This window comes from Eublepharis macularius, chromosome 4 (assembly GCF_028583425.1).
Source record: "Eublepharis macularius isolate TG4126 chromosome 4, MPM_Emac_v1.0, whole genome shotgun sequence".
NCBI lineage: Eukaryota > Metazoa > Chordata > Lepidosauria > Squamata > Eublepharidae > Eublepharis > Eublepharis macularius.
Window position 1 is genome coordinate 177,887,812 of NC_072793.1, and position 72,089 is coordinate 177,959,900.

Sequence of the window (72,089 nt, forward strand, 5' to 3'; positions counted from 1 at the left end):
ACTTGGAAATCATCGTTTGATGAGGCAGTTAGCAAGTACTGAACATGAAATAGCCCTTTGCACTCAGAGTCTTCTCTCCTGTGTATTCTCATTTCTCAATTGCAAGAGAATGGTTTTAAAACTTCGTGTAGATCTTTTATACAATAAAGAGTTACTTACCTCCCTACTAAGTCATACCTTGGTGGTGCTGTAAAGTTGAGTAAAAGATTTTTAGGGTATACAGTGGATACAGATCCTCCAATCATAATTTCCTCTCCAGAGTTCTCCGAACGCTGTGGATCTCCTGGCTGCCAACTGCTGACGGAATCTGACCTGTTGCCGAATGTATAAGGCAGCAATGGCAGGAGGAATAACGGCAGCAACATACTTCTGAGTGCTCGACAAACACTGATCCACTTCCAGCTGTGGTCCTTCGTTTTCTCACATACATCTGCTAGCATATTTGAGAAAAGGAGTAGCCAGTTGTCTGTCTTGTAACGTTGACTCTTCGGTTTTGCTTCTCTACTTTTGCCCTTGGATTTATAATCGTCTTTTGTAAACACAGGATATACACTTTTGTATGGAATGGGAGCTATTTATATACTTATGGTTTCTGACATAAATATACAAAATATATGCATAACATACAATATCATTTACTAATGTATACACAAAATAGCCACTTGTAATGTTCACGAGTAGGAAAAATGATATGAAATTAGAGATTTTTTATACACAGAAAGGAAGAGAAACATTGTAATTGTTATTTAAAGCAGCAAAAATTAGACACTGAAAAAGAAAATTCATAGATGGCCGATACAACTCATCTGCCCAATATTGGCAGAAAACCATCAACTCAGACATCAGAAGTTTTTGCCCTCATCTTTTTTCCAACATGGGCATAAAGTATAAAATCGGAGAGCTACGTATGACTGATCGAGATGATGCAATTGAATCTCCCAGATCTCTAAGCTACAGCTTGCTTTTATAGACTGAATGTGGTATAGCACAAGCTCTTGAGCTGCCTTTGCCTCTTGATTTTCAAAGTAATCATTATTCACTAGCTGTGCACCTTTTAAAAAAGGAGTTTAATTATACTGTTTTTCTAATTACAGGGCAAATAATCTTTCCCAAGGCCTCAAAGTTTCATCATGCCGCTGTATACCTTGTTTTTATCAAAAGTTGTTAATGATTTTTGTGAGGCTCCAGCATGGCCAGTGCTTTCTTTCAGGCCTCTGATATGGCTCCATTGCTTTCACAATACCTTCAATCTCCTACCCTCCATTTGGGTCACCAGGCCTTCATTTTATCCCTCTATCCTTTAATATCAATTAAACCTGGTCAAGATGATATAAAATCTATGGACAGCATGGAACACGTGGTAGAGATTGAAGGAGACCCATACTGATATGCATGTTTCCCCCCATAGGGCAAGCAACAGCTTCATGTGTTTGTCTTAGGTAGGGATATTCTGTGAGGTTAGCTTTAAATCTTCCCTCTGCTTCTGTCACTGCCCTGATCAGAATTGGACTCCGGAGCCCATTCAGCCCCTTCCTGAACCATTCTGGTATCATATGGTATGAGTTATCATTGATCTAATTCATAGGAAAAGCCCTCAAAGAAAGGAGGTGCTAGTAGTTCTTCAGCGGTGTGAGAAATCAGGAGGCACGAAATGTATAAGAAGGATAGATATCCAGAAAAATGGATGTTCCATTCCTGATACTTTGAAGAATCTCAGAAGAAATGTACATGTGCTACAGAATGAGGTGGTCATGTCACGTGTCAGTCACCTGATGGACTTCAGGTGGAAGAGGATCCTGATTTTACTTTTTAAGGAATTTGTTGGCCTGTATGTTTTTTTTAAATTACTCATAGTTCAATCCTAAGTAGAGTTACACCCTTTGAAGACCATTGACTTTAATGAACCTATGTGGGTGTAAGTCTCCTTAGCTACCAGTACTTAAATCTACTGCGTATATGTCTACATCTTTAGTGCCTGTTGACTTTGATCTTTATCTTTTATAACAACAACAACAATATTGATTTATATACTGCCGTTTACGACATCAACTCCCACTCAGAGCGTTTTACAAAGTATGTTATTATTATCCCCACAACAATCACCCTATGAGGTGGGTGGGGCTAAGCGAGTTCCGAGAGAGCTGTGACTGACCCAAGGTCACCCAAGTGGCTGTCAGTCCTAGGGTAGCAGTCCCTGTCAGTGAGATCCCCAAGCCCCTCACAACAAGCACTCAGGTGCATTGGTTGAAAAAGCTTAGTTCAGAGATCCATATAGTTCACGTCAGTACTTGGAAGAAGTGATTATTCAAACAATAGCATTACTAATTATAGGAAGCATTCTCCCTCACACTGAGCTGATAACATTTGGGCATGAAAACTTGGAAAGTTACATGGAAATAGATATAGTTTAGTCTGGTCAAAGCACAGAGTGGAATCTTTCCCTCCTGTCAGAAAGATGCAATTCAGCGCACAGCTGCAAGGCCACTGAAAAGCGAAAGCACATATTTGTGAAATATAACAAACACTGGCTTCTTTAGAAATGAGTATTAGCAGTCTAGACTAGACATGGGCACAAACTGCATTACGAACTTCAAAAACCCACAAAATTGGCGATCACACGATCGCTATCCGGCGGTTCATGAATGCCCACAGACAACTAACCAGCGTTTGGAAGAAGCCTGGTTCGTTGCTTTTGGCCACGGTTTGGGAAGGCAGACAGTCAGGTGCCAGCAATCAACTCCCCTGGAAACGGAGCTGGGGGGATGCCTGAACTTTGTCTGTGCTCCTTCTGTCGCCCTGGAAACCCGAATGGAAGCCCAGCTTACCTTGATCGGCAGGTCTTCCTTCCAACAATGGAGCTGCACAGCGGTTACAAGTTGGGAGAAGACACCTGGGGAAGGGAGGGGGAGGGGTGCTCTGTAGTCACAGGCACTCCTATCTCATTCCTGCAAACCCTGATAGGCATCTCTGACGGCCAACCATAGATCTCCAGTGTTGCTCAATGGGACCTGTGCTTATAAATAGCCGTGGGCTCCTAGGCTGGGTTTCACTTTCAGCGAGCAGTGGAGTGGGACAGAGCTCTTGCTTGCCACATGCTAGCCCTTGGGGAGAGAGACTGAGAGTATAATTGAGCTGGGATTTTTGGGATATGTATTTCCTCTGGTTCCAGGGCTGCTGCCTGGCTCTGGGGCCAAGCTCAGTGGGCACCTCAGCTGAGACCTCACACATCAGTGCCTGATCTGTTCAGGCCTCTGGGAGTGGTGGGCTAGGGCTCTAGTCCCTCCTTCCTTCTGGTGTCAGGGCTGCTGCCAGGCCCTGGGGCCAAGCTTGGTGGGCACCTCAGCTGAGGGATCACATTATTATTCATCAGTGCCTGATATATTCAGGTCTGTGGGAGTGGTGGGCTAAGACTCTAGTCCCTCCCTCCCACTCGTGCCAGAACTGTAACCAGGCCTGGGGGCCAAGCTCAGTGGGCACCTTGGCTGAGGGCTCACATTGATTATTATTAATCAGTGCCTGATCTGTTCAGGTCTGTGGGAGTGGTGGGCTAGGGCTCTAGTCCCTCCCTCCCTCTGGTGCCAGGGCTACTGCCAGGCCCTGGGGCCAAGCTCGGTGGACACCTTAGCTGAGTGTTCACAGTGTCATCTTCTTTCCTCTCCTCAATTGTTGTTTGCTGGCACTATGAGGCTTTGGGTGGGGGACAAGAGTGGTCATGGGGGGAAGTGCAGAGTTTGTCCCAGTTGCAGCATGGGAAGCAGTGCTGTGCAGGACTCGGGAGCAGCAGAGACTCCCTCTCCCCCAAAATCACCAGTTGTGGCTGTGGAGGAGGCCAAAGAGCTCTTGCCAGCAGTGGAAGAGCAAATCTTGAAAATGTTTGAGGAGGAGGAGGCCGAGGGTTCCTTGGAGGAACGGTTGGGGTTCGAGGAAACATCCAGTCCATCCCCATCCTAAACTATCAGTGGTGCTGTCCACTGCCGGCAGTCCATCTTGACTCAGCACCTGAAGAGGCACCACTCAAGCCTATGGTCTCCATCTTTGGCCAGTGAAATGTCTGTTGGGGGGAGACAGAGGGCCACCAGGTTGACTGATCCGGGATTGGTGGGATGGTCTCTGGAATGCACCCTGAGCAAGAAGCCTTGCCCCAAGGATGTGGCTGCTAGGAACGGGTCAGGCAGCTGACCAGGAGGAAGTTGTTCCATTGGGGTTGGAGGTGGCTCTGCTGAAAAGGGTGAGGTCAAGGGCTCAGGAGGCAGGCGTTCGTGTGGTGGCGCAGACTATTGCCCTGCAATTCTTCCCCCTATCGGTTGTGGAGGGCGTGGGCTTCCAACTGCTGCTCCAGCACTTTGCCCCATGGCTCTCCATGCTGTCACGCAACACCATTGGGCATTGAGTTGTGCCCGGCCTGTATGAGTCAGTGCGAGACATGGTGCACTGAGAGCTGTCGGCCGCCCAAGGAAGAACAGTGCACTTCATGACAGACCTGTGGAGCGGCTGCCATCATGATTACCTTGCCATCACCGCCCACTGGTGGCAACCAGAAGACCTCCGCTGCCCCAGGCCACGATCTGGCAGCTATAAAAAGGTGACCTTCTTGACCCCAAGCTACAGGGCAGTTTTTCTTCAGGCCCAGGAGATGGATGAGGTCCATACCACAAAGAACATCGCCACCACCATAAAGGCGGCTCTGAGTGAGTGGATGTTCGGGGTGGAAGAGTTTGTCTGTGGCTTCATGGTGATGGATGTGGGAGCCAACATGTTGGCAGCCCTGAAAGAGGCATCCCTCCCTGGCCTGGTGTGCATGGCGTACAAGCTGCACCTCATGATGTGGGATGTGCTCGGGCTGGGGAGGAAGCAAAGGGACAGCTGGGATGAGGGAACCTTGCAGACGCGCAACCTGCTGGACAGCTGCAGTCACATTGCTTCCCACTTCTCCTGCAGCATAAACTCTTCCTGCGAGCTGTTCCAGAGGCAGGGGGATGGAGGGGACCCCGAGCACCAACTCTTCCAGGACCTGCCCACCCACTGGAACTCCACCTATGACATGATATGTCGTCTGGTGGACCAGAGGTGCATGGGGCAAGACATCCTGTCCTCTTCGGATGTTCTGAGTAGGGGAGAGGAGTTGGGCCTCAGCTCCATGGACTGGAGAGTCCTTGACCAGATGTCCCAGATCCTGAAACCATTCAAGGATGTCGCTGAGCTCTTGTGCTCCTACCAGGCCAGCCTCGGTCAGGTCCTCCCTCTGATCCACGGGTTCGACCAGTTTCTGGCCCAGTTGCTCCAGCACGAGCAAGAGCTGCTCCCCAGGGTCCAGGACTTTGTCTGGAGTATCCAGGCCTGAGTTTCTGAATGGCAGCACCCTCTACACCATTAGGCGCCATACAAACTGGCCTCCCTCTGTGACCCCTGCATCAAGGGCAGCATCGTCACACAGGCGGGGCAGATGCAGCACTGGAAAAAGGATCTCCACACAGCGGTGCTCTGTTTCCAGAGAGAGAAGACAGGACAGAAGGAACCGGGCAGAGGCGAGGGGCAGGTGGTGGAGAAGGGGTAGGGGGAGGAGGTGGGAAGAGAGCCACGCCACGATAAATCCCACCCAAACGGCCCCACTTGATCTCTGGGCCTCATTGGTGGGCTGCATGGTTGGCCGCTACATGGTAGGCGCGTCCCTCTCAGCGGAAGACTCAGCAGGGGCTGTGGTGTACAAGTACCTTGCTGAGCCCTCCGAGCACCCCCATGTGAACCCATTGGAGTATTGGTCAAGGAACTCTGCCCGATGGCTGGACCTGTCCATCATGGCAACCAACATCCTGTCCTGCCCTCCCACCAGCGTGCAGAGCGAGTGGGTGTTCTCCCACCTAGGGGACCTCCTCCATCCCCACTGCGCACATCTGCTCCCGGACCTGGTGGACATGTTGATGTTCATCAAGGTGAACATCAACCTACTGGGGTACCCTTGCCTGGACCTGGACTTCCCCGAGGTCTGAGCCACCCTGGGGTTGTGGCCGGCCCAGCTCGTCCACAGCGGGCTCAAGCCTCCCTCAGTTCTCGGGGCTACTTCCATGGATGATGACCCTTTGCCCTCCTCTCCCAGACAAGTTCCTTCTTCACACCTCTCCCTCTCTGGATCTGCTCAGATGCCTCCCAACCTCTCCTGTCTTTCCCATCCTGACCTTTCTGCAAAGGCAGGAAGGTCCTGTGCTGCCAGGTGATGCCGCTGCTGGCCACGAGGAACAGCTCTGCTGCTGTTGCTGATGTCAGAGTGGCACCATACGGTCTCCCCCCCCTTCCATGGCACCTGGTGTCCCCTCTGAGCAGGGGGGAATGGGTCCCTCCCAGCCTTTTCACGAAGGCAGGAGTTTGGGTGCTTTCTACTGCCGCCCGTTTGGACCTCAAGGGGCAGCTCAGAAGCCTTTGCTGAGCTTGACAGGTTTGACCTGCATGGGGCACCCCTATCCATGTGCACCTGCTGTCCTCTCTGTGCATGGGGGGAATGAGACCTACGGCCAGTCACGTGTCCTTTCCACAAAGGCAGGAAGGTGGTTGAGGTCTGCCGCTGCTGCTTTGGGTCACGAAGGGCAGCTCAGGCACTGTTGCAGGTGTTAGTGTGGTGCTGCACGGTGCCCCCCCCTTTCCATGGTCACCTGCTGCTCCCTCTGAGCAGGGGGGAATGGGTCCCTTGACTTATGTCCATCCCGCAAAGGCAGGAATGTGGTTGAGGTCTGCTGCTGCTCCTGCTGTCATGTTTCTGTCTCAGCCTTTCTCAGGAACCACTGTGACCCATCCAAGCAATGTCTCCTGTCCTGCCCATCCCCTACTTTCCGCAAAGGCAGAACAGCAGATCAGTGCAGCCCCAGCTTCATGAGGGACTATCCTGTTACTGCTCCCTCTTTGGTTACACAGCTCTGTTGTGATCATGTAGCCGATTGTATTGTATAGGGATACAGTCAGTTGACAACATGGCAGCTCCCCTGTCGATGGGACTGATGGGACGTCTTTCAGCTGGGTGGGAATGTATCCCACAATTCCAGTCCTTTCCGGCAAGGCAGGAAGGTGGGTGCTGTCGGCAACTGTCAGGATTGTTCTGGGTGGGAGCCTCAGCCAAGGACACGCAGTTGCTGGGGGATCTTCCCCCTCCCCCATCTCATGATGACATGTCCTCTCCCTCCCATCCTTTATGGCGAGGCAGGAAGGTGGGTGCTGTTGGGCGTGTCAGCTGCTGTCAGTTATCTCCTAAGCTGGAGCCTCAGCCAAGGACACCCAGTAGCTGGGGGATCAGGCTGCCCCCATGCGAATGTTGTATCTCCCCCCCCCTTGCCAGGAATACCAGTGCATTCTTCTTTGGCCTGGCAGGCGAGCACATGAGGGGTGCCACCGGCGAGCAGCCAGATCCCCCGCCTCCTCCCTGTGCCCCTGAAACCCGGTGGCTGCCGGCATCTCCCACCATTCCTGTATCACTGGGAACAGCGGGGCGCTCCTCTGCTGTGGTCTCCATGATCCACGATCCACGGTTCGGGTTCGGGTTCGGGAATGGGAAATGTTTGTTGCTGTTCGGGAATTTGGGGTTGTGGTCTGTACCAAACCACGATCCTCTGGTTCTGTAATTTTTTTTGGTTTGTGCCCATGTCTACTCATGAGGACTCTGAATATACATGTTTAAGAATAGAAAAAGGGGAAAGGGAAAAGGAAATGTGGAGGTGCAGAGGAAAGCAGCAGTGACTGGATTCAATGCCATTCCAATCTTGCTGCAGCGGGCCACATTACATCTGGGGCTGTATGAGCACTCTTTCCTCGATATCTGTCTTAAGGACATGAGAGACAACTATGGGGAATGCAGCTCTTTTGAGGGCTATCTGTAAGCTGCCACCACTCTGCTACAAGTTTCCTTGGATGCTCAGAGCACCCAACTGACCCCTTCTGTTTACTTTTTCCCAGTAGGATTGATTTATTATGTGACCAAATGAAGTGTGAGGACCCAGGCAGAATAATAAAGAAATGTATTTAAAAGGTTTATTTAACAACTGGTGTTCAAAACAAAGCCCATTTCCACACTGTCTATAAATAGTGCAAGACTCACAGAAGGCTGCCGGCTTCCTCGTGCGATTTTTAACACCATCCAATTACAGATTCGGTTTCGTTTTCTCAGCCATGCCGGACGCTCCTCTCGGCTGGTCCGGGAGGAAACGACCGGGCACCCTGACCGGGCGGCTGATCCGCAAGGATTAGCCCCCAGGAGTCCCAGGGAGGGAGCCAGGGTCCGGGACGCGGCGGGAAGAACTCCCCGAAATCAATGCGGGGGGGGGGAATTGCCCGTTTGTCCCTATGGAGGCCGGCAGATGTGCGCGGCGCCTCGAGTGCCGCCGGGCAACGAGAAACGGCAAGTAAAAGAAACAGGCGGAAGCCTGTAAACAAGCAAATCCCTTCTGTTTTACAAGCGTTTGTGAAGGAGAGGTTGATCTGAAGAAGACTCGCTCTTCCCCTTCGTTGAGTTCCAGAATTTTGTTGGCGCCCCCCCCCCCCCCAAAATGGCAGCAAGGAAGCAAAGTCCCGCTCTCGGTAAGTCAATCTCGGCTACTTTGAAGGGGGAGTCGCTCGAAGAGTTGGTGCGCAGGGCGGTGGTGGAAGCCATAAAACCCTTTGTTGACAAGCTGAACGAAACTGATCAAAGGGTGGGCTTAATTGAAAGCGAGGTGAAAACCATTAAGGCAGCAGCGGGGGGGGCAGAAAAGTCTGCTCTGGAAAGTGCGTCACTTGTGAAGGCTACAAAAAAGGAGCTGAAGTTGGTGGAGAACCAGCTGATCGGGCTACAGGTGGAACGAACGCAGACAATTTTGCGTCTCCAAAACGTGAAAGAGGAGGAAAATGAGGATCTGTGGGATTTGGTCTCGGAACTACTGGCGACACCCGCGAGGACAACTAAAGAAGAGGTTAAAAGCGCCATTTTGGAGGTCCGTCGGGCTTCTTCAAAATATGCAACAAAGCGACAGTTGCCTCATGAGATCATTATTGACTTTTCATCTAAAAAGATTCGGGACACCATCCTATATAACTCATACAATGCGGATTTGGACTTTATGGGTTTGAAAGTCAAGATCTTGAAGGACGTTCCATTTCTAGTCCGGAAACGGCGTTTTAAATATAAAAAGTTTGCAGCTCTTCTGAGGGACCATGGAATAAAGTACAAATGGTTATTCCCGGAAGGAATATGGTTCAGATATAAAGATCAGGCCTATAAGATATTATCAGAAGATCAACTAAAGGATTTTGAGAATAAAAACCCAGAACTCTGCTGCACCGAGAACGAAGAAAAGGAGGAGCCGGAGGGGGGGGGGAGGAGGAGGAGAGCACCGCAACAGCGGTTGCACAGAGAGAATTGCGTCCGGGACCTAGAAGGGGGAGGAAAGTTTAATCAGAATTTGAAATGTTTATTCTCTGTATGATTAACCACTCCATCATTATTCTATGGAGCTATTTTTGTATTATGACAGTATGAAGGGAAACATTGAAGTGTAGTGTTTAGTGTTTGTAGTTCATTCCCCCCCCCTTTTCTTTTTCCACCCCCATTTGTTCCTTCCCTCTCCCCTTTCCTTGTGATAGTCTGGTGTAGTGTTTTGTAGTTATGAAAATAAAAAAATTTATAAAAAAAAAAAAACACCATCCAATTACAAAACGCCATAAATCATGTTTGTGGCATTTTGTAAACAGATGGCGTCAAAATTGCACAAGGAAGCCAGCAGCTTTCCATGAGTCTCATGCTACTTATAGAAGTGTGGAAATGGCCAAAGAGAATAGTAAAGGTTGGTGACTTCCGGTTTGGGATTCATGGAGGTCTAACGCAGCTCCATTTGTGGAGCTGACCGGATTGCCGTTTTAACCGGCCGGAGGGGTGAAAATAACCCGCGGCCGACTGCTCTCAGGCGGGGAGCAGGCAAAGAACGCTCAAGACCCTAGGGTGAGTTAGATCTCGGACGAGGGGGGGCTCTACACAAGGAGTCTCCCCCCCGATCCTTGAGGTCCCACCTTGCGACGGGTCGGCTATAATCTCTGCGGCAATTTTGGGGCCAATTCGGCTGGCATAAGACCTACATACCCAAGCTTCGATCGGGGAGGGAAGTCGAGAGGAGAATTTAAGATCGAAACAGCGATTACAACCCGAGAAAGCTGGAGAGAAGGTAAAGATCGCTATCTCTTGAAACGGGACAGATTGACAAAAACAGAGAGGAAAGAAAGTAGACTTTTAAACTGCAACAGACTAGCGAAAAGGAGGTGAAGACTCGGCAGGAGTTGTATTTTAAAAGAGACTAAGTTTAAAGAAGTTACTACAAAAATCGGACTATTGTTTTGAATACCTGTGGTTTTGGAGCTGTGGGAAAAAGACACCATCGCGAGACCTGCTGTGGGAAGACGGGAGACAGGAAGTGCGTAACAACAATAGAGTGGCTGGAGGGAAGCGGCCCTTGCCAAAGGACAGGAAGTGGGGAATCGCCATCTTTGAAAGTGGAAGGGTCGTGGCTTCAGCGGAAGAGGAAGTAGGCCATCTTGGATTATAATAACATAGAGAAACCATAGAGAAAAGACGCCCGACATTTTGGATATAAAAAATTAATTTTGGCAAAGATTGGGACATTTAAAAAAAAAGGAAAACGTTTAATTATACGCCACGGAGCTGAGGAAGAGTCGAAAAAAGAGTGGCAATCGGCAATAGAAAACTTGGACAAAAAACTTATAGACATGATGAAAGAACTTAAGGACACGAAATTGGAGCTTATTAAAGAGGTCAAGGAAGTTACACAGACAGTAAAGTCGGAGCTGTCAGAAGTGAAAAAAGGTGTGGAAACGATTAGCAGTGAATTACAAGGAACGCAGCAGAGAGTTAAAACAGTAGAAGACGCGATGGAGAATTTAATAGACACGCAACAAACAGAGATGAGGCTGGTGAAGGGGAGGATGTCAGTTGCAGAAACTAAACACATGGAGAAGCAGCTTCGTTTTCGTGGTCTGCCAGAAGCGGAAGGGAAGTCAGCGCAAGAACAGATGACTGAGGTGTTGGCTGATTACCTGGGGAAGGAGGAGGAGGAAATTGTGGCTATCCTAGATGTGGCGTATCGTGTGAACTCGAGAATTGCAACCCAGAGGAAACTACCAAGGGATGTGATTGTGCAGTTTACAACTAGAAATATGAAAGAGAGGATTGTGACCAAACAATTTCAAGATCCATTGGAGATTGATGGCAAAACGATTATTATAATGAAGGAACTGCCCAGATCAGTGTTATTGGACAGGAAAAAATATAGAGTGCTAATTCAGACTTTGAAGGACATGAATATCAGATACAGATGGGAGTTACCGGAAGGAGTGTCCTTTGAGTTTGGAGGGGCAAAAAAACGTATCAGATCTGAGCGGGAGATGGAGAGATTTATCAAGGACAATGAAAAAGACTTACCAACAAAACCATGAATATGGAGTGTAAAGTATTATCTTGGAATATAAATGGACTAAACTCACCGAATAAGAGAAAAAATATTTTTCATTGGCTACTAAAACAAAAATGTGATATTGTTTGTTTGCAGGAGACCCACATTAGAAAACAGGATGTAAAATATTTAAAATCTGGAAAATTGGGCAAAGAATTTGTAGCGGCTTCCAACAAGAAAAAAAGAGGAGTGGTGTTGTATATAAAAGAGGAGCTGCAGCCAAAATTTGTTATGAGAGATGTGGAAGCTAGATTTGTAGCAGTGGAATGTAATTGGAACTTAAAGAGAGTGTTGGTAGTCGGACTTTATGCACCTAACGGTGCAAAGGAAAGCTTCTTTGAGGACTTAAGGAAGCACCTAGACGATCTTGTATATGACCAGATAATTCTTGCTGGAGATTTCAATGGAGTGACAGATTTGGAATTAGACAAAAAGACTACAAAAGCACAAAAGAAAAGAGGACTATTGCCAAAGCTTTTTTTTGAGTTGATTCAACAAGAGACTCTCGAAGACGTATGGAGGAGAGAATATCCTAAAACCAAACAGTTTACTTTTTATTCTGCAAGGCATCTTACATTATCAAGAATTGATATGATCTGGGCCTCAAAGGACTTAGCGCTATGGACTAAGGAGGTAGAAATAATGCCGATGGTAGGCTCAGATCACAACCCAATTATGTGGAAATTTGGAAAAAGGAGAAAAAGGAAAGCCTGGAGAATAAATGAGGACCTGTTACAGGAAAGTGAGAATATGGAAACATTGAGAAGAGAGACTAAGTTTTTTATACAATACAACGTGAATAAAGAAGTACCAACCAGTAAAGTTTGGGACGCGTACAAGGCGGTTGTAAGGGGCATACTAATGGACTTAAATGGTAGAGCAAGGAAAAAGAAAGAGGAGAAAAGACAAGAGATTGAGGAGAAAATAAAGGCCAAAGAAGTACAGTTAAAAAAGAGACCAGGGAAAAAGAAAATACATCAGGAAATCAAAATTCTTCAAGAACAGTTAACAGCAATGAGTAACAAAGAATTGGAGTGGAACCTTAAAAGACTGAATCAAAAAGCTTTTGAGGGTGCTAATAAACCTGGGAAATATTTGGCATGGCAATTAAAGAAGAAAAGGGAAAAGAAAATAATAAATAAAATTTGTGAAGAAAACAAAACGTATTTGGAGCAGACTACCATTAGCAGAGCCTTTTATAAATTTTACGCTAAGCTGTATAATAAAAAAGAAGTAAACAAAGAATCAATAGCATCATATTTGGAGAAAACCAAACTTCCAGAGATCTCGGAAGCTTGGAGAAATAAGTTGAACAGTGAAGTAACTGATGAGGAAATAAATATGGCAATACAATCCGCAAATCTAGGAAAGGCGCCAGGGCCAGATGGACTTACGGCTAAATTTTATAAGACAATGGCCAATGAACTGGCACCATTCCTAAAAGAGGTGATGAACGGAGTTTTTAGGGATCAAAGAATTCCAGACACTTGGAGCGAAGCGAATATATCATTGATCCCAAAAGAGGGCCAAGATCTGACTAGCGTGAAAAATTATAGGCCTATATCACTACTCAATAATGACTATAAAATTTTTGCGAAGATATTGGCGGAGAGATTGAAGGGGTGGCTCTCGGAAGTCATAGAGGAGGAACAAGCAGGCTTTTTGCCAGACAGACAAATAAGAGACAACTTAAGGACAGTGATCAATGCTATTGAATACTACGACAAGCGTTGTGACAAAGAGGTTGGTTTCTTCTTTGTAGACGCTGAAAAAGCGTTTGACAATTTAAACTGGGATTTTATGTTTGCCACTATGGAAAAGCTACAACTGGGAGAAAGATTCGTCAGAGCAATCAAGGAAATCTATAGAGACCAGACTGCAGCAATTGTAGTGAATGATGAATTGACCAAAAAATTGACGATTAGTAAAGGAACAAGACAAGGTTGCCCGTTATCTCCATTGTTGTTCATTTTAGTATTGGAGATTCTGATGATACAAATTCGACAAGATGAGGAAATACGAGGAATAAAAATAAAGGACTACTCATATAAGGTCAGAGCATTTGCAGACGACATAATGTTAATTGTAGAAGACCCACTGGAGAACATGCCAAAAGTGATAGGCAAGATCAAGGAGTTTGGAGATTTGGCAGGTTTCTTCATTAACAAAAAGAAGTCAAAGATATTATGCAAAAACATGACTAAGCAGAAACAACAATTGTTAATGGAAACAACGGATTGTGAAGTAACTAGTAAGGTGAAATACTTGGGAGTTGAGCTGACTGCAAAAAATATAGATTTGTTCAAGAATAATTATGAAAAATTATGGACTCAGATAGAGAGAGACTTGATCAAATGGAATAGATTGAACCTGTCATGGTTGGGCAGGATTGCAGCAGTTAAGATGAATGTGTTACCAAGAGTAATGTTTTTGTTACAGACAATACCAATCATCAGAGACTCTAAACAATTTGAAAAATGGCAGAGGAAAATATCAGATTTTGTTTGGGCAGGCAAGAAGCCTCGAGTGAAAGTAAAAGTTTTACAAGATGCAAAGGAGAGAGGCGGAATGCAACTGCCCAATCTGAGACTTTACCATGATGCAATCTGCCTAGTTTGGCTAAAAGAGTGGATGACATTAAAGAATAAGAAACTATTAGCCCTAGAGGGATATAAAAAAATTTTTGGATGGCACGCATACCTATGGCATGACAAAGTAAAGGTCAACTCGATGTTCCTGCATCATTTTGTAAGGAGAAGTCTATTTACAATCTGGAAGAAGTATAGAACTTACTTACAAGAAGGAACCCCCTTGTGGGTGGTTCCATATGAGGTGATAGATCCGAGAGCTGTGGATAATGAACAACAATGTTTAACGTATAAAGAAATAACTAAGATTGAAGTATCTAAACTTAGAATAAAGACGCAAGAGGAACTATCACCTAACTATGACTGGTTTCAGTATAGACAGATTAGAGACTTATACAACTCAGACTTTGCAAAAGGGGGCATACGAACAGAGAACTCGGAACTAGAGCAGACCCTTCTTAAAGAAGACAAGAAAAGAATATCCAAGGTATACCAAGTATTGCTGAAATGGTATACTGAGGATGAGATAGTTAAAACACAGATGGTGAAATGGGCTATAAATTTCAATAAAGAAATAACAATGGAGGCATGGGAATACTTGTGGAAAACTACAATGAAGACAACGACATGTATTAATATTAAAGAGAACATCTTCAAAATGATCTATCGTTGGTACATGACACCAAAGAAGATTGCGCTAGGGAATTTGAATACTTCTAATAAATGCTGGAAATGTAAGAAACATGAGGGCTCCCTCTATCATATGTGGTGGTCGTGTGAGGTAGCTAGGCAGTTCTGGGGGGAAATAATAAGAGAAATGAGTGAAATTTTACAGTTTCAAATAAATAAGAACCCAGAACTCCTGCTGCTAAACTTGGGAATGGAGGGAATTCCAGCCCATCATAGGACGTTGATTTTTTATATGACTGCAGCAGCTAGACTTTTGTATGCGCAGAAATGGAAAGTACAAGAAGTACCAACTATTGAAGATTGGATCTACAAATTGCTGTATATGGCTGAAATGGATAAGATGACAAGAAAACTGAGAGATCTGGACTCAGGGCAGTTCAACACAGACTGGGAGAAGCTGAAACAATACCTGGAGAAGAAATGGGAGGTGGGAGGAAAACTGTGGCAGTTTGAGAACTACTGAAATATAATAAAAGTATAAAAGAGAGGGGTGACTTTACCGGGGGAGGAAGAGAAATGTGAATTTATAAGCAGTTAGATTAATTGATTGAGATATATATAGATATGTATAGGTCAACTGATAGAGAATAATTAATGATAAGGTTTAAACATGAGGATTGACTAACTAACAATATTTTCTTTCTTTGACAAGATTTATATGCACCAAACTGAATGTATAGAAGAGTTAAATTGATTGAGTATCTGAGGAGTTATATAGAATTACCATAAAAAGTTGAAATGAGTAATATATAGAGAACAAATCAAATTGTTTGATTTAAATGTGGGAAATTTTTATGGTTTATGATATATAGGTTTATATAGAATTATTCAAAACTGGAAAATGGGATAAATTGTTTATCTAAAGACGTATAGTTTGGGTGTATAATAATTAAAGGAGTTAATGATGCACTGCTTAATATAATGGAGAATGTATATCTGTTTTAGACAGAGGAATTTAATAGAAGTAAGGGAAAAGGGACAGAGGGTGGGAAAGCTGTTGGAAGTCAACAAAAGGGGGGGAAAGGGAGGGGGTTAGAAACGAAAAATTAGGGGAAAATTGATTGTAATGTAAAAATAAAAATGTTCTAACCCAATAAAAAATTTTTCAAAAAAAAAAGAGAATAGTAAAGGTTGGTGAACAAACAAAATTTTAACACCCTAACGTGTCTAATGACTGTTTTAAATGTCTCCTGGCGACTGGCTTCCAACTCTCTCACCCCTTCTGGATGAGGGAACACTCCATCTGCAGCAGCCTCTCCTCAGCTCTGCTCCCTAGGAGTGAACACCCTCCCACTGTTACGAGGCCTTTTATATCTTCTCTTAGACACCATCCTCTTACTTCCCTATTGGTGCAATTTTCCCCACAGAATCTACTCTTACGCAATCACAGGGGCCAAAGAGAACTTGGGAAATGTAGGCCCTGCAGTCAATTTAATGCCGACTCCCCCAAAGCCACTATGCCTCACTAGACCCAGACTCATAACAGGGGGTTAAATCTTAGAGTTGCTGGATGCTTTAGTCTTATGCAGAGGATGCAATTACCTTCTTGGTGGGTAACATTTACAGTAAAGATTCCCAATGACTTAAAAGGGACTTGAGGGGAACGAAAGTCACAGGGGTATCCTGTCAGACCAACTATCCAGGCTGGGGGACCTTGATGTGCAAGATCTTGCCCAGTTAATGCCCAAGATATTTGTTGCCAATAGGTGGTGATCAGGCTGTGGTTGGAACCTGGGGATTTGTGAGGGAGATAGTGAGTTGGTCTCCTTCTTCCCAAACTTCATATGTGTCAATTGCTACGATTATTTGGAGGAGGTCTCCCATGTTCCATACAGCTGCTGTGACTAGGGCAAGTTCACAGTGTTGGTGCAGTTATTTTTTTGACATGTTCCCGGTAGGGATGTCCACTGTTTGTCTGGGCAGTGGCTTGCAATAAACTGGAATGGCTGTAGTGGAAGCAGCAGCATAGCATGGGTTAGGGGCACCTGGGGAAGGAGGTGGCACCCCTGGCTCTGCACATGCATGCATTGCACGCATGCATGCTCTGGGCCCTGTGCAATGACATCACTTCCTGGAAGGGCATGCCCCCACCCCCCCAGAGCATTCTCACGGTTTGGGCCACTCACCGCACTGCCCCTTACAACTTCACCACAGCTGCCCACTCCACTGCTGGGTGCCAAGCTCATGGCAGTGCATGGGTGGCTATGATGAAAAGGTAAGGGGCAGGGGAGGCAAGTGGCCTGAACTGCATGGAGGGGTGGGGAGACAAGTGGGGAGGCAGGTTGCCTGCCGCATCTCCTACCGCGCAGCTGAGGCACGTGGCACAGTGAGTGCCGAGCTAGCGGTGGTCACGTGGGTGGCTACAGTGAAGGGGCGGGGAAGTGAATGAGGAGGTGGGCCGGGAGCACTCCTGGGAAGGAGCCATGGACATCAAATGTTGTTGTTGTTGTCATCTTACACAGTGCCCCCTTAAGGGTTCAGTTTTGCGCTTGACGTGCCCTGAGGACTGGGGGTGTCCTGTGATGTGAAGGTGTTGCTGCACATTGAGGGCTTTGCACAATTCCTGGGTGACTTTTCCTATGAAATGAGGGCCCATGTCTGAATCCAAATACCATGTAATGCCCCACCTAGTCCAGATGTTATTAAAGTAGGCTGTCATGGTAGCTGTGTTGTTGCGGCAGGGGAAAGTGCTCGTGGTTGTGTGGAGAGTAATCACATGAATGCTTGACTGTAAGGCCTTTGCACACCTTTAAGTGAACATGTATAAATCACAGCTGAGCTTGTCACAGTGGTACCTCCTCCAGTACTTTCCATCTCCACTCAACATCATGTGAAAATGACTCATGTGGATCGATCTATCTATCTATCTATCTATCTATCTATCTATCTATCTATCTATCTATCTATCTATCTATCTATCTATCTATCTATCTATCTATCTATCTATCTATCTATCTATCTATCTATCTATCTATCATCTATCTATCTATCATCTATCTATCTATCTATCTATCTATCTATCTATCTATCTATCTATCTATCTATCTATCTATCTATCTATCTATCTATCTATCTATCTATCTATCTATCTATCTATCTATCTATCTATCTATCTATCTATCTATCTATCTATCTGCACTTTGTATTGTCGAAGGCTTTCACGGCCGGAGAACGATGGTTGTTGGGGGTTTTCCGGGCTGTATTGCCGTGGTCTTGGCATTGTAGTTCCTGACGTTTCGCCAGCAGCTGTGGCTGGCATCTTCAGAGGTGTAGCACCAAAAGACACCTCTTTTGGTGCTACACCTCTGAAGATGCCAGCCACAGCTGCTGGCGAAACGTCAGGAACTACAATGCCAAGACCACGGCAATACAGCCCGGAAAACCCCCAACAACTATCTGCACTTTCTCTGGGAGTACTTCTTTCCAGTAATGGATTGTGGCGGGAGTGGGCAAAAAGAATGGCATGTGGAACAAATGATAAAACTAGTTGAATAGGTGTCCCTTTACATTGTCTGCCTAGTTTGTTCATGTCAGAGGGCTCAACTTTCCTTTGAACAGGACGCGGGTGTTTGTAGCACAGTGTATTCACTTCACGTTTTCACAGGAGTGGCCCCTTCGAGACCTAGAGATAAGAAGGAACTTTGATGAAACTTTCTGATCTGCATTGACTCAGCAGCACAGAACTTCTTTTGGCTTAATGAACAGCATTTGCTGTAACCAATGGTTACCTGAACACCAGTGCGCTGATGTTCAGAAGTGGCAATTTTCTCAGACACAAAGCCAGGCAGTCCCCTGCAATTAAGTCTAAATGGGCCAGCAATAAGCACATTATCAGAGCAGGCAGCAGGTGTGCCTGGCAGCTAACTTTGAAATGAGCTTTGAGAAGCATCTAATTATTAAGCAAAATAGTACAGCATTCAGGGACAACAACTTTTCTGTCTCTTGAATACAGCTGCTGCTTCTAACACTCTCCATGTTTATTATATCAATACACAAATGTCACAGCTGATGGGAGCAGACACAGAGGCATCCAGCCTAGCTGAATAATGCAAGAAGGAAAAAAAATCACACATTCTCCTTGGATTATAGTAATTACTTCTCCTAACATTTCCACTCTGTGTTGTTAAAAAAAAGATATTTTATTCACTTGAGGCTTCAAGCACATTAGTCATTTGGTCACTAAGAATTTTAAAAAGTTGAAAGGAATTTATAACATAAATGGTAATATAGATTCTGAACTAATATTAGGAAAAAAACACATTATGTGGCTAACAATTCATGTTCACCACAACCACAACCTCACTAAGGAATCTAAAGAAGAGTTACTCCAGTTGAATAAGCTCCAGAGCGAGTCTGCATTGGATTGCATTATCAATAGTTTTAGGCAAGCCATTGATCTTTCAGCCCCCTCTTCCAGTCCAACAATCAATATTTCTAATTCTCAACCCAGCCAACTCTGAGGATATTTAAAATCAAGAGACTGGAATCATGAATGGACATGGCAGAGCTTTCTAAAAAAACACACACAAAAACTGGGTTTAAAATTAAATCGATAAAAGGAGCAGCTGTAGCTTCATGAAGCAGATGCCCTCTATGGCTGTTGCTAGGCCCTCAATGGCTGTTGCTCGGCAACCATGACAGTTCAGTCAGTATTCCAGGCTTGGTTTCTGTTAATAAAAGGTAGGGGGCAGAGCCCTTTCCAGGGATGTTTTGACCTTTTAGGGAGGTTGAACCCAGGTCCATCAGTCAGCACTATATAACTTGCCACCACGCAACTTGCATGACTCACCCAGACTCAGCTGTCTTCTACTGTTCCACAGAAAATGAGAAAACTATGGAACGAGAAGTCAGAAGGATACTGAGTATAAATATGAACACTCACCAAATACAATGTATTAAGAATGCTGGCCATTAAGAGCATGGGAGAGATACCTCCCAGTAAGCTGATGGACTCCCCCTCAACCTGAGGTGGCCAGCCATGTGGCAGCTTTCATCCCCAGTGTGGATTCAAAGTCGATACAGCATCTCATACCTTTCCATTCCGTCCACATAAAACCCCACAAAGCAGGCCGGGCCTAGAGAATGCAACGGGCCTGAGGCCACAGGCAAGCCTCCCAGGCAACATAGATATGCAATCTGGATCTTTCAGATCCCAGCCAGATGTTCCAACCACTACACTGAACTGGCTCTTGTTAGAAAGGGTGTTGTAAAGGAATGATTCCAGGGATAGACTGAAGACAATTGCAAACAAGAGCTCTTTCCCAGCAGGGGAAATTGTGATGCTGTGGAGTCTGTTTCATATTTTATGTTGGTCCCAGGATACTAAAATCTGGAGCAGGGTTACTCATGTCTACAAGAGCTGGCTGAAGTACTGCTAGGAGAGGCTGGTGCTAGGCCTTGTGCTCTTTGTTTCTGCTGAATAAAGTTACCCAGTGCAGATTAACAAGGACTCAAGAAGCATGGGGAGAGCCAGACTCATTCTCTGGGGAGAAAAGGGAAGTGTGGGAATATACAGAGCCAACAGGGAGACAAAACTTTACTGACTGGGAGCTAAACTACAAGAGACAAATTACACGAGGACTGTCACGTGAAGGGAGTCTCAATCTTAGCTGGGAAGCTGAATTTTAAAAGAGATTGGAAGGCTTTGTCAATTTCCCCTCTCTACAGAATCAGCAAAGATCACTCCTCAGAGGGTTTATTTCCTCTTTGCCTCCTAGACGGGGAGGTGAAATTGATAGAGCCTTCAAGAGGCAAAGAGGAAATTAGCAAACCCTCTGAGGAGCTTGCACTGTAGAGTGAGGAAATTGACAAAGCCTTCCAGTCTCTTTTAAAACTCAGGTTCCTGGCTATCATCGCAACTCCTTTCACATGCACGTCCTTGTGTAATTCATCTCTTGTAACTTAGCTCTGAGTTGGCCAGTTTGAGCTCTGTGCAAGGCAAGGTGAGGGAAGCAGCCCCTGGCCTGCCTAAGCCCCATGTGAAACCAGGGAAGCACCCATGCCCAACCTGCAGAGGTTCAGGAAGTGGCAGTGGGCACACAGAGCTCCATATGAGTCAAGGAAAGTGACCCATAGCTAACTGGTTATGAAAGATGCCTCTTCTTCCTCCTTCCCCCTTTTGGAGGATGGGGCAGTGACAAAGTCTCTCTCTCCCCCACCTTCCTTAGGGCTGGAGGTTTTTCCAGTGTTTTTTCTCCCAATCTGCCCCTAATCACTGGGTTGTTGCAAGGATACATTCGGGAGAAAGGTGGCAGACAAATAAAGTAAATAAATAATAAATATAACTGAAAATGGGAGGGGCACATTAAAGTAGGGTTGCCAGCTCAGGACTGGGAAATTCCTGGAGATTTGGAGATAGCAGCTGTGGCGGAGGGGGGAGGAGGTTGGGAGGAGAAAGACCTTAATGAGTTTTAATGCCATAGAGTCCACCCTCCAAGGTTGCCATTTTCTCCAGGGGAACTGAACTATGTAGTCTATGTATCTGCTTCTCACTCTTCCATTGTCCTCTCCCAAAGAATAAAAAGGAAGATTTATTGTCGAAGGCTTTCACGGCCGGAGAACGATGGTTGTTGTGGGTTTTCCGGGCTGTATTGCCGTGGTCTTGGCATTGCAGTTCCTGACGTTTCGCCAGCAGCTGTGGCTGGCATCTTCAGAGCTCATCTGAAGATGCCAGCCACAGCTGCTGGCGAAACGTCAGGAACTGCAATGCCAAGACCACGGCAATACAGCCCGGAAAACCCACAACAACCAAAAAGGAAGATTGTTTCCGACATGCCTTCATTCTGAAATCTCCATCTTCTACACCCTCCCCTGTGTATAGTTGTTTTTACTGGTTTTTTTTATTATTCAGATCATTGAGCAATGGCAGCTTAATGAGATCGTAACATTGCTTTTATAGTTGTTTATAAACATTTTCCTCCGTGGATTGGTAGTGGGGTCTCCTTAATCAGAAGGCTTCTGCAGCAGGACTTTATTCCTGTGGTGGGTAAGTGACCGCTAGCAGAAAGGAAGTCTCAAAATTGTTGCTGAACTGAATTAGTTTATTGGCACTATGCATAAAACATGACAACAGCAAAATGACTCAAATCAAGTGCCCAATGCAAGAATAAGTGTCAAAAGCAATGGATATAACACCAAGACGGTCTATAATGTTGCAGTAAATAATATGGGATATGTACACATTATGTATATATTAAAGCAAATACATAAGCAAATGAGGCAGGAATTATCTTTCTCTACCAGTCCTCAGTAGAAGACACCCGGGGTAGTGGAGAGAGAAACCACAGACAACTATGGAGGATGAAGGTATTTGAAAAGGTTACCAGAAGATGAAAGCAAGCATAAGTGCATGTTAGCCATTCTCAAGACTTCTAAATATTAAAGTTTTATTTCCCTTCCTACTCTTCAGCTACCCATTCAAGGATCAAGGAAGATTAGGAACATCAGATTTTATAGTCTTGGGGGCCTCTCTGACTTGAGGGGGAGGATAAGGCATAGGACAGTTCTTTGGAGGCCTGAAGAGACAAGACAGGAAGAAGGCTAGTTTCCCCGTCCCCCTTGCTCCCAATGTTTCTTACAATCACCATCCTCAGTCCAATATCATGGAGGCACTACAGCTACTAGAGGTGGGGGTAGAGGTGTGGACCTAGTTCCTTCATATATTGTTTTTTTTCCCCACCCACAGTCAATCGCCCCATACCCATAAAATCTTCTCATATCCCCACAAAGTATGCCAGCCAAAATTCTAGGAGGGAAGGGTATGTACGTTGACAGTACATTCGTTAAGGAAGATGAAGGTGAAATTTCTCTTGCTGTTAATATTTGGAAGGAATTGATTAAGTAAATCTGAAGTGTTAAGTGCCCATTATTTTTTCCTTCCTAGCTGCTCTCTGGTGTTCAGATGAGCTCTGAATAAAATAATGTAGCATTTGGGGAAGAAGATACAAGCCAATAAGCCTCCACTTGAGGCCAAGATGGAGAAGATCTCCACGGCCACCATGTCTTTCCCCTTGGTGCTCAGATAGGTGGGGACAAAGGAGATCCAAACACTGCAGAAGACCAGCATGCTGAAGGTGATCAGCTTGGCTTCATTGAAAGAATCAGGCAATCTCCGTGCTAGAAAGGCCATCATGAAACTGATGGTGGCCAGAAGACCCATGTAGCCCAGTACAAGGTAGAACATGATGGCTGAGCCTTCATTGCATTGTATGATGATATGACCCATTTGGGAGTGCATGTCAAACTCTGGGAAGGGGGGTGAAGTTGCCAGCCACAGTGCACAGATGCCACTTTGACCTAAACAACAGGGAATGATGACTGACATGGCCAGTCTCTTCCCCATCCACTTCCTCATCCTGTTCCCTGGCTTGGTGGCCATGAAGGCAACCACCACAGTGACCGTTTTGGCCAATATGCAAGACACAGCAACAGTGAAGATGATGCCAAACAGCGTTTGCTGGAGGAGGCAGGTCATCGTTCCAGGCTGGCCAATGAATAGGAAGGAGCATGGAAAGCCAAGAGTAGAGAGGAGAGCAGGATGCAGGTGATACTTCGATTGTTGGCTTTGACAATGGGTGTGTTCCAGTGTGTGCCAAAGATCCCCATTACTATAACTGTGGCCACAAAATATAAAACAGCAATAGAAGCCAAGCCTGCTCCCATGGAGTCCTTGTAGGATAAGTAGGTTCTGGATTTTGGAACACACTGGTCCCTTTTCTGGTTTGGATATTCATCTTCTGGGCATTTCTCACATTGGTCAGCATCTGCAATTCATAATTGTTATAATCATTTATGAATGTACAACTGTTGTCCATTTTAATCACGAAGGAAGCTGCTTAGAAGGATTAAGATAACTTCTCTTGATTTCTTCACTCAGTTTCTCCCCGGAACTCCCATTGCCATGAAGGAAGAGAATGAGGTCCTGACCCAATTTATATGCATATGACATCCGCTAGTCTTGCAATAGATGTTCCGATTGTTCAGATAGCTATCTACGGCATGTTTAATTGACACAAAACTTATGCTAGGAGCCTAGAAATTGGCCCCTGGCTTCTGCATGGTGATGGGAGTTGTAGTCATAACCGTAATCAGAACATCCTGATTGACCTTATCATTGGAGTTGCAGTGCCAAAAAGGGAGGGAATCACATCTTGGCACAGATTAACTCCACTTTACTGTTTAAAAAGTGTAGGTGCCTGGGGAAGGCAATGGCAAACCACCCCGTAACAAAAGTCTGCCAAGAAAACGTCATGACGCATTGTCCCCCGTAGGGTCAGTAATGACTTGGTGCTTGCACGGGGGACGACCTTTACTTTTTTTTCTCACTGTTTAAAACAGAAAGCAACTGCCAGGGCTGAAAGGAAATGAATTTTGCCAATAGAAATTCCCTTCCCCTTAACAAGCCTACCATGGAGATTATGGGGTATTAGTTTGGCATCAGTGAAGAATACTTGGTCACAACTTCACCCAAAGTTGTTATAGTAAGTTAGGATAAGAAGCCCAGATTGGGAATTGCTCTTATGATGCTTCTTCACTCTCCCTTGGAGCTGATTGCTTAGACTGCAGCCACTTTCCTCCTCCAAAATTGAGCAGTGGGTGCTTCAGAAGAGCCCAGGAGACTTCACTCTCGGGCCTTCAGGAAACAGTCATTCAGAAATAGCTGCCTCCAACAAAGGGGAAAACTTGGTTTGAAAACTCTACATTTGTTATTATTAGCAGAAATCCCACCGACAGCCATGCTGACTATGGTAGGCATTGTATCATGGTGCCCACAACCTGCCCTCAAAAGCCCAAGAGTTCCCACAGGCGCAAGTATGTGCAGGAACACTGTCCTAAGTGGACATATCATTTATACCTTAGAAAACAGGTGGGGAAAGGTGAAAATCATCAGATAAAAGGAGGCCATGAGGCTGTCACTGAATATCCTTTTTTCAGAAGGTAGGCGATGGCATATCCCTTGGTACATTCACTGCACAGGTAAGTCCTAGTAATGGGAGTAGGACAAAATTCAAAACATCTGGAGCTTTTCTCTTGTAACTTGCTATCTTTTTACTTACCCATCTGGACGGCAACTTTCCCTTCTGGGCATTGAGCACAATCGTAGCAACAAACTTGCCTCCCCTCTTGAACAATCCTGCTGTATCCGGTGGGGCAGCTCTCGACACATGTGCTGCGTGGGACACTCTAAAGATAAGCACAAGGAAGGGGTTGGGGATAGAAATGCACTACTTGTACTTTACAGCTATGATTCTTGATTACAACCCATTTTCCAAAGAGCACACCAGAAAGTACATCCTTCCTCTTGTATATATACATACATACATACTTACAAGGAGTGAAAATTGGTGGAAGGAACATTAACAATTTGAGATATGCAGATGATACCGCATTACTGGCAGAAAGCAATGAAGATTTGAAATGACTCCTGATGAAGATTAAAGGGAGAAAGTGCTAAAGCAGGATTACAACTGAACTTCAAGAAGACAAAAGTAAGGAATTACAGAATTCCAAAGCTGAAAATGAGGAAATTGAAATTGTTCAAGGTTTTCAATTCCTTGGCTCAATCAACAACCAAAGGAGAGACTGCAATGAAGAAATCATAAGAAGATTGAGACTTGGAAGAACATCTCTGAGAGATAAAGATAAAGTTGTCTCTGGGAACCAAGATCAAGATAATCCAAACTATGGTATTCCCCATTACTTTGTATGGATGTGAAAGTTGGACAGGGAAGAAAGATGATAAGAAATGGATTAATTTGAAATGTGGTGCTGGAGAAGAGTTTTGTGGGTACCATGGACAGCCAAAAAGACAAAAAAGTAGATATTAGATTAAATCAAGCCTGAATTCTCCCTAGAAGCTAAAAGAACAAAACTAATACAATCATATTTTGGTCACATCATAAGAAGACAAGATATCTGGAAATGTCAATAATGCTAGGAAAATTGGAAGGCAGTAGGAAAAGAGGAAGATCTAAAATGAGATGGTTTGACTCAATAAAAGAAGTCCCAGCCTACAGTTTGCAGGATCTGAGCAAGTCTGCTGGTGAAACATCAGGAACTATTTAATTTTGATTTAATTAATTTAATTTAATTAATTATATTTATATTCCGCCCTCCCCGCTTTCACTGGCTCAGGGCAGATAACAAAATACAAATATCACACACCATTAAAAACATTTAAAAGCATTACATGGTACACCGGTTCTACCGCATAGCGGTTCTACCAGAGGGAATACATGCAATGGTAATGAGTGTGGCAACAGCATCTGTGTTCACAAAGGGGCAATGGTTTAACACCCCCCTCCACAGGGCGGGGCACGGCCCGGCGTCGGCCATATGCCTGGCAGAATAGCTCTGTCTTACAGGCCCAGCGAAATGCAAGCAAATCTTGCCGGGCTCTAGTCTCGCAAGACAGAGCATTCCACCAGGCCGGGGCCAGGACCGAAAAGGCTCTGGCCCTGGTCGACGCCAGGCAGGCCTCCCTAGGGCCAGGGACAGTTAAAAGATGCTTTCCACCAGATCGGAGAGTCCTCCAGGGCTCATATGGTGAGAGATGGTCCCGCAGATACGTCGGTCCCAGTCCGCATAGGGTTTTGTAGGTTAACACCAAAACCTTGAACCTGATTCGGTACTCCACTGGCAGCCAATGCAGCTGGCATAGCACCAGTGTAATATGCTTCCACACCAGTGCTCTAGCAATGACCCACGCTGCTGCATTCTGTACCAGCTGTAACCGCCAGATCAGGCCCATGGGAAGCCCAGTGTAGAGCGTGTTACAGTAATCCAACCTAGAGGTGACCATTGCTTGGACCACTGTAGTCAAGTCACAGGGAGACAAATAAGGGGCAAGCTGCCTGGCCTGCCGAAGATAATAAAAGGAAGACCTGGCAACTGCAGTGATCTAGTCCTCCACCTTCAGGGAGGAATCCAGAATCAGCCCCAGGCTCCTAACTCTCGGGGCCAGTGTAAGTGCTGCCCCATCAAGTGTAGGAAGCCGGGGTCCCAAAAGCCTTCTCCCCATGACTCACATACAGGACCTCTGTCTTCGTGGGATACAATTTCAGCCGACTTTGTCTCAACCAACCAGCCACAGCCTCAAAAGCACACTCCAGGGCATCAGGGGTCGATTCAGGCCGCCCGTCCAACAACAGATAAAGCTGGGTGTTATCTGCGTATTGGTGACAACCAAGCACCAGCTGGGTGAGGGGGCGCATATAGATATTAAATAATAATGGAGAGAGTATCGCTCTCTGTGGCACACCACATACCAGTGGCCTACGAGATGACACTCTCTCCCCAAGTGCCACCCTCTGTCCCCGAACATGGAGAAAGGAGGCCAGCCACTGCAGTGCTGTCCCCTGGATCCCCACATCGGCAAGGCGGTGGGTCAAAAGTTCATGATCAACCATATCAAATGCTGCTGACAGATCCAGTCAAATCAGCAGTGCTGATCCGCCCTGATCCAGATGTCTGCGGAGATCATCTGTGAGGGCGACCAGCAATGTCTCAACTACAATGTCAAGACCACAGCAATACAGCCCGGAAATACAGCCCAGAAAAATCCTCAACAACCATCAGGTCTGTTAATGATAGGGCTTTCTGGAGGTCTTTCATTCATAAGGTCACCATAAGTCAGAGGCGACTTGATGGCACATAATACATACACACACCCACAAATACTTACAAAGATCAAACAAATTGATAAGAAAAAGAAAAGGAGCCGGGTAAGCAGAGGGACCTTGGTTATCATCTTCATCAAATATCCCTAATCATGTGTGTCTTTTTTGTATGTCTGAATTTCCACTCTTTGGCTATTCTGATTAATAAAAGCCAAGACAAATGTTCAGTCTTCGCAGAAAATCCCCAAAGTAGCTGGGTTTCTGCACAAATGCACTTCTTTCCAATGAGAAATGGGAAAGCAAAGCAAAGGCCAAGGAGGACAGTATTGCAAGTCGGTCAGCAATTGTTAAAAAATCTTGTACTCTTAATTTTAGGCTTAATCTCTTTCAGTGATTAATTCAGTGCCAATTATACCCCGAAAGAGATATTTTCAAGTTTCTTGCAGCTTCAGATTTTTATAATGCATACCTCTATTTATTATTACTAAAAGGGATATTGTCCCCACTATTTTGCTTAACATATAGTGAGTGTTAGACATTTACACTATACTCAAATATTATATCTTTACATGAGTATGCAGAAATGCAGGGAAGAATTCAGGCAATACCAACAGGTGACATAAGAAAATGCTCTCTCCCTCTCCCTAAGCCACGTAAAGAAAAGTCCATGGACCACACGGGCCAATGATCATGTCTGACAACAGTGCTTGCTATTTTATGGCTCCAGAGGAGAGGAATGGTCTACAGCTTTGAAGAACATATCTATGGTTTGGATTTCAAAGGACATAGGAGGTAGCAAAAAGCTTCAACAATTTTATAAAACAAACTGGCATACATTTTTAAAAATATCCATACCTGCTGAAATTTGTGATTCCATATCACCAAACTTCGATTAAAAGTAAACTCTTCACCTGCAGTTGCCTTAGATACTATTCGACCAACTTGGATTTTTTGGAAAGTTTGATTTGGGAATGTGACCAAGTTCACAATATCGTAGCCAGCTGCCAGGTCCCCATTTTCATCAAAAAAGATTTCATCTCCAGCAGAATTGTTAAAGCGAACCTTTCTTAAAAATGAAGAAAGCTAGGATGGAGAAGAAGAAGCAGTTTATGTTTTAACAAAATCTAGTTAGAAATTATGAATATACTTATCTGGAATTTAACATGGAACCCCCTTTTCTAAAATACAGACTTGCAACTGTATTATTATTATTATCAAATATGAATCAGCCTGATTTTTTTTATTTGATCAAAATGCAAAATTTAAAGATAAGAGGGAGCCACTTTATACATCTGACATCCTAAAAGAGAAGCTGTTACCCAAATAGGTCTCCTTAATTAGTTGGAATAAGCAGGCAGCGAGAGGGAGTAACTGAGATGCTTTTTTAGAAAACTCTCTAATAAATAGGCAGATGTTAAACAGGAACGAATTTTTTATTAATGGAGAAATAAGAGGCAAGCATACAGAAAACCAGATACAGCATAAAGACCACATAAGAAAAAAGTGAGGAAATGGGAAAATAATTTCATAGGGAGAGTGATAATTCTCAGACTTGGAGAGAAGAGGAGGTCTGTGGAAGAGCAGCAAACTGACTGGTATTTCACAGAAAGAAGAATCCCAAATGGATTGGGGGTTTCTGGATGGGTCCCAAGGCACTCACACACTGAGCACATCGTTGCAATGCCCAGTTATAGGGCCAAAAGGGGCAAAGCTGATGTCTTGCTCCCCCAAACAATACCTTAATGGCTTGTTGGGCAGCAGGACAACAACTTGGGAAGGGTTTGATATGACTATCATGGATAATCTATAGGTAGAAACGCTGCTTAGTGACCTGGTAGGTACTAGATGGGAAGGTTATCAGATGTGATGAATAGCTTTTGATTAGGTGAGTGGGAAAGGGGAAGTAAAGTGTTGATTAGGGAGGGAGTTTTCTCAAGAAGCCTCATTATCTCTGCTTATCTCCAGGGTGTGGAGGGGTAGGCAGTCAATCAGTAACCTCTGTCTGAAGTTCTGGTACTTTTCTAGTCTCCAGACCAGCTGGCATGGGCTCTGCCTAGGGTCAAGCAGTACATGGGAGTTATGGGTACAGGCTTATGATATTCCATATGTATAAACTGCCCTTACAGTGTGGGGTGGGGTCTGACTGATAACAAATAAGGATTTGTGATCTAACTCCCTGAACATGAAATTTCACCATAACCATAACCAAAGGATCCATTTTTTGTAAAGGAGGTTTCGGGTTGCTCTCTCATGCTTCTTGTGCATGACTGGAGCCATCTTGGATCTATGCCCTCTATAGAAATGCAAATCCAAGATATCTACCATGTGTGAGTAACAGGTATGCAATTTTTTTCACCCACACACCATTGTGTACATCTTTGTTTCTGCATTGCATATGGAAGTTTTCTTAGGGAGTCTGAATCTCTTAAAATAGCATTTCTTGTACAGAAAGCAGTTCATAATGGATGAACTGTGACAAAAAGAATTGTGACTGACCTGCCATGGCCGAGCACTGAGAAGACCTCCACCTCCCATCACTCTCTGCTGAGTTCTTGATGAATACATGGCATGGAGAGCATGTGCCACAGCATGGACAGCATTGTAGATACCATAGCTCTGACCAGACATGCCCATTTCAAACACAGTGCCTGGGATGCTGTCCAGCTTCTCTTCCCCAGTGCAGATTTTGCTTTGGGGCACATGCAAGTCATAGAGTGGTAGTGAACAGAAAAATATGCTGAACCAGAACTGCTGGATGAAATAAATCTTAGATTGAGAGGGATTGAGGGTCTCAATGAATTCCTGAAATCCTGGCACTTTATTCATGTGCAGTGCAAAGGACAAACTTCCATTGAGGGATTTTGCAGTGAATTTCCTTCCAGGTAAAATAGAGGTGATATCCCATTGAGAAGTTGTAATCCAAACTCTCTCTATAGGCAGTCTTCTATCAATTTCAAAACATTGTATAATTACTCGAAAACCGTCCATATACTCATCATCCCCATAGACAAGAATAACATTGAGTTTGCTAAACCATAGTTTTAGACTTATCCTCTCCAAGATCTTTCCAAGATACCAATTTTTGGTGAAACTTCCCACTGTCGGAATGATTTCTTTCAAAGCAATGCAAATATTACTCCGGAACAATCTTGGTATCATGTTTTGAAGGAACGTTTCTCCACTGTCATCATCTGAAGTGAGAAGGCCAATCCAATTCCATCCAAAATGCTTAAGGAGATGAACAATCCCAACACTTTGAGGTGTTTCATTTGAAATCATCCGGAATAAATAAGGGAATTGAGTTGTAGTATGAAAGGAACCATAACTGACCTAAGATTAAAGATTATGACTTTATGAAAGCTGACAAAAATCTTCATTTATTTCTGAAAATATGCTTCTTCCACCAAATACGTACTAATGTAAATTCCATTTGTTCCATTTGGTTAGCTAAGAAATGTTATACTTTGTAATGATCCTTATCTAAAAGTTCTAATCATGTCATCAAGGCAGGACAGTGAGTAGAATAGTAGGAGTAAATTTATTGTCCTTAGCCATATGGCCACCACAAGATAAGAAAAACATGCTTCATCTAAGAACAGTTACATCCAGCATTATAGTTTAAAAAATCACAATAAACTGTACAAGGAATCACACTTCTCGTAGAGCACCACTTTTGGCTTTGGATCTCAGCTTTGTGGCTGCTAATGTGAACTCTGAAACTCTATAGGACATATGACAATTGCTATCTGCTAACAGGAATGTGGGTGTCACCTTCTCAGGCATTGGAACTAGTGGGGGTGCTGTCGCCAGGTTGACCTTCCCTCTCGTTGGCTCAGGATGGACCTCAGAATTGGGGAGAGGAAGGGGTGTCATGTCTGTACCTCATTCATGCCATATTTTCAGCTGATGTACTGAACCATTTTTCTTTGCTATGCCTTGAGGTCATGTTACCAATGCCATAATTTGCCTTGCATTCACAGGCTTGCTGTATCCAAAGTATCTTATCTCTTATGCTTTGAAGCTCTGTGTTTCTGACCCTGTAAACCTGTTAGTTCTCAGGGAGAAGAAGAATACTGTGATTCATTTTTAATCTATTTCCTTCCTTGTGTCCAGACAAAGCATGAAAACTATTTAGGGAGTTCTCAGGATCGCTTCCTGCCAAAAGTTATGTTTTTCTGTTGGGAGGGGGGAGAGTGCTTGGAACCTATATGAACCATAGTATTTCAGATTTTACCATTCCTCTCAATCTTTGATCAACCTGTGCACATACCTATGAACATGATTTGATTCCTGATTAGAGCCTTTTCAACCAAGACCATGGAGTGCTTGCTGTGAGGGTACAGGGGTCTATCGGCCATAGCCTGTCATCCATAGAACTGACAGGGGTGGTTACAGCACCTTATTCCCTCTCTCTTCCCCCTGGGCAGCTCTTCGCTCTCTCTTTGCTGCTCTCCAGGCCTCCCAGCTACTCCTCCCCGGTCCTCCTGCCTTGCCTGCTTTTATAGGGCCATCCTGGTAGTTTACCACACCCCCTCCTGGTTCCGCCCTAGGCCTAGCCTTGCTTCCCCCCACCCTTTGTGATGGACATCTCCCCCAGCCAGTGGGAGAGTGGGTAAGCTACCAGGATGGCCCTATAAAAGCGGGCAAGGCAGGAGGTCCCTGCTCATGGCTCCTCCCCTGTCTGTCTCTGCCCCCTTGGAGCAAGGAGCTGGCCAGGCCCAGCCAGCAGCAGAGAGTCAGTTGATGCCACAGTAGGATGCACTGTTCCTTGGGTGGCTCCTGGCTTCCTCATTCGCCTGGCCAGGGAACATACTGTCCGCCTCACCCCTGCCCCACTGGCTCAGCTGTCCTGTGGCTGCTTGGCGCTGCACCAGGGCTCCCACCAGCCCTGGCCATGGTGGCAGGGTCTTCATTGAGCCAGGCAAGTGTGGGCTGGCTCGTCCTTGCCTGCTTCTGATTGCAGGCTGTTGCTGGCACCTCTGTCAGCCTGGCATCCACAGGGCCTTGCACTCTCCCTTGGGCCAAGCCCAGCACAGCCTGCTCCTTTGCAGCCGATGGGCTGCCTGCATCTTCCGCTGCTTGCTTCCCCTATCCCAGGGCCTTGGCAGATCCAGCCAGCTTGTTCTTGGTTGCCACCCTCTACCTAGCTTTGGTGACCGTGGAGATTCCCTTGCCACCAGCGTAGGCTTCCTTGCCGACTCTCTCCTTGATCCCTTTGGGGGGCTGCTCAGGTAAGTCTGGGCAGGAGGGGTGGAGGCCGACCCTGGACAAGGAACATGATTTTCTCAGTTTCTATGTGGCTGTGACAGTTAAAATTCCAGCCAGAAATTTGATTCTGGGTGTATTATATAGCAGGCAATATGCTAAATAATGAGGAAGGTTCTTTGTTCCATGGTCTGCTTTCCTTTTCTGACAAATTGTGTTAACTCTGAGAGCCTACAACTGGGTATGCTGTTGCTGTGGTCTATTAACTGAATCTAAATACTCACTGAGAATTTCATCTGTGGTTTGTGGTGTGTTTTGATTGCTGCCAGCAGATGGAGTTCCTCCAAGTGATGGGAACAATAAAAAGAGCCTGTGAGGTATCCTTCCCGGCAAGTAAATAGACCAGAATGGATGACTTTCTCATGCTGAGGTCACCTCCTTTGATATCTATTTTCCCAACCTCTAATTGCTTGACTCCCTTTGTAAAATTAGGACACTAATTGCACAGCTGAGAAGAGAGTTAAATGTTCCTAGCAGCGAACACCAGTAAAAGACTCTGGACTCACTAACCACAGAAGTCCCAATGACATGCTTTTTTACTCTATGCAACTAATAGCTAAAACTGTGGAGCTTATTTTTGAAAGACTGAAAATATCTGAAAATAAAATTGACCAACTTATTCAACTTTCCCAGAAGTTGCTGCAGCATACTAAAATTAAAGTAGACTTTAATTTCTCATCTCCAAAACGGGAGAGCCAACAAGGGCAAGGCTTGCAAAATGTGCCTGACTATTGACAACTACGGGCCAAGCTACACATGATGAATGACACTTGAACGGCAAGTGGATTGAGTGGAGGGCAAGTGAACAGGGAGAAATACACTTGCTGTTCAAGTGTCATTCGTCATGTGTAGCTTGGCCCTACAATTGACGTTCCCCTGGAACTCAGCAAGAAGGGCCAATGATCATCTGAAAGCCCTTACAGCTGAGCTTCTTAATAATTTGCATCAGGCACAAAGGGCTCTCCTTAATTTTGGTAGCCCCAGAACTCCTAGTCCTATCTTCTTGTTATGCGAGAAAGAATTCCTAAAATCTAGAGGGTTCTTCCTCATAAGGGTTTTTAATGATTTCATCTTAAACCCTTTGCTACCAAGCTGGCAAAAAGATGCCCCTCTCTGGCATTCATGGCACAAGGGAGCCAGGGTGGTAGAGCTTGGGGCCTTGACTTTCTCTTACAAGTGAATATGGCCCTGGATCATTCCTTTCTTGGGAATTCAATTAAGGAGGAACTACTTAATGCCTTTTGGGCTCTCCTGCCTACTGAACAACTGGCTATCACTATCAGGATCAATTATGTTGTGTGGTTCCTTAACCAGAGTTACGCCATGTTTAATCTGTAGTTGCAAGCCTTTCTCTCCCTCCAGGTCCAGATGTGGTGACCGCGTTTTCCATGGGAGAGGACATTCTTATCTGTCTCTTCAGCCAGTGACCTTGATGAGCTGAGCCTTCCCAGATACAAGTTCTCAGCAGTGTGAACTATGGCAGGAAGCTGGGAACGAAGGGTTTGATGCATTGCAAGTTTTGTTTTGTTCCTCATTCTTAACAAAGCCTCTGTTCATTCAAGTCTATCTAAGGCTTGAAATATGGATACTAGCGTCTTGAATACTGTCTTTCAATAAACCTTTTGGAATCAAGAAACTTCTTGCTTCTTGCAGAGGGGGGAAGGACTGAGTCGAGATAACTGGGATTCCATAGTCTGACAATCATCACCATATTAGGAGTGTTAAGAGATAAGCTCCTGAGAACAAAAGAGGACCTAATACAAGAGGAGTTAAAACTGTCTCCAGTGCCCAATGTACATGAGTATTACTCAGAGGTGACAACTCTCCTGGCTTCTCTTATTCCAAAAGAGGTCAATCTAAGTAATCTAGTGGCTCACCAAAAAAACTTCAGTAGAAGAATCTCGAGAAGAAAGAGCCCATTGACCCCAGAGACCTTAATCTGGATGAGAGTTTTGTTTTGGAGGCCATTCCCCTACATAACAATAGTTGCATTTTTCTGGACACTGATGGCACTCTAAATAAGATAACAGCTGCTGATTGATAATTAAAATTTCTATTGTGGATGCTTTTGGGACCTATCACTTGAGACAATGGAAAGATTAATCCTGCTGTTTCCAGATATACTTAGCATCTTATGTGGAGATTTCAATGTGAGAATAGGGTCTGGCAACTTAGAGGTGAGAGACAGAATAAATGCACATATCACTATGAGCATTTATTTTCTAGAGTGATCAGCAAAGGATAGGGTAATAAATAGACATGGGCACGAACCAAAAAAAAATTAATGAACCAGTGGTTCATGGTTCGGTGCTGATGACGAACCCAACCAGTGAACCAAAACAAACATTTCCCACTGATGACGAACCAGTTCAAGGTTCGTGGTCTGTGGGCATCAGAACAGCTCCTGTTGGACTTATAGAGCCCATATTCACAGGGAGTGTTTAGCAGGTTCTCCTCCAGCCAGCACACAAGTTTCATCAAGATTGTAATAGGGATCTTGGAGTTATACCCTCTCCAATCCAAAGCCCACAGGAAACACTCATTGGATCAAATTAGAGCCACCAGTTGACATTGTCCCAGTGTACAAGGGTTTGGCTGTCAGAACTGCCTATCAAGGTTTACAGAGATGAGATTGGAGTGCTCATGGCTACAGAACCCTCCTCCTCCTCCCCCTGGGTGTCTTCTCCCATGTAACCAATTGTAACCAATTTGCAGCACCATGGTTGGAAGGAAGTCCTGCCAATAAAGGTACAATGGGCTTCAATTCGGGTTTCCAGGGTAACAGAAGGAGTGCAAACAAAGTTCAGGCATTCCTCCAGCTCCGTTTCCAAGGGAATGGATTGATGGTGCCTGACTGTCTGGCTTCATGAACCGCAGGTGAACACAACAAACTGGGCTTCCAACAAATGCTGGTTCATTGGTCATGGTCCCTCACGAACCACCGATTCATGAATGGAAGATTGGGCAGTTTGTGGGTATTTTTGGTTCATAATGCGGTTCATCTCCATGTCTAGTAATAAACAAGTTCATCCTCAAATTGTTTAATCTGCTTTCATTGACCAACCTGCACATTTTGCACGGCATCCCTCTTGATTCCTCAGCATCACCAGGGACTAGTACTGTCATCTGTATTGCCATATCTCCTGCAATATTTAACCTAGTTTCTAATTCTAAGGTCTTAGACCTAATGCTAAGTGACCATTGTCTTTTGCGATTGTCACTTACTGTTAATGCTAAAGTACTAATGAAGCCTGTCCCGGAACTCATTGAGAATAGGTCCCTCTATCCCAGGAGATTTAATTAGTCTGAATAATTATCTAGCACTATATCCCACATTTTGTCATCTGTGGAGATGATCAGACTGAGATTATCTCTCTTACATAACTGCTCAGATGTGATACATTTTTTTGATGAGATCAGTGCTCAGCACAAGGCTCTAGTAAACAATAATAGAACTTTGAAGCTGTTAATACATATGTAAAGCACCTGGTTCAGTCACGAATACAGAGTGTTAAAAAAGAACTTCTCTATACTAGGAGACATGCCAGGTGTACCAGGAAAAGTGCTCAGATAGCCAATTTAAGTAATCTTAGCTCCAGGTACAAATCTTTAATCAAACATAAGAAATTTGAACACGCCAATTTTTTCTGGAGTGAGCTAGAGTACACCGTAATGGAAAGAAATGACTTGCATTTCTGAGAACTGGGTCACATTTAAAAGAAGTCCCTTCCATTCACAGATTGACACATTCATCTCAGGTCACATCTGGTCTTATTTCTATAAAGCCTTCAGATCACAATTCCTCTCATCTGAGGGGACTATAATCTGCCTGCAAACTGCATATCCTGACTTCTCAGAACTCCAGGAACGGAATCTGGTTTCCGAAGCTGAAATCAAGGGACTAATTGCTTTGCTGCCTACTGGAAAATCCCTGGGTGAGGATAGGTTACCACTGGAGCTGTACAAAGACTTCCTGGAGTGGTGGGCCCCAGTATCGGCTAGAGTGTTTACACAGGTCAATAGCTCAGGCTTGATCCCCCCCCCATGGAAGTTGAGTATTATGGTACCTATTTACAAAAAGGGGGATAAATCTAACCCACAAAATTAAAGACCAATAAGCTTACTCGATAGAGCAGCAAAATGATATAGCAAATATTTGCTGACAAAATTGGCAGATTGAGTGGCCAAAGAACAAAAATATTTGCCATGTGGTCTTGGAACCATAGATCATTCCCAAACTCTCTTATCAATTGGTTGATTCTGGCATTAATGGGCCAGCAAAGTCACTTTATGTAGCATTTGTTGACCTGAATGGCTCTTTCAGTTCAATCAATAGGTCCCATTTATGGGCAAAATTGGCCAAACTGAATATAGGTAAGAGGCTGTTATTTCTACTCTGTAAGCTGCATAAAGCTACCTCTGTGCAAATTAGGGTGAGAACCTCTGGATTCCTAACCAACAGTACCCCTATTAATAAAGGGGTGAAGCAGGGCTGCTTGTGGGCTTTGTTATTATTCAATTTATACATGAATGGCATTAACAAGCATTTCTCTGACCCACTGTTCATGTCACTCTCATTGAGACAACAGAAAACCTCAGTCCTGCTTTTTGTGGATGACATGGCCTTAATCTCCTTGACCAAGATGGTTTTGAGGAGAGTAGTGGTCTTTAGGAGGAAGCCAAAAATCTCCTTCTGGATCATCTGTTCCCATGTCTCTATTTCTGCATGTCTACAAACACACATACCTGTGGAATCATGTATGTTGTTAAAATGTTGGCCATCTGGATGGAGTTTTTGGAAGTGAAGCCACCAATGATGGCCATTACTTTCTTCTTCCTGTCACAGTCGTAATTGACACGAGTCGGCTGTTCTCTGAAGAGGAAATCCAGAATGCCTTGAGAGCTTCTCAGTGAGTCGAAAGCATTTTCATAAATGTCTGCTCCCAGTGTGGTGTTGGGTAAGAGTTTGGGATTCTTCTTGATTTCATTAAAGGCAAAAACAAAGGCTAGGATATGCTGATATTGTTTAGTCAAAAACCTGCAATGAGAGTTTTGTGTAGTCTCACACCCCTTTATCATAAGAAACAGTTGAGGCTTCTGTTTTAAAATGCTACTTACGGCAACAGCATATTGTTCAAATACTTTGAGTTGCAATGCTTCCCCCCCACACCTCAAGAAGGAGAATTTTATCTGGTGCTACCCCCTTCCAATTCGGGAATTCAGTCACTGAATATAATTTTAAGCACGATTAAAGTGCAGTGACAAAATAGAGGCCAACAAGATTTTCAGAGCTTAAAATCAGAGCATCCTTCTTCAGACATTGAATGAACACTACAGAATAGTTTCCTTTTAGCAGTTGAGATACTCCCTTAATCTCGGTAACTTCTCTCTCTGAGTCTCAGTGTTCAGAATATGAGGACTGCTTAATGATAGGAATATGGGTGGATTAGTATAAATAGGAAATATATTGGTGGCCATTGCAGAAGAACAAAATGAGAGCCTTGCATGGTGACCACAGGAGGAGAGAAAAGAACCAGAAGATTGGTCCTAGGTCAGGCGTATGAAGGATTATGCTTGACATGGATTCCCTGGCCAAATCAAGGCATAAGCTTCACAGCAGCAGGGTGATTGTCAGGTGATAGATAAGAAGGAACCTCTAAGGGATCTGTGGCCAAGATTCTAACCCCTATACAACACAGGCTCTGATAGGTTATGGAAGTTGTTAAGATCCCTGTGTTTTTTTGATGAATGGGATATTTTTAATCCTGTCTGTTTGTGCTGCCGTCAATTTCCTGGCTTCTCATGATTAAACCTCTGCTTCCATTACAAGTAGCAAAGAGGTGTTGTGACCCTAATCTATGCCATAAAGATCCAATTGCCTTCCTTTTTGGCGCTGCAATTCCTACCATCATCCTGAAGTGGGTGGGCCATGTTAAGACCCCATAGCTTTATTTTGGATGAATTATGCCCTCCTAGACAAACATAGCTTCCAAAGAAGAAGACGTGGTGGTGCTAGTTTGGGGAATGTGTGGCCCACAATGTTTCAGTTCCTTTCATGTTTGGCACTGCAACACTCATGACCATCCTAAAGATGGTGGCCAATTTTGAAATGTCTAGCTTTCTTTTCGTAAGAATTCTGTCTGCTGCCACAGACAGATAGAAGGACATATGAACGGGCAGCCATACTGATTGACAAGTGGATGTTCTTTATGTTATAGGTGACTGTTCATGGAATTTGTGAACAGACTGCATGAAAAATAAAAGAAAATTGTCTGAGACAATAGTTCTAAATGTGTTGTTAGATGGATGATGTTGATTTCATACCTGGAAATCATCAATTTTGAACATGCAGTTTTAAAACAGCCCTTTGCAGTCTGAGACTCCTCCGCCCCGGAATTCTCATGTTTCAGTTACATTAGAACCGTTTAAAAATGTAGATCTTTTAAACATTACAGAGCTACTTACCATCCTCTTGAGGAAATCTCTGGACGTATGGTGAAGTTGAGTAAAAACATTTTAAGGTGTATCGTGGATACAAATTCTCCAATGATTATTTCCTCTCTGAAGCTCTGTTCATGCTCTGGAACCCCTGGCTGCCGACTGGTTATGGATTCTGACCTGTTGCTCGAAGTATAGGGCAGCAATTGCAGAAAGAATAACAGCAGCAACATACCTCTGAGTGCCAGCAAAATATTCCAGCTGTAGGTCTTCATTTCGCCTGTTTGCATTTCTGAGAAACGGAACCACCAGTTGTCTGCCTTGTCACTTTTACTCTTTGTTCCTATGTCGGCTTTTCTTCTCCACTATTGCTCTTGGGTTTATACATCGTTTTGTTTTGTAAACACAGGCTATACACTTTTCAATGCAACATATGCTATTTTTATACGTTACGGTTTCTGCCATATATATATGTAAAATATACAATGGTATTTACTGATGTATAAGCAAAACCCCCACCTGTAATATTTATAGGTAGGAAACGATACAAATTTAAAGAATCAGAAGTTTTATTATCACAAAAGAAGAGACAAATTGTGATTGTTATTTAAAGCCGTGAAGAGGAGAAATTGAAAAAGGAAATCTATAGACAACCATCTGCCCAATACCAGCAGACAACCATCAACTCAGATTTATGATTTTTTTTGCCCCTATGTCTTTTCCCATGTGGGCATAAAGGAAAAAGTAGAAAACCTACATATGCCAGATCCTGCCTGATGCAATTCAGTCTCCCAGATCTCTGAGGTGCAGGTCGCTTTTATAGACTGAATGCAGTATAGCAGAAGCTCTTGAGCTGAATTTGCCTCCTGATTTTCAGTCATCGTTCGCTCACCGTATGTCTACAAAAAGGGAGTTTAATTGTAGTGTTTTTAATAATTATAGGGCAAATGACCTTCCTTCTCAAGGCCTCCTGATTTTCAATGCCACAGTGCACCTTGTTTTTCTCAAAAATTGTCAATGATATTTGTGAGACTTCAACATGGCTGATGCTTTTCTTCAGACCTCTGATGTGGTTCAATTAGCTCTGTTGCTTTCACAAGACATTCAGTTCCATAATCTCAATTTTGGTGACTAGGTTTGTGTTTTATTCCCCTGTCCCCTGACATCAAGTACACCTTGGCCAAGAAGATATAAAAATCAAGCAGCAGTGATTCAATGTTACCCTTATTGATATGCATATATTTCCCTCCTAGACAAACAATAGTTTGATGTGTTTGTTTTAGGTGCAGAAATGGTGTGAAGTTAGTTTTAATCTTCCCTCTTTTTCTGACTCCTGAGCCAATTCACTACCTTCCTTAACCTTTCTCACATATATTATGGTACAGTGCATTATTGAACTCATTCATTGAAAAAAGCCCTCAAAGAGAGGAGATCCATGTTGCTATGTGAAATCAGAATGCACAAAATGTATAAAATGGATAATCCAACTTTCATGAACTCTGGAACAGCTGTCTCTCACACCACAAACTGGAGGCTGGTCTCACAGCTACCCCATAGATACCAGTTGCTAATTCCAACCCATTCCCAGGTTCTGAATTCCTATGACTCAGAGCCAAGCTACAAGAGATGCCTGACACAGGAAGGACACTTGTCAGCTTCCCTCAAGTTTTGATGGGAAGTGTAGGCATCCTGATCTTGCAGCTTGGCTCTCCATTTAATTGGCTCTCCACTGAAGCTGCTCTTCCTTGGACAATCCTCTATCTTCTGCATTTGGTAACTATAAGCCAAACTCTCTTCAGCTTTCCTCACTGTTTTTCTAGTTAGCTGTGTGCATTGTGTGCTATGTGATCTGGAGTATTTTAAATAAAAACCCCTTTTTGATTGAACATCTGCCTGTATATTGAAAGGATTCTCTAGAAGAAGGGATTTTTGTATACATAATTACAAAAGATACCTAAGTTACTCCTCGACTTAGCAGCCACGTAGGCAAGGGGCCATCTTTGCCGCCCCAATGGAGAAAGCAGCAGGACACTGCTCTCTCATCAGGGGCTTGAGCACTGGGGCGGAGCCAAGTGCCTTTAAAGTTAGCTCTGCCCTCCCGACTCCACAGTTTCTCTTTTACTTGGCCCACTCACTCACTCTGTAGCAGTGCAGGTTTAGCCGGTTGCTGATTATCAGGGCCAGGGAGGATTTTTTTCTCTTCTCTGCTATTTGGCTGATGAGGAGAGGTATTACTAGAAATGGTCTCCTTGTGAGTTGGGGGGAATTAGTAGCACAGACAAGGCTATGCGAGAGGGGTAACAAGTGGGGATCTACACTATTTTTACAGGGTCCCCTCCCAAGGAAACTAACGAGACACAGGTGTTCTTCAAATTAAAGACCAGTCTTATTTAAAGAGGAAATTTCACACACACACACACAAGAGGCTAATAAATGATTTGCGCAAGCACACAAGAGTCTTAAGACTTCTGATACATGTTCTTCATGTGTCGGGAGATACAATGTTAGCCAGGAAGGATGTTTTTAAAAGACAAAACTGACAGAGATCATTCCGGAGGGAACGGATTATCTTGCAGCCCTCCACTGCCTCTGGTGTGATGGAATGTCTCCCTTTCTGGAGCCTTTGCTCTGCCATGGCTTGGAAAATTCAAAGTTTTAAGCAGAGAGGGTGGCAGGGCAAAGGCTCCAGAAGGGGAGACAGCCAGCACACCAGAAGCAGTGGAGGGCTGTGAGAGGATCCATCCCCTCCAGAGTGATCTCCACCATCTCTGTCTTTTAAAACTATGCTTCCCGGCTAACATTGTGTTGCCTGGCTCTTGACAAACACTCAACTAGGCAGCTCATGTAGAGAGACTCTATGTAAGGTAGGCCTCACTGGGAGAGTCTGACTGACCCAAAGTCAGCCATCAACTCAACATGGCATCGTTGGGGCTGCACCATGGATCTTAATGAGAGCGTAACATAGAATTAATACTACTTTTTTTCAACATTTATCTCAATGCGTTGGTAACTAGTTCTCTTTAAGCAGGAGGCCTATGTGAGTGCAGGCATGTAATCCTGTAATAGGTACGTGATTAGTAGCAGAAAGAAAGAGTCTCAAAATTGTTGCTGATGTCAATTAAAGGGTTTATTGGAAGGCACTATACATGAAATACCACAAAAGCAAAATGACTCAAATCAAATACATGATACAGTAATAGATGGCTAAAGGGGTGGATATAATACATACCAAGAAGTTGTACATAGCTAGAAAAAATAATATGGAAAAAATACACATTATGTATTTCTCTAATGCAAATAATTTAGAATATGTATGCAGTCAATAAGCAAATAAGGCAGGGATTTGTAGGATCTTTCTTTACCAGTCCTCAGTAGAGGACAAACTGGGTAGTGGAGAGCTAAACCTCAGACTACTATGCACTATGAATATGTCTGGAAATGGTTACCAGAAGATAAGAGCAAGCATACTGCATGTTAGCCATTCACAAGGCCTCTCTCTCTCTCTGTATATATATATACATTCACAAGGCCTCTCTCTCTCTGTATATATATATATATATAAATTTTATTTCACTCCCTACCACACTCCTTCCCTTCTGCTACCCAGTCAAGGATCCAGGAAGATTGGGAAGATTGGGTAGGGGCAGAGGTGTGGATTTAATTTCCTTCATATATACTTTACATTCCCACCCAGCATTAGTGGCCTTATACCTATAACATCTTCCCATATCATCCCATAATAGGCCACCCAAAATGGTGGTTAGTGTGACAGTAGAGCCCTGGCCTTGATAGCTCAAGCAAGTCCAATCTTGCAAACTAAGCCTTGGTTAGTAATTAGATGGGAGATCTCTGAGGAAGACCAGGATTGCAGTGGCAGATAATGGCAAACCACATCAGCCTCTTGATCTGAAAACCTGAGCTGGGGTTGCCATAAGCTATGACTACACTTCCCACCACATGACATTAGAAGTGTTTGGGGGCCTCTCAGCCTCTTGAGGACTGGGGAGAGTGGTGGAAGACGCATACAAGAGCTCTATGGAGGACTCAAGAGAGAGCAAGACAGCATCCTCAAGGCAGGTAGACCCCAAAGAGAAGGATGGTTTCGCAGTCCTCCTGCCTCCTAAACTTTCCTACATTTTCTTTTGATGGGGCCAATACTACACCACACTGATCAAAGGCAAGGGCAGGTGTGAACACAATTCTCCCTCATTGCTGTTTACTTTGCCACACTAAGGCAAAAGACCTATACTCATAATATCTTCAATTATCCCCCAAAATATGCCAAACAAAAATTCAGGTGGGGAGCTATGACAGTTGAAGGTACATTAATTAAGGAAGATAGATGAAATATCTCTTGCTGTTAGTGTTTAGTTCACAGTGTTAAGGCTTCATGCCATCCAATGATTCTGCATCTATATAGATTTTTCCTACTCATTAAGAAGGAGATAGAATAAAGAAAAGGAACTGACTAAACAAATCTTAATGAGCAAAGCTGCAAGTGATTTTCTTCACATGGAGAACACTAGATTTTTCTCACAAGGTTACCTGAGAAGTGAAGTCTGAGTGGTCCTTCCCCTCCCAGGGCGTCCTGCAGGCTGCCTGCTCCTGGGGAGCTGCTCTGGAAGCAGCAGCATCAGTGAAGCTTCAGCCACAGCGACAGTGGAAGAATCTGCAGCAGATCCTTCCACTATCGCTGTGGTTAAAGCTCCACCAACGTGGCCTCTTTCTCCAGAGCAGCTCCCTGGGAGCAGGCAGCCCGCAGGATAACCTGGGAGCAAGTAACAGCTGCCTGCCCCCAAACAAAGCCCTCTTGTGGCTCTTGAGGCAGCGAATCTAAATGAGAGGGGAAGGACCACTCGGACTTCACTTCCCAGGTAACCTTGCAAGAAAAATCTAGTGTTCTCCACATGAAGAAATTCACTTGTAGCTTTGCTCAATGTTAAGTACCAGTTATTTTTTTCCTTCCTAGCTGCTCTCTGGTGTTCAGGTGAGATCTGAATATGATAATGTAGCATTTGGGGAAGAAGATACAAGCCAATAAGCCTCCACTAGAGGCCAAGATGGAGAAGATCTCCACGGCCACCATGTCTTTCCCCTTGGTGCTCAGATAGGTGGGGACAAAGGAGATCCAAACACTGCAGAAGACCAGCATGCTGAAGGTGATCAGCTTGGCTTCATTGAAAGAATCAGGCAATGTCCGTGCTTGGAAGGCCACCGTGAAACTGATGGTGGCCAGAAGACCCATGTAGCCCAGGACTATGTAGAACATGATGTCCGAACCTTCATTGCATTGAATGATAATATGACCCACTTGGGAGTGCATGTCAAACTCTGGGAAGGGGGGTGAAATTGCCAACCACAGCACACAGATACCAGTTTGAATGAAACAACAAAGAATGATGACTGATATGGCCAGTCTCTTCCCCACCCACTTTCTCATACTGTTCCCTGGCTTGGTGGCCATGAATGCTACCACCACAGTGACAGTTTTGGCCAATATGCAAGACACGGCAATGGTGAAGATGATGCCAAACAGAGTTTGCCGGAGGAGGCAGTTCACTGTCCCAGGCTGGCCGATAAATAGGAAGGAGCACAGAAAGCCAAGTAGCAAAGAGGAGAGCAGGACACAGGTGATCCTTCGATTGTTGGCTTTGACGATGGGTGTGTTCCAGTGTGCACCAAAGATCCCCATCACTGTAACTGTGACCACAAAACATAAAACAGCAATAGAAGCCAAGCCTGCTCCCATGGGGTCCTTGTAGGATAAGTAGGTTATGGATTTTGGAACACACTGATCCCTCTTCTGGTTTGGATATTCATCTTCTGGACATCTCTCACATTGGTCTGCATCTGAAATTCATAATTATTACAATCATTTATGAATGTACACCAGTTGTCCATTTTAATAATTCCTAAATCTGCCAGTTGAGCGATGCTGCTAAGAAGGGTTATTAAGAGATTTCTCTTCATTCTGCTTTACTCAGTTTCTCTCGGGAATCTCTCATTGCCATGATGGAAAGATCCTGACCCAGGTTATGTGCAGAAGTCCCTACTACTCTTGCAAGTGAAGTTCTGATTGATTCAACTGAACATAAGGATCGAAGCCTCAAAATTTGAAACATTAGGATGATCTTGGGAATCAAAGACCCAGACATAAAGGTGATTGGGAGCTTCCTCAAGCACACAATCCTTGGAAAACTGAGCCCCTGCTTTTTGCTTTAGATGAGATAGTTTTCTATGGCAGGCAGGAGCTTCCAGCTTGGCGCCAGAAGCCCCCAGTGCAACAGAAAACAATTGCCAGGGCTGAAGTTACAATAGGGCGCATTAATGTCTTTTCAAATTAAACTAATAGAAAAATGGTGTATTGTCGAAGGCTTTCACGGCCAGAGAACGATGGTTGTTGTGGGTTTTCCAGGCAATACATGACCACGGCAATACAGCCCGGAAAACCCACAACAACCATAATAGAAAAATGGTTCTTGTAAAAGATGATAAGAGGAATCTATGACTATATTTAAAGGAAATGAATTTTGCCAAAAGAAAGTCCCCTCCCCATAACAAGCCTACTACTGAGAATCTAAAAGGAAACCTAGTTTAATATCAGTGAAGAACACTCTGTCAATACTGCACACAAAGTTGTTACAGGAGGTTAGTGTAACAGAATTAGTGAAGCCCACACTGGGAACTGCTAGTGTGATGCTTCTTCACACTCCCTTGGAGCTGATTGCTTAGACTGCACCTACTTTGGATGGACTTGGGATGATTTCAAATTCTTTTGCGTAGATGTTACTTTTACTTGCCGTCACTCTTTGACATATATTTTCATAATAGTTTTAGTATTAATTTAGCATTGATTGGTCTTCCATGTGCATTCTGATTAAAGAGGTTTTCTTGTTAAATATAGTTGGGTCTCTAGACTGCATAGATTGTCCGAGGATTTGGCTTGATTACAAAAACGTGATTCATTTGAAAAAGATAAGCGTGAGAATAACATGCTGGATGCTCACTGCCTTCTTCCTCAGTGTATCTTCTCACCAAAGTCAAGAGTTACTCCTGGCTTTCCTCTACTACAGCTGGTGCTTCGACAGAGCCCAGGAGACATCACCCTTGTGTGCTTTCTGGAAGCAATTCTTCGGAAACAGCCACCTCCATCACCAGAGGACACCTGGTATGGAAACTCCAAACATTCTTTGATTGGCAACAGTTCCCATGGCAGCCATTTTGGCCAGGGCAATCATTTTATCATGCAACCCACAACCTGTCCTCAAAAGCCCACAAGTTCCCATGGGCTGAACTATGTCAAGGAACGCTGTCCTAAGTAGATATCTTGTACATACATTTAAAAAGTTGAAACTTTACATCTGTTGGAGGCAGGGCATTGAGGATTCTCCTTGACTCTCCATTTTCCAGTAGGTGGAGATTGACAAATCCTTCAGTCTATCCCTTGCACAGGCAAATTCTAGTAATGGGAGTACGACCAAATTGAAAATGTCTGGAGCTTTTCTCTTGTACCTTGAAATCTTTTTACTTACCCATCTGGGCTGCAATTTTTCCTTCTGGGCATTGAACACAATCGTAGCAACAAACTTGCTTCCCCTCTTGAACAATCCTGCTGTGTCCGGTGGGGCAGCTCTCGACACACGTGCTGCGTGGGACTCTCTAAAGATAAACACAAAGAAGGGGTTGTTGATGGAAATGTGCTGCTTGTCTCTTACAGCTATGATTCTTGATTCCAATTCCTTTGCACAAGAATACATCAGAAATCACATTCTCTCCACTTGTACACATACATACGTTGATAAAAAGATCAAACAATTGATAAGAGAAAGAAAAGGTGCTGGATAAGCAGAGGGACCAAAGTTATGCCGTTAATATACATCACTCCCTACTTCACAAATATCCATAATTGTATATCTTATTCTCTGAATTTTCACTCTATCATCTCAGTATGTATTCCTATTATTAAAAGCCAAAGCAAATGTCCATTCTTCACATTATGGATAGTCATGGGCACGAATGGGAAAAAAAACCAAGCATGCTGTTTGTTGTTTGTTGCTGACGATGAACATGAACAAATGAATGAAAACGAACATGTCCTGCTAATGATGTTTGATGTTTATCGGGACAGAATGGCCTCTGTAGCACTTAGAGAGCCCATATTCACAGGGAATGTGCAGCAGGCTCTCCTCTAGCCATCTGCCAAGTTTTGTCAAGATTGCAATACGGATCGGGGAGTTATACATTCCCAAACCCGACACCCCCAGAGAAATCACTTTTGATCCAATTGGAGCCATCAGTTCACTTCGTTCCCATTTACAAGGGGAGGACTCGAAGAGGGGGTGGGTGGTAAGTGTGGCCACTGGACATGGTGGGCTAGGGAGGCAGCAGTGGGCTGCCTCCCCTCTGGAGGTGGGGGGTCTGGCCGGCAGCTGCTCCCCAGTGGCACCCCCCATGTGCCCGCTCACCTGCAGGCTAGAGTGACACTCCGCTTTTTCCTGTGGACAGGGAGGTGGGTGATGAGTGCGGCTGCTGGGCCTGGTGGGCTTGGAGAGGCAGTAGCGGGCTGTCTCCCCTCTCAGGGTGGGAGGTCTGGCCACTCGCTGGCGGCACCCCCCATGTGCCCTCCCGTCCGCCAGGCCAGAATGACACTCCACACTTTCATGTGGACAGACATGGAGATAGGTGATGAGTGCGGCCACCGTGCCCACCAGCCAGTGCCATTGACAGGGGGTGCCATGCTGCACAACCATATATGGTTCAACAGCTCCTGATCTGCCCCCCATGCCCCCCCAAAAGCAACAGCAGACAACAACTGCCTTCCTGCCTTTGTGGACAGGACGGAATGAGCAGGAAAAGCCGTGGGGAAGGGTCTGTCATGATCTGGCTGTGCCAGGAAGGCCTAGCAAAGCCTCAGAAGCCTGTAAGCTGTGGGAGCAGGTCTCCTTACAATTCTCAGGAGCCCCTGGCTGTTTTAATGCCTTATTGGCCAATCAGAACACAGGGGGCTGGTGCTATAGAAGTCTGGGAGGAAAAAAGCCTGTGTTCTTTCTTCCAGGGGGCAGGCCAGGGGAGGTTTCTGCTAGGGAGAAATGCCCTCAGCCAGGTAGGGTCAGAAGACAGGCCTGACAGCCTTTAGCAGCCAACAGCTCACTGAGACCATGTCTCACACATGCTGGTAGAGGGCAGGCAGGACTCAGTGGCCAATGGTGCATCGTGATGGCATAGAGAACCATGGGGTGAAATGCTGACTAGACAAACTCCTGTGTTTGTGTATGTGCCAGAAGGCAAAACCCCTTTTCCCTTAGTAAGGATATCAGATTCAAGAAACACAGCTGCTAGAACAGGTGAAGTATGCCACCTTCCCTTTTTCACATTGTGCTTTCTCTTTGCTGTGTTATTATAATACTAGCAACAAAGCCCATTGTGGGGAAAAATACAACAGGCTCCAGAAAGGGGAGGGTGGATAAGCAATGGAGACCAAAGAGGGCAATGCCCTCTTTGCAAACCGCTGCACAGGCAAACCACAGAAATCCTGACAGGGGACCTGCCAGAAAAAGAAACTTGCAGAAACTGTGAATTGGCTTTAATAACTGCTGCAGTCTGGAACGTGGGGGATCCCCTCCAAACTGTGGTCACAATTGGCACGTTTGACCCCAGAGAAGAAGGAGACCAATTGGCAATCACCCTTAGCAACCCAGCAGGCTCAAACCACAGCCTGACCATGATTAATTGGCAATAGATTCCCTGGGCACTCACTGGGCAAGACCTTATGCGCCAATGTCCCCCAGATTGGATAGCTGGACTGACAGGCTCCCCCTGTGATGTTCATTCCCCTAGAATCCCCTTTAAGTCAGTAGGAATCCCGACCATTAATACAACCCATATAGAAAGAAACTACACCCTGCTTATAGGACAAAGGAACCCTACCTCTTTGCAATTTGACCCTCTGATCCAAAATATAGAATCTCTGAAAAGAGCTGCTTCTCCCATAGTTGGATCTCATGTCATTAAGACGGATATCCAAGAGCAAGTCTTGATTCAACTCCAGATGTCTATGAAAGAGGTGTAAGTAAGTTTGCTTGGCCTCAACAGTCAATACCTGTCTCACAATTTCAGAATGTGCCCCCTACCTCCACCCCAGCGAGCAAGGTTGGGAAGAATGGGTCAGATTGTGGCAAGGCGCTAACCACCCCTTAAGGGGGAAGTGCGATTTAAAAGATTGGATCGCCCCAGTTGGAGCGGGTGTTTCTCTTACAGACACCCCTAACATAGAGGTCCAGGGGGGGAGTGGCCTGCAGCATCAGAGTGAAGACAGCAAACTCTAGGGCTCCTCTCTAGAGGGAACTGAAACTGCCACGTTGAGGGGGGTTATATACCCCCGATAGACATCTGGAGGGTGTCAAACAGCTGGGGACAAGCCTCTTGATCATTCTGGTCAGTAGCACCTGACAGATCTGATCAGGGGAAAGTCCTATAGCCAAGCATCTGGCAGAAGTCTTCATTGAAGTTGAAACTTGGAATGCCGGAGGAGGAGTGGAACTTTCATTTTCTTGCTGCTTGCTGTCTGAGATGTGATTTACAACTTCCTGTGAACTGTGAGTTTAAAGCCAAGAATTGCCAGAATGATAACACCCTTTTAACTTTTTTGCTCGAGAAAGGATTTAAAAAGGGAGAGGGGGCTACAATATTAGCTACAAGATTAAAAAATATTACTGGACATAATACATCCAGACCAGACAGGCTTCCTTCCCAAAAGACAATTGAGAAATAATATCAGAGTGGCTTTAAATTTATTAGAGTATTATGAGGCTCACCCAGAAAAACAGTTGGCAATGATATTCCTTGATGCAGAGAAAGAGTTCAATAACGTTGGCAATTCTTTATTGAGCAGATGAAATAAATGGACTTTGGAACAGAATTTATAAAAGCTATCGAAGCTATTTATAAGAAACAGAAAGCAAAAATAATTTTGAATGATGACTTTATAGAATCAATCCCAATAGAAAAAGGGACGAGACAAGGCTGTCCACTGTCACCATTAATATTTATTCTGATGCTGGAAATATTAACAAGAGCAATATGAAAGGATATTGCAATAAAAGGAACATCGGTGAGAGGACAGTGATATAAGCTGCAAGCATTTGCAGATGACCTGCTATTTATACTAGAAGAACCAAGGGAATCAATAGAACATTTAATGAAACATCTAAAGGAATATGGAAAGATGGCGGGAATGAAGATCAACTACCAAAAAACAAAAGTGATAACTAAAAATATGACTATACAGCAAAAATAGAATTGACTAGAATGACAGGATTTCAATTGGAAAAGAAAGTAAAATATCTGGGAATACAACTGACCTCGAGATGTAGCTCATTAATGAAAGAAAACTACATGAAGCTCCTACAAGAAATAAAAAGAGACCTAGTGAGATGGAAAGGATTACAACTCTCATTGATGGGAAGGATTGTGATGATTAAAATGAATATATTGCCATGTATTCCTTTTCCAAACTATTCCAATAAATATTAACGTAATTCTTTGACGAACTAAATAAAAACATAAGCACATTTATTTGGCAAGGAAAGAAACTAAGAATTAAGCTGAAAACACTTCAAGGTCTAAAAGAGAACGCAGGCCTGGCTTTACCTGACTGGAGAACTTACTATCAAGTGTGTTGCCTGGTTTGGATGAGAGGGTGGATTTCATTGGAAAATCCAAGACTTTTAGCTCTTGAAGGTCATGACTTACAGTTAGGATGTCATGTATTTATATGGTATGGAAAAGTAACTGGACACAAATACTTTAAAAACCACCTGATAAGAAAATCTCTTATAATGACATGGGAAAGAATTATACCACTAATATATGAGAAAAGCCCACAATGGGTCTCTCCACTAGAAGCATTAACACAGCCAAATGTATTTTCTACGGACAAGGTTGTCAGGTATAAAGAACTTTTAGATGATAAAGGAGTATTAAAAACAAAGAGAATTTACTAAATCAAGGTATTAATTTGGATTGGTGGTCAAGAGCACAAATTGAATGTAGATATAATAAAGACAAGAAATTGGGTGGTTTTTATCTAGAACAAAAAGATTTTGAAAAATTATTATGCAACTCAGATGAAAAATTAAGAAAATGTATCTCTTTTTAATGCAAATGAAAAGGAATGAAGAAGTGGGAAAATGTAAAATTTTATGGATACAGAATCTAGGAAATAAAACTGACTTAACACTATGGAGCAAAATATGGAAAGTGAATGTAAAAATAACCAAATCTTTCGCGTTTAAAGAGAACTTATATAAGACGTTTTACAGGTGGTATCTAACACTGGATAGATTGGCCAAAATGTATAAAAATGTGTCAAATAAATGTTGGAAATGTGGGAAACATACAGGGACATTTTTTCATATGTGGTGGTCCTGTAAGGAAGTGCATAAGTATTGGATAATGGTGCATGACTTGATGCAAACTGTGTTACAAATTTCAGTTACTCTTAAACCAGAGAGTTTTTTTGTTAAATTGTATACCGGACATAAACAAAGAACAGATGCATTTTACTATTCATGTAATAACTGCAGCTAGAATTTTATTTGCGTCCTACTGGAAATGACAAGCAATATCCAAACAGGAGGAACTAATAGAGAAGATAATGGAAACTGCAGAAATGGACAAATTAACTTCTATATTGAATGGACAAGTGGAAGAAGACTTTTTTACACTTTGGAATCCCTTTTATGAATGGATAAATAATAAATGTACAGAAGTGTATGAATCAGAACTTACAGTTATAATTCTATTGAGATTAATTAGAAGACTTGGAGAACTATAATGTTGATATAAGCCAGCCTACTGAAATTGTACTGAAAACTTTATTACTCCTTTTATCTTATATCTATTTTCTTTTCTTTTTTATCTGGAAAAATAATAAAAAACATAATAATAAAAAATAACATAGGGGTCCTGGCAAATAAACTCTTCTATGCATCCGCTAATGTAGCCAAGCTGGGAGACCCACTGACCCAGTCCCTCACTTTAGTCACTGATGTGGAGCATTCCATTTCATCCCTATTAATTACTTGGGAGCAGTTCATTGAAAAAGATTTCTCCCTACTGACTAAAGGAACCCAGTCCTTGCAGCACAATGTCTCCATGGCAATTGCCTGTACCCAAGCCTAAGCAGTTAACATGGCCACCGCCATGGATATCATTAGAAACTCCCTTAGCGGCATCATCCCCCTCAAAGTGAAGTGGCTCATAAAAGCCAACCTCACCAAGGCGGAAATCCAACTAGAAGACTGGTGGAATCTCGTTAATGCCACTTATGATTCCTACCACCAACAACTGTGCCTCTTTATTGTAACTTTTGCGGTCCAAGAATCCTTTCCCATCTATCCAATTGTTGCCCTTGGCTTGCAAACAAGCACCGGGACCATATTGTACTCAAGGGACCGTAATCGTTGGGCTAGAGCTTCTTCCTCCAGTTGGCAGACCATTAATATTGAAGGCTGCCGGCGCAGAGAAAAACCAGGGTTCATCTGCGACAGTGCTTCGTACCCTAGGCAGTGCGGGGCCCCACTAACCTCTTTTCCCAGAGCACCTAACCTGAGAAACCAAGACGCCACAGTGCTGCACACTGCACCCCCGAGGAGCGACTTGCCTGCCACACCAGTTTTAATGTGTGCCCCTGAAGTTCGGCTGTGCCAAGCTGACCTTGGATGCCTGATGCAAGCCTCGCAGAGCCGTGTGCTTGTTCCCACTGTCTCTCAAGGATTACAATTACCTAAGCAGACTGCAGGTCCGGTCTTCCTTCTCTCCAAAGCCACCGCCATTTCAAGCCGCTGAACCACAACTGGCATTTGTGCCACCTGCCGTATGGACTCTTTGCCAGGGCCTCACAACCTCCATATTGTGGATTACTTGAAGACATTCAGACTCTTGCCTTATTTGTTTAACTGGCCGCCACTTCTGTGCTTTTGGAACCGAGGGAGGGGGTGAGCCACCACCATTTGTGCCTGCCATTGGAGCCGGCTGGCCCAATTAGGCTATTGAGCCTTTGGACTGCTCTTTACTGGAACCACTGAACTCTGAATTATTTTCACTTACGGGGGGGGGGGGAGGGGGGAGATGTACAAACTCTACCCTCCCCAACGTGTACAAGGTTGCAGATTGTCTGCCCCAGTGTTCTCTTATTATTTGTGCGCACTTATTGATTGCTTTGTTATTTACTGCCAGTTATTTGGATTACTTCGTTGAATTTGATTTAGTTAAGTTACAATTGTTTTCATTTGCTTAGAGTTAGAATGTTTTGCTTTTAGCCTAGACACTTGCCTCTATTGATCTCAGACTCCAGTCCACAGAGGGAGACCATGTCCTCGGCACGCTCTTTCTCTCTCTCTCTCTCTTAATTGGAACACATTTTTATTCGGCTACCAAAAAGATTTATGTGTGATGCAGCTTTCCAAATTGCCCTTTTGTGCTTATAATGACAGATGATAGCTCCATTCCTAATCCTCAGTCCTGCTCCCTCTTTCCTTGATGCTGACCCAAGCCTTGAGCCTGGCTCCAGCCGGGAGCACCCGAAAACTGCCCCGCACTGCAGTGCTGTTTTCGAGGGGGGAATTGTAAGCAGTCAGCCTGGCCTTCGCCAGTTGTACAGCAGTTTTCATATAACTGCGTGTGATATTAAAAGTGTACAAGCCTCTGGATTTTAAAATGGATACTGTACAGCCCCCAGAGAGCCTCTGCCATTGCTACATCCCGCCCGGGAAAACCAGGCATGCAAGGAATGCTGCCCTGGAATGCGGAGTGATTGCGGCTTGATTGGATTTACTGCCATCCCGGTCCCACCAGTGCCCAGAGCAACAAAGGCCTCACAGTCACCCTCACTTAGCACATTCCTTTCCCTCCTTCTGTGATGAGATCTTCTGTCCGTGATTAAGGAGCTAATCAAATGACATTCATAAGTATAGACAGCCGTTCCTGGCACAATGCATTCCCTTCCTAAAAACACTTAACCTAGCTCCAGTGTACTTCATCAGAAAACCATCCTTTTGTGCAGTGCTAGAAGTAGGTTTGCATCTGCATTCACACACCCTGGCAGCTATCAATCAAAGTACTCAAGCCTTTTGTCTAGCCCAGGAACTGACCATTGGAGTCTTTGTCCTAACTGCTAGGAGGACTCTCCTCCACCTCAGGGCACATTTCACCTATAAAGGTAGAGCTCTGGCCCCATTGAAATCGAACACGTTTCCAGATCCACAAGCACTGTTCCCTTGAGGTTTGCTCTAAGCTTCTTGCTCTCTTGGCCAAGGATGCTGGACATTTGAAGCTTATCTCTCCTCACCGCAGACTGGACTACTCTCCAGGATAGGCAGATATACTTACTCCCTCTCTCTATTCCCAATCTCTGGCTAAATTTCCTAGGACTTTCTCTCTCTCTCTCTCTCTCTCTCTCTCTCTCTCTCTCTCTCTCTCTCTCTCTCTCTCTCTCTCTCTCTGTAATCATTTCCCCCAGTAATGTGCATGTATGTGCATAAAGTTATTGTGTTCAATAAAAGTTATTGTTTGATATTAAGCACCAGACTCGCTTGTTCTATTGTTGGAAGGGACCTGGTATACAAAAGTGTCAGATCCCATTTACGGCCTCTCATATAGCCATCTTCCTTGCTTCCTAATTCCCCCATAAATCATATTTATTGCAAGGAGACAACCTTCAGTAACAGTTTAGGTGATCCAGAGTAAAAGTCTGGTGCTGGAATGGAGAATCTAAAGCAGAAAAATAATGGAGCATCATTCCATGCCTTTGGTGTATACCTAAAATGGCTGCAGAGCAGACAGGGGGATGCAAATTTTGAAATTTGTGATCCATAATCCTTAATTTGATGGTTCTTAAAATATATAATTCATCACATAAAAGAAAGGAAACCACTGCAATTGCAAGCGTTTGCAGTTTGTGGATAAATATAGACAACCAACTGATGCTATGCTGATCTTTCATCAAATAAAATAATAAACTCCTGGATTCAAATCTAAAATGAATTTTTAGCCAATACCTAAAAGCCGTAATCCAATCCCCTAAAGTATATAAATATAAGACTAAGGCCACATTGGCCAATGATGATATCTGACTACAATGCTTGCTATTTTATAGCTTCAGAGAAGAGGAATTGGCTACAGCTTTGGAGGACATCTGTAGGATTAGATTTCCAAGGATTTAGGAAGGAACAAAAAGGTTCTCCTCTATTCTAAAGAAGTGTCATAAATTTAAATAATATCTTCCATACCTGCTGAAATCTATGATTCCATATCAGCAGATTTCTATTAATCATGAACTCTTCACCTGCAGTTGCCTTAGATACCTCCTGACCAACTTTGATTTTTTGGAAAGTTTGATTTGGGAATGTGACCAAGTTCTCAATATCGTAGCCAGCTGCCAGGTCCCCATTTTCATCAAAAAAGATTTCATCTCCAGCACAATTGTTAAAGCGAACTTTTCTCAAAAATGAACAAAGCTAGGTTGGGAGAGAAACAGTTTACGTATGTAAAAAATGCAGCGGGATATAAATGAATATACCTTTCTGGAACTTGCTGACATGGAGCAACTTGTTCTGTAATACTGATTTGCAATTATATTAATACTATGAAATATAAATTAACTTGATTTTTGTATTGTCAAAGGCTTTCACGGCCGGAGAACGATGGTTGTTGTGGGTTTTCTGGGCTGTACTGCCGTGGTCTTGGCATTGTAGTTCCTGACGTTTCGCCAGCAGCTGTGGCTGGCATCTTCAGAGGTGTAGCACCAAAAGACAGAGATCTCTCAGTGTCACAGTGTGGAAAAGATGTTGTGTAAGTACTTACACAAAAACTCCAATCACCACCCCCGACAGAAAAGAGGCATAATGACAACATTAGTGGATCGTGCAAGACGGAGCTGCACTTTCTCAATGAGGAAATTAATCATCTAAACCATGCACTTTAGGCAAATGGCTACTCCAGAAATGAAATCCGAAGAGCAATCAAACCCAGGATGAATCAAACAACCAAGGAAAAACAGTCTCCTACAGGAAAAGTGTTTTTGCCATAAATCAAAGGAATTACTGATCAGATGGGAAAGCTTATGAAAAAGCATAACGTTTAAGCAGTATTCAGACCCACTCGAAAAATACAACAGATGCTACGATCAGCAAAAGACAGTAGAGACCCCCTCACCTCTGCAGGAGTATACCGTATACCCTGCAACTGTGGACAAGTTTACTTCGGGACCACAAAGTGTAGCATCCAGGCAAGAATAAAAGAAAAATCAGCAGTGGCTGAACATAGCCTTACTCAAACAGGGCACAGTATCTTATTCCAGGACACCAAAATACTGGACAACACTTCCAATTACTTTGTCAGACTGCACAGGGAAGCCATTGAAATTCACAAGCATAAGCAAAACTTCAATAGGAAAGAAGAAACCTTAAGAATGAACAGAGCATGGTTTCCAGTTCTGAAAAACACCAGGCTAACAAAACACTCTATACCCGACAATAGCCCTGCAGAGAAGATTAGCACATCAAGCACCAATCCATATGCAAAAGAACCTCCTCAGGATACAGTGAAGCCTCCCGCCATTAGCATTCCACACCCTGGGAAACTCTTACAGGATGACTCAGCTCAACCCCACCCCTCCTGAGTAGATATAAATGACCTGCCAACATCTTTTCCACACTGTGACACTGAGAGATCTCTGTCTTTTGGTGCTACACCTCTGAAGATGCCAGCCACAGCTGCTGGCGAAACATCAGGAACTACAATGCCAAGACCACGGCAGTACAGCCCAGAAAACCCACAACAACCAACTTGATTTTTAATTAGATCAAAATGTTAAATTAAAAAGGTAACGATATATATTGTCGAAGGCTTTCACGGCCGGAGAACGATGGTTGTTGTGGGTTTTCCGGGCTGTATTGCCGTGGTCTTGGCATTGTAGTTCCTGACGTTTCGCGAGCAGCTGTGACTGGCATCTTCAGAGGTGTAGCACTGAAAGACGGGGATCTCTCAGTGTCAAACAGTGGAGGAGAATTTGCCTAGGGAGGTGGTGAGCTCCCCTTGGCTGGCAGTTTTCAAGAAGAGGCTGGATGAATACTTGTCAGAGATGCTTTAGGCTGATCCTGCACTGGGCAAGGGGTTGGACTAGATGGTCTGTATGGCCCCTTCCAACTCTATGATTCTATGATTCTATGATTCTATGATTTATATCTACTCAGAAAGGTGGGTTGGGTTTTGTCATCCTGTAAGGGTTTCTCAGGGTGTGAAATGCTAATGGAGTGCTAATGCTTCACTGTATCCTGAGGAGGTTCTATTGCATATGGATTGGTGCTTGATATGCTAATCTTCTCTGCAGGGCTATTGTGGGTTGTAGAGTCTTTTGTTAGCCTGGTGTTTTTCAGAACTGGAAACCATGCTCTATTCATTCTTAAAGTCTCTTCTTTCCTGTTGAAGTTTTGCTTATGCTTGTGAATTTCAATGGCTTCCCTGTGCAATCTGACAAAGTAGTTTGGAAGTGTTGTCCAGTATTTTGGTGTCCTGGAATAGCCTAACTCAAACAAGACACAGTATCTTATTCCAGGAAAGATGAGACTTTAAGAATGAATAGAGCATGGTTTCCAGTTCTGAAAAACACCAGGCTAACAAAAGCCCTGCAGAGAAGATTAGCACATCAAGCACCAATCCATATGCAAAAGAACCTCCTCAGGATACAGTGAAGCCTCACTCCATTAGCTTTCCACACCCTGGGAAACTCTTACAGGATGACTCAGCTCAACCCCACCCCTCCTGAGTAGATATAAATAACCTGCAAACATCTCTTCCACAGTTTGACACTGAGAGACCCCTGTCTTTCTGTGCTACACCTAAAAATTTAACCTTCTTTAAGAGAATAAAAGCATACCATTATAGTTAAGGGTGTATGGAATTTCCAGGGTACGCCCCCTCATAGATCAGACATCCTAATTGAGAATCAGGATCTACCATTTGACTCCCCGAACATTAAATTCCATCAGAATCACAACCCAAGTATTCATTATTTGAATAAGAGCATTTGAGTTGCTCATGCATGACTGGTGCCATCTTGGATATATATACGCTATATATGCATCTGATGAAGAGAACTGTGATTCTCAAAAGCTTATGCTACAATAAAGTTGGTCACTCGAAATGGTGAACAAAATCAGTCTTATAATTATCCCCTCGATACAGCTGGGGAGCTGGGGCTGAGAGGAGTGGCTTACCCAAGGCCTCCTGCAGAGCTCATGGCAGTAGGAAATTTGAACCAGCAGAGTACTGATTCACAGCATGATCACTTAATCGCTATGCTACAGCAGCTGTCATAATGGATGAACTGTGACAAAAAGAAAAGTGACTGACCTGCCATGGCTGTGCATACAGCAGACCACCTTCCTCCATCACTCTCTGCTGGGTTTTTGATGAATACATGGCATGGAGTGCATGTGCCACAGCATAGACAGCATTGTAGATGCCATAGCTCTGACCAGACATTCTTGTTTCAAACATGGCTCCGGGAAGGCTCTTGAGCTTCTCCCCTCCAGTACAGTTTTTGTCTTGGGGCCCATAAAGGTTATAGAGTGGTAGTGAACAGCGAAATATGTATAACCAAAACTGCTGAATGAAATAAACCTTAGACTGGTACGGATTTAGGGTCTCAGTGAAGTCCTGAAATCCTGGTACTTTATTCGTGTGCAGTGCAAAGGACAAACTCCCATTGAGGGATGTTGGTGTCATTTTACTCCCAGGGAAAATAGATGTGACATCCCATTGAGAAGTTATAATCCAAACCCGCTCTATTGGCAGCCCCAGACGAATTTCATAATCTTGTAGAATTATTCTTAAACCTTCCATAGACTGATCATTCCCATAGACAAGAATGACATTGACTTTGCTAACCCAGATCTTTAGAGCTATCTGCCCCAAGATTTCACCAAGATATATATTTCCCATGTAACTTTTCTCTGCTGGAATAATTTCTTTAAAAGCAATGCAAATATTACTCTGGAAAAACCTTGGTACCAAGTTTCGAAGGAACATTTCTCCACTGTCATCATCTGATATGAGGAGGCCAATCCAATTCCATCCAAAATGCTTCAGGAGATGAACAATCCCAACACATTGAGGCGTTTCACTTGGAACCATCCGGAATAAATAAGGGAACTGAGTTTTATCATTCATTGTAGGGTCAAAGGAACCATAAGTGACCTAAGATGAAAGATCATGACTTTATGAGAGCTGACAAAGATCTTCATTTATTGTAATTAATACACATCTTCCTCCAAATACATTTGAATATGTATAAGTCAAAATGTTCCATTTGGATATCTAAGAAATGTTTTACTTAGTTATGATCCTTATCATCTAAAAGTTCTAATGATGCTATCAAGGCAGGTCAATGAAGAACCGCAATTGTTCATGGCTCCTTCAGGGCTAGGGCAAAGAATGGCCATGGATAACATGGACTTAGGCGAAGATATTGGCCTATCATTCCAGCCATCACGAATTGACCACAGGATCCTGAACAGTGGAATAAACTTAGCTACCTGAGAGAGACAGCTTAATGGAGAGGATTTCTGTAGCTATGTCTATATTCTTTCATCTTCCCAAATATACATACCTGTGGAATCTTGTATGTAGTTAAAATGTTGGCCATCTGGATGGAGTTTTGGGAGGTGAAGCCACCAATGATGGCCATTAGTTTCTTCTTCCTGTCACAGTCATAATTGACACGAGCTTTTCTTCCTCTGAAGAGGATACTCAGAATGCCTTGAGAGCTTCGCAGCGAGTTGAAAGCATTATCATAGATTTTTTATTCCAGTGTGGTGTTGGGTAAGAGTCTGGAAGTCTTCTTGACTTCATTAATGGCAAAAACAAATGCTAGGGTATGCTGATATTGTTTTGTTATTAACTTGCAATGAGAGTTTTGTGTAGTCTATCAGGCCTGTATCATAAGAAGCAATTGTGGCTTTTCCTCTAAAATGCTTGTTATGGAAAGAATACTCACAGGTTATTGTTCAGCTCCTGCTAGAGCTGCCACCCTTTTTCCCCCCTCAAGAATTTGAACTGGCTCTACTCACTCCAAGCAGGAATTCAGTCATTGATGGAAAACTCCATTTACAATTTATTTGCCTTTTAGCACTTGAGATGCTACTTTAATCTCAGTTACATCTCTGAGTCTCACTACTCTGAATATGAGGACTGATTAAAGATAGGAATGTTGATGGATCGAGATAAATAAGAAATATATTGATGGCCATTGCAGAAGAACAAAGTGGGAGCCTTGTATGGTGACCTCGGGAAGAGAGAAAAGGACCAGAGGACTGCTCACAGATCGGGGGTATGAAGGATTCCGCCTGACATGAATTCCCTGGCCCAATCAAGGCACAAGCAGCGCAGTAGCAACTCTCCCAAATTGTGGCTGATTGTCCGGTGAGGGATTAAAAAGAACTTCTAAGGGATCTGCTGCTTTCTTTTTGCACACAGGATTCTGGTACCAGGAGTTTAGCAGAAGAACTGCCCTGCAGACACTGGCATGTGCAAATATTGGTACCCTGAAAACTGGGGAAAGTTGCATTATTCATTCTACTCACATTTGTGATGTGCTGAGAAACTTCAGTTTCTCCACTAGGTGATTGTCTTTTCTCCAACCAAATTTTACGGAGAAAAAAAATGATTTGAGGAGGGTCTGGAAATGCTTGTTTTGAAATGTTTCCAACTATAGGCACTGGCATCCGGATGGTCATGTGAATGTTAGTGCCAGATGAGAAGGGAATTCAAATATCACAGCTCAATTGTCATTACCAGAAACTGCCCCCAATGGAAGCAAAAGTTGTCTCTGGCAGGCATAACTCTCTGCAATCATGTCCCAGATGGTGATTGAAGTTGCATTTCCAAGAATAAAGGGAATCATGACACCCTGGCCCAGACAAAAGGCAGCTGACAGTCAAGTGAGGGATTAAAAAGAGCCTCTAAGGGATCTGCCGCTTTGTTTCTTCTCACAGGATTGTGGCACTGTGAGTTTAGCAGATGAACTGCCCTACAGACAGTAACAGGCACAATACTGGTACCCTGAAAACTGGGGGAAATTACTGAGAAATTTCAATTTCTCTGCTGGGTGATTGCCTTTTCTCCAACCAAATTTTATGAAGAAAAAAAATTATTTGTTTTTTTTTTAAATAAATTTTTATTGGATTAGATATCATTTTGTTTCATATTACAATCAATTTCTCTATTTCCCAGTTCTAACCCCCTCCCTTTCCCCCCCCCCCTTTTTGTTGACTTCCAACAGTTTTCCAACCCTTTGTCCCTTTTCCCTTACTCATTTTAAATTTATTCTGTCTAACAAACGTACTTTCACTTTCTTCTAAGCTTATCTATATAACACCATATTCTTTCTATTCTCTTACTTACTTATTTTAACAACTAAATAATAATAGGAATAGTAACTAAGTAATATCTTTCTTTTAGTAATAATTCTTTAACTATTTTTAATACTCTGTACTCTATCTTTTAGTCCCTTCTTCCATATTAGACAAACAATTTGTCCCATTTTGCATAATTTCAAATATTTCTATAAACAATACATTCATATAAATCAACCAATTTAACTTATGCTCTGTATATTACTTTGTCTACATATCTTATCTTCATTCTGCTTTAATTATATTATTATTTTGCTTTGATTATGCAACTATACAACTATCATCAAAAGTCGTCAACCAATTTGACCCCTATATATCTTCAAACCAACTCATTCAATTTAGTACATTGTACAATTACCAGAAATAATATTAATTAGTCTATCCTTATACTTAATTATTTTCTATCATTATTCTATATATAATAGTCTAATAAAATAACTGCTTAGAAATTCACATTTACCTCTCCACCCCCCGGTAAAGTCACCCCCCTCTGCATTTTATTATATTTTAATAGTTCTCAAACTGCCACAGTTCTCCTCCCACCTCCCATTTCTTCACTAGATATTGTTTCAGCTTCTCCCAGTCTGTGTTAAACTGTCCTGGATCAAGGTTTCTCAGTTTTCTTGTCATTTTGTCCATTTCCGCCATATACAGCAATTTGTATATCCAGTCCTCGATAGTTGGCACTTCTTGTACTTTCCATTTTTGCGCATACAAAAGTCTAGCTGCTGCTGTCATGTAAAATAACAATGTCCTTTGTTGAGCTGGAATGTCCTCCATTCCCAAATTCAGTAGCAGGAGTTCTGGGTTCTTATTAATTTGAAATTGTAAAATCTCACTTATTACTCTTATAATTTCCCCCCAGTACTGCCTAGCTACCTTGCACGTCCACCACATGTGATACAGGGATCCCTCATGTTTTTTACATTTCCAGCATTTATTAGACGTGTTCAAATTCCCTAGCGCTATCTTCTTTGGTGTCATGTACCAACGATAAATCATTTTATAAATGTTCTCTTTAATATTAGTACATGTAGTAGTCTTCATTGTATTCTTCCACAAGTATTCCCACACCTCCATTGTTATTTCTTTGTTAAAATTTATGGCCCACTTCACCATTTGTACTTTAACTATTTCATCTTCAGTATACCATTTCAGCAGTACTTTGTATACCTTGGAAATTTCCTTCTTATCCTCTTGTAAAAGTGTCTGCTCTAATTCCGAATTCTCCATTCTTATCCCTCCCTTTGCACAGTCTGAATTGTAGAGATCTCTGATCTGTCTATACTGAAACCAATCATAGTTTGGAGATAACTCGTCCTGTCTTTATTTTAAGTTTAGAAGATTCTATTCGGGTTATCTCCTTGTATGTTAAACACTGTTGCTCATTATCGACAGTTCTCGGATCTATTATTTCATATGGAACCACCCATAGGGGGGTTCCTTCTTGTAAATAGTCTCTGTACTTCTTCCAAGTTATATATAAGCTTCTCCGTATGTAATGGTGTAAAAACATAGAGTTCACTTTTACTTTATCATACCATAAATATGCGTGCTATCTGAATATTTTTTTATATCCTTCTAGGGCCAGTAATTTCCGGTTTGGGATTCATGGAGGTCTGACGCAGCTCCATTTGCGGAGCTGACCGGACTGCCGTTTTAAGCGGCCGGCGGGGGCAATTCAGCCCGCGGCCGACTGTTCTCAGGCGGAGAACAGGCAAAGAACGCTCAAGACCTCAGGGCACGTTGATCTCGGGTGAGGGGGGTCCTGCGCAACGGACCCTCTCCCGACCCTTGAAGTCCCACCCTGTGACAGGTCAGCTACTATCTCTGCGGCAGTTTTGGGGCCAATGCGGTTGGCATAAGACCTGCATACCCAAGCTTCAACAGGGGAAAGAAGAGCGGAGGGGAAATTAAGATTGAAACAGTGATTACAACCCAAGGAAAGTGGATGAGAAGGTAAAGATCACTATCTTCTGAAATGGGACAGATTGTTAAAAGCAAAGAAGAATAAAAGTAGATTTTTAAACTGCAACAGACTAACTATAAGGAGGGGAAGACTCGGCAAGAGTTGTATTAGAAAAAGGACTAAGTTTAAAGAAGTTATTGTTTTGAATACTTGCGGTTACGGAGCTGTGAGAAAATTTTACCATCGCGAGAGCTACTGTGGGAAGTCAGGAAACAGGAAGTACGTAATAACAATAGAGTTGCTGAAGAGAAGCGGCTCCTGCTGGAGGGCAGGAAGAAGGGAATCGCCATCTTTGAAAGGGGAAGAACCGCGGCTTCAGCGGAAGAGGAAGTAAGCCATTTTGGATTACAAAAATCATAGAGGAACCATAGAGAAAAGACGCCCGACATTTTGGATTCTTTAAAAGTTTTTTTCGAAAAGGCCGGGACATTTAAACTAAAAGGACACTAAATTAAATGCCACGGAGTTAAGGAAGAGAGCGGACTCGTGGGAGCGAGCTAAAGCAAGCCCCATGATGTCGAAAAAAGAGTGGCAATCGGCAATAGAAAATTTGGACAAAAAACTTTTAGAAGTGATTAAAGAACTTAAGGACATGAAACCGGAGCTGATCAAAGAGGTTAAACAGACAGTGAAAAGTGAGCTTGCAGAAGTGAAGAAAGGTATGGAAACAATGCAAAATGAATTGCAAGGAACACAGCAGAGAGTTAAAGCAGTGGAAGGCACGGTGGAGAATCTAGCTGATACGCAACAAACGGAGATGAGGCTGATGAGGGGAAGAATGGCGGTTGCGGAAAGCAAACACATGGAGAAGCAGCTGAGATTTCGCGGCTTGCCGGAAGTGGAAGGAAAGACAGCGCAAGAACAGATCACTGAGGTGTTAGCTGAATACCTGGGAAAGGAGGAGGAGGAAGTTGTGGCTATCCTAGACGTGGTATATCGTGTAAACTCAAGAATTGTGACCCAGAGGAAATTACCAAGAGACGTGATTGTGCAGTTCACGACTTGAAACATGAAAGAGAAGATTGTGACTAAAGAGTTTCAAGATCCATTGGAGATTGATGGCAAGACGATTATCATCATGAAGGAATTACCCAGATCGGTGTTACTAGATCGGAAAAAATATAAAGCTTTAATTCAGATTCTGAAGGACATGAAAATAAGGTACTGATGGGAATTACCAGAAGGGGTGTCCTTTGAATTTGGAGGAGCAAAAAAGCGTATCAGATCTGAACTAGAGATGGAGCGGTTTATAAGGGACAATGAAAAGGACTTACCAGCAACAAGATTATGATTATGGAGTGTAAAGTTTTATCTTGGAATGTAAATGGACTTAATTCACCGAATAAGAGAAAAAGCATTTTCCACTGGCTATTAAAACAAAAATGTGATATTGTATGTTTGCAAGAGACTCATATTCGAAAACAGGACGTAAAGTATTTAAAATCGAAAAAATTGGGTAATGATTTTGTAGCGGCCTCTAATAAGAAAAAAAGAAGAGTGGTGTTGTATATAAAAGAGGAGCTGCAGCCAAAGCTTGTAATGAAGGATGTGGAAGCCAGATTTATAGCAGTGGAATGTATATGGAACTTAAAGAGAGTGCTGGTAATTGGAATTTATGCACCTAACGGAGCAAAAGAAAGCTTCTTTGAGGATTTGAGGAAGCAACTAGATGAACTTTCATATGACCAGATAATCCTTGCTGGAGATTTCAATGGAGTGACAAATTTGGAATTAGATAAAAAATCAGCAACTGCACAAAAGAAAAGAGGACTACTACCAAAGTTGTTTTTTGAATTGACACAACAAGAAACTTTAGATGTATGGAGAAGACAAAACCCTAAAAGTAGACAATTTACGTTTTTCTCTGCAAGACATTCTACACTATCGAGAATTGATATGATCTGGGCCTCAAAAGACTTAGCGTTATGGACTAAGGAGGTGGAAATAATGCCGATGGTAGGCTCGGATCATAACCCAATTATGTGGAAGTTGGGAAAAAGGAGTAAAAGGAAAGGATGGAGAATAAATGAGGATTTGTTACAAGAGGGAGAGAATATGGAGATGCTGAGAAGAGAGACAAAGTTCTTCATACAATACAACATGAATAGAGAAGTACCAACCAATAAGGTTTGGGACACCTATAAGGCAGTAATCAGGGGCATACTAATGGACTTAAATGGAAGAGTCAGAAAAAAGAAAGAGGAGAAGAGACAGGAGATTATGGAGAAAATAAAAGCCAAAGAAATACAGTTAAAGAAAAGACCAGGGAAAAAGAAAATTTATCAGGACATTAAAATACTTCAAGAACAGCTGACAGCAATGAATAATAAAGAACTGGAGTGGAATCTTAAAAGATTGAACCAAAAAGCGTTTGAAGGTGCAAACAGACCTGGGAAATATTTGGCATGGCAATTGAAAAAGAGAAAGGAGAAGAAAACAATAAACAAAATTTGTGAGGATAACAAAACGTATTTGGAACAAACAGCCATTAGTAGAGCCTTTTATAAATTTTATGCTAAATTGTATAATAAGAAAGAGGTGAATAAAGACTCAATAGCAGCATATTTGGAGAAAATGAAGCTCCCAGTAATTTCGGAAGCTTGGAGAGACAAATTGAATAATGAAGTAACGGATGAAGAAATAAGAAAGGCAATACAGTCAACAAATCTGGGAAAGGCGCCAGGGCCAGATGGACTTACAGCTAAATTTTATAAGGTAATGGCCAATGAGCTGGCACCATTCCTAAAAGAGGTGATCAATGGTGTTTTAAAGGATCAACGGATCCCAGATACCTGGAATGAAGCTAACATATCATTGATCCCCAAAGAGGGGCAAGACCTGACTAATGTGAAAAATTACAGACCTATATCGTTACTTAATAATGACTATAAAATCTTTTCGAAGATACTGGCGGAAAGAATGAAGGGATGGCTTTCGGAAGTTATTGAGGAGGAACAAGCAGGTTTTTTGCCAAACAGACAAATCGGAGACAACTTAAGGACAGTGATAAATGCTATTGAATACTATGATAAGCGTTGTGATAAAGAGGTTGGTTTCTTCTTTGTTGATGCTGAAAAAGCGTTTGATAATTTGAACTGGGACTTTATGTTTGCCACTATGGAAAAGCTACAAATGGGCGAAAGATTCATAAGAGCAGTTAAAGAAATTTATAGAGACCAGAATGCAGCAATTGTGGTGAATGACGAGGTTACCAAGAAAATGACTATAGGTAAAGGAACAAGACAAGGTTGCCCGTTGTCTCCGCTGTTATTTATTCTGGTATTGGAGATTCTGATGATACAAATACGACAAGATGAAGAAATTCGCGGAATAAAATTAAAGGACTTTTCATATAAGGTCAGAGCATTTGTGGATGATATAATGTTAATTGTGGAAGATCCAACGGAGAACATGCCAAAAGTGATAGAGAAGATCAAGGAGTTTGGAGATTTGGCAGGGTTTTATATTAATAAAAAGAAGTCAAAGATATTATGTAAAAATATGACTAAGCAAAAACAACAATTGTTAATGGAAATAACAGACTGTGAAGTAACAAGTAAGGTGAAATACTTGGGAATTGAACTGACTGCAAAGAACATAGATCTATTTAAAAACAACTATGAAAAACTATGGACTCAGATAGAGCAAGATTTGATTAAATGGAATAGATTGAACTTGTCATGGTTGGGAAGGATTGCAGTAGTTAAGATGAATGTGTTACCAAGAGTAATGTTTTTGCTACAGACAATACCAATTATCTGAGATTCCAAGCAGTTTGAAAAATGGCAGAGAAAAATATCAGACTTTGTTTGGGCAGGCAAGAAGCCTCGAGTGAAAATGAAAGTTTTACAAGATGCAAAAGAAAGAGGCAGAATGCAACTGCCCAATCTAAGACTTTACTATGATGCAATTTGTTTAGTGTGGCTGAAAGATTGGATGACGTTGAAAAAAAAATTATTTGTTGATGGCTTGGAAATACTTGTTTTGAAATGCTTTCAACTATAGCCGGGGCCATCACAATTGGCCACTAGCATCCAGAAGGTCATGTGAATTCTCGTGCCAGATGAGAAGGGAATCGAAATATCAGGGTCCATGGGATCAGACATCAATCCCAAATGTTAGAAGAGACCTTATCAACTCTCTCCTGGTGGCAGCTAGGAGTGCAATAGCAACCAAATGGAAAGACCAATCTCCACCTACTACAGAACTTTGGTTTACAAAAATCTGGAACCATTTGGTAATGGAAAAAATAACTGACAATCTACATCAGACGGAATATCAAACTTTGGGATCAAACTTCTGGGAAAAATGGATCCCATTTTACGAATTCAGAGAAGCAAGAGATTTGCAACCTCCCTCTTCACACCACTCATTGTTGATGTATTAATGTTGAAGCACTGTGTTAATATTTGTAAATGCAATGTATTATATTGGTTTGTTGTTTGATTATTGTTACAGTTCTAAAATTGAATAAAAATATATATTTTTTTAAAAAAAAGAAATATCAGGGTCCAAATTTTATCACCTGAACCTCCCCCCCCCCCCAATGGAAGCAAATGTTGTCCCTGGCAGGCATAACTCTCACGCATCATGTCTTGGATGCTGACGGGAGTTGCATTTCCAACAATAAAGGGAATCAAGACACCCTGGCCCAGATTATCCTCAATACGCCTCGATGCAATGGAAGTAACTATTCTCTTTATCACACGGCTCAAATAAAACGAGGGGTTATAAAATTTGCCCACAGCTTCAGATTGATGGTTGCAGTGCCAAAAATGAAGGAAGCCAGAAGATCTTTGCCCAGGTTATTGCGATAATGCCCCTCCCTTGCAGTTTCCCATTGAATATCAGGTACTTCATTTGTGCCAGGCATAATGCACCAGAACATAAAGACAGGGGATTCAAGATTTGCCACCATCTTTAGGATGATCAAAGGACTTGTTGAAATGAATGGAACTGCATAACACATCAGACCACGAAGCTTGGGGTTTTAGATGAAGGGAATGACACCACGGGCCCTCCATTTTTACCTCTTAACATCCCTATGAAGTAGGACAGGCTTAGAGTATGTGACTGGGACAGGCTTTGATAGGTCATGGAAGTTATTAAGACACCCCATTTGGAGATGTGTAGATTTATTTTCAGAAGATTTATGCCTGCTGCAGATAGATGGATGGACATATGAACAGACGACCACACAGATTGACAGGTGCATGGTTCCTTATGTTATTATAGTTTACTATTCATGGTGTTAAACATATTATTTTCTTTCATTCTTGGAAATCACCATTTGATGAGGAAATTAGCAAGAGCTGAACATGAAGTAGCCCATCCCAGTTAGAGACTCCTATGCTGTACAAACCCACATGTCAATTACAACTTCATGCACACCTTTTAAACAATAAAGAGCTACTTACCATCCTACTGAGCCATATCTTGGTTGTTCTGTAAAGTTGAGTAAATACGTTCCAAGGAGTCCAGTTGATACAAATCCTCCAAGGATAATTTCCTCTCCAGAGCTCTCTAAATGCTGTGGAACTCCACGTTGCCCACTACTTACAGATTCTGAAATGTTGCTGAAAGTAGAAGGCAGCAATGGCAGGAGGAATAACAGCAGCAACGTACTTCTGAATGCCAGCCAAGTATTGATCCACTTCCAGTTGTGGACCTTCATATTCTCACATACGTCTGCTCGCATGTTTGAGAAAAGGACCAGCCAATTGTCTGTCTTGTAATGTTTACTCTTCGGTTTTGCTTCTCGACTTTAGCCCTTGGATTTATAATTTTCTGTTGTAAACACAGGCTATACACTTTTGTATGGAAAGTGTGCTGTTTATATACATATGGTTTCTGCCATAAATATATATAATATATGCATAATATAAAATGTCATTTACTGAAGTATACATGGCATCTCTGCCTGTAATGCTTATGATTAGGAAAAAATGATACGAAGTTAGAGAATCAGAAGTTTTACACAAAGGAAGAGAAAAGTGCGATTGTTATTTAAAGCAGCAAAGATGAGACATTGAAAAGAAAATTCATAGACTGCCAATGGAACCCCTCTGCCCAATACAAGCATACAACTATCATCTCAGATATAAGAAGTTTTTGCCTCCATGTCGTAGGAAAGCTTCATATGACAGATCCTGCCTGATGCAAGTTAATCTTCCACATCTCTGAGGTACAGGTTGCTTTTACAGACTGAATGGCGTATAGCACAAGCTCTTGAGCTGCATTTACCTATTAATTGTCAAAGTAATCATCATTCATTAACTGTGGATCTTAAAAAAGGAGTTTAATTACAGTGTTTTTATTAATTACAGGTCAAGTAACCTTCTTCCCCAAGGCCTCAAGTTTTCACCATGCAACTGTGTATCTTGTTTTTATCAAAAATTGTTAATGATGTTTATGGGGTTGCAACATGAGCAATACATTCTTTCAGGCCTCTGATGTGGTTCAATTGCTTTCAGAATACCTTCAGTCTCATAACCCCTATTTTGCTGTCTTTGGACAACATGGAACGAGTGGTGGTGAGGAGGCCCATATCACTATGTATGTCCCCCCCCCAAGGGAAGCAACAAGCATGTGGTTGGTTGTTGGGGGTTTTCCGGGCTGTATTGCCGTGGTCTTGGCATTGTAGTTCCTGACGTTTCGCCAGCAGCTGTGGCTGGCATCTTCAGAGGTGTAGCACCAAAAGACAGAGATCTCTCAGTGTCACAGTGTGGAAAAGATGTAGGTCATTTGTATCTACTCAGGAGGGGTGGGGTTGAGCTGAGTCATTCTGTAAGAGTTTCCCAGGGTGTGGAATGCTAATGGCGGGAGGCTTCACTGTATCCTGAGGAGGTTCTTTTGCATATGGATTGGTGCTTGATGTGCTAATCTTCTCTGCAGGGCTATTGTCGGGTGTGGAGTGTTTTGTTGGCTTGGTGTTTTTCAGAACTGGAGCCCATGCTCTGTTCATTCTTAAGGTTTCTTCTTTCCTGTTGAAGTTTTGCTTATGCTTGTGAATTTCAATGGCTTCCCTGTGCAGTCTGACAAAGTAGTTGGAAGTGTTGTCCAGTATTTTGGTGTCCTGGAATAAGATACTGTGCCCTGTTTGAGTTAGGCTATGTTCAGCCACTGCTGATTTTTCAGGCTGTCCAAGTCTGCAGTGTCTTTCATGTTCTTTTATTCTTGTCTGGATGCTACGCTTTGTGGTCCCGATGTAAACTTGTCCACAGCTGCAGGGTATACGGTATACTCCTGCAGAGGTGAGGGGGTCTCTGCTGTCTTTTGCTGATCGTAGCATCTGTTGTATTTTTTGGGTGGGTCTGAATACTGCTTGAAGGTTATGCTTTTTCATAAGCTTTCCCATCTGATCAGTAATTCCTTTGATATATGGCAAAAACACTTTTCCTGTAGGTGACTGTTTTTCCTTGGTTGTTTGATTCATCCTGGGTTTGATTGCTCTTCGGATTTCATTTCTGGAGTAGCCATTTGCCTGAAGTGCGTGGTTTAGATGATTAATTTCCTCATTGAGAAAGCGCGGCTCACATATCCGTCTTGCACGATCCACTAATGTTTTCATTATGCCTCTTTTCTGTCGGGGGTGGTGATTGGAGTTTTTGTGTAAGTACCGATCAGTGTGAGTTGGTTTCCTGTAGACCTTGTGACCTAACTGAAAGTTTGCTTTGCGGATGACCAAGGTATCCAGGAATGAGAGTTTTCCCTCACTTTCTTTCTCCATTGTGAATTGTATGTTCAGGTGGATGTTGTTGAGATGATTCAAAAACTCCATCAATTCTTCCTCCCCATGGCTCCAAATGATGAATGTATCATCCACAAACCGGAACCATACACTGGGTTTGTGGGGTGCTGATTCTAGAGCTGTTTTTTCAAAATGTTCCATGTAGAAGTTTGCTATAACTGGGCTGAGTGGGCTCCCCATGGCCACCCCATCCATCTGTTCATAGAATTCGTTGTCCCATTGGAAGTAACTGGTTGTCAGACAATGATGGAATAAGGCTGTTACATCCTCTGGGAAAATCTGATTAATCAGTGCAATAGTGTCTTTAACCACGCACTTCAGGCAAATGGCTACTCCAGAAATGAAATCCGAAGAGCAATCAAACCCAGGATGAATCAAACAACCAAGGAAAAACAGTCACCTACAGGAAAAGTGTTTTTGCCATATATCAAAGGAATTACTGATCAGATGGGATAGCTTATGAAAAAGCATAACCTTCAAGCAGTATTCAGACCCACCCAAAAAATACAACAGATGCTACGATCAGCAAAAGACAGCAGAGACCCCCTCACCTCTGCAGGAGTATACCGTATACCCTGCAGCTGTGGACAAGTTTACATCGGGACCACAAAGCGTAGCATCCAGACAAGAATAAAAGAACATGAAAGACACTGCAGACTTGGACAGTCTGAAAAATCAGCAGTGGCTGAACATAGCCTAACTCAAACAGGGCACAGTATCTTATTCCAGGACACCAAAATACTGGACAACACTTCCAACTACTTTGTCAGACTGCACAGGGAAGCCATTGAAATTCACAAGCATAAGCAAAACTTCAACAGGA

The 72,089-nt window shown here is 43.2% G+C and overlaps 1 protein-coding gene and 1 pseudogene across 1 annotated transcript; both read right to left on the reverse strand.

The window, feature by feature from the left end:
- Positions 1-22,616: 22,616 nt before the first annotated feature.
- On the reverse strand, positions 22,617-39,347 carry LOC129327943 (vomeronasal type-2 receptor 26-like; annotated as a pseudogene).
- A 4,886-nt stretch (positions 39,348-44,233) lies between these two features.
- On the reverse strand, positions 44,234-44,764 carry LOC129327944 (vomeronasal type-2 receptor 26-like; the record flags this gene model as incomplete). Its single annotated transcript, XM_054976691.1, has 1 exon — positions 44,234-44,764. A coding segment is annotated over exon 1 (531 nt), but the record flags the coding sequence as incomplete, so codon positions are not given.
- Between the last annotated feature and the right edge of the window lie 27,325 nt (positions 44,765-72,089).